The 60,948-nt window shown below is 35.0% G+C and overlaps 2 protein-coding genes across 2 annotated transcripts in view; one reads left to right on the top strand and one right to left on the bottom strand.

Moving 5' to 3' along the window:
• The first annotated feature begins 1,976 nt into the window (after positions 1-1,976).
• LOC136027072 (triokinase/FMN cyclase-like) lies at positions 1,977-47,957 on the top strand. Its single transcript, XM_065704008.1, has 10 exons — positions 1,977-2,214; positions 13,234-13,414; positions 19,058-19,242; positions 22,432-22,813; positions 27,167-27,408; positions 32,652-32,811; positions 34,530-34,628; positions 36,153-36,307; positions 39,213-39,352; positions 47,550-47,957. The coding sequence occupies exons 1-10, from the start codon at positions 2,098-2,100 to the stop codon at positions 47,863-47,865; spliced, it is 1,977 nt and encodes a 658-aa protein (XP_065560080.1). The 5' UTR covers positions 1,977-2,097; the 3' UTR covers positions 47,866-47,957.
• Positions 47,958-53,084: 5,127 nt separating this feature from the next.
• Positions 53,085-60,948, bottom strand: part of LOC136027071 (sepiapterin reductase-like) — a 12,136-nt gene continuing 4,272 nt past the window's right edge. Inside the window, exon 2 of the mRNA XM_065704007.1 lies at positions 53,085-54,304. Within this exon, the coding sequence (XP_065560079.1) occupies positions 53,180-53,977 (798 nt within the window). The 5' untranslated portion in view covers positions 53,978-54,304 and the 3' untranslated portion in view covers positions 53,085-53,179. The remainder of the gene's footprint in view (positions 54,305-60,948) is intronic.

The raw sequence follows: 60,948 nt of genomic DNA, 5'->3' as shown, positions 1-60,948 counted from the left end.
AAGAAGTTTGACTCTTTCTCACAACTCTACTATTTAAAATAATAAAAAACTTTAGCGTAAAGAACGGGGCGTTTTAGGATTGGACAACCCCTTTCATATACGGAATAATTTCTGTTCGTTTTAGGTTTTAATGTCGCTCCTTACTTTCAGTTAATAAAAAACTTATTTTATTTAATACAAATAATGAAGACAGACCAAACTGTTCCTGGAAATCGAGAGGGATTAGATATCAATTTCTACCTCCCTCCTCCCAAAAACTCATTCTATGTTTGTCTGAAGACCCAATGAGGTTGGGATATTTGGTCATTAGAATATGACCTTTCGGGCACCTGCCCCACTCCCGCGCAAAATGACCCACAGCCCTTCACTCATAATAGCTGATGCGCCCTCTTACATTAGTGTATATACTTTTATGACATATGAAGAAGCTTAGTTAAATTAAGCTTTAAAACAAATCTCAGAGACATTTTTCAGCAATAAGAAGGGAGGTATCACCCCGGTGCACCTTTATTCAGGGTTAGCCTAAATGAAGGAAGATAAGAGATTACTCTTCCCCTCCCCCATACTCCTTTCTATATTTGTATGAAGGGTCATGGAGAGTTAGACAATTTTGGGATTGGAATGTCCTCTTTTAGGCATCTGCCGCAGTCCGTCTACTTAATGACCCATCCCCTCACCTTCGTAATAGCTGATGCGCAATTTGCATCACTAGCCTACATAGTTTCATGAAAAATCAAGAGACTTCACTTAGTTAAATAAAGCATTAATATAAGCGTCCATATTCATCATTTATCTTGTATGGACTACCTGACTTTTAAGGAACGAGTATGCCACTGTGCGGCGTTACTTTTTCCACAATTGGCAAGTTCCATATGTAGCTTTTTTACACTTTTGAATGGATTGGTTATCTAAGAATTTCTAATTGATAGCAATTTGGTCCTCTTTGTGGTGAAATCGAAGTTTTCTGCCACAAAATGGCAGAAAACACTATTTTATCTTGGCACAATCTTTTTGGTCACTTATAAAAGGTACTAGAAATTTTATTTCCGTCCAAAAGAGCCCTCTTCCAACCATGTGAGACCATTAGCTCCAGAGCTGTTCTTAGGGGGGGGCAAATGTTCCAGGCAACCAAGGTTTCAGGGGTGCCACGGCTGGGTAATTGCCCACTTCGACTCAATTATTCACTCTGGTATGGTTTTTTTGCTTATATTTGAGTCGGGAGGGAGGGCACTGTAATTGTTTTGCCCCAGGCACTACCAATTGTAGGAACGGCTTTGATTGGTTCAATAGTATCACTCCTGGGAAAAGAAAAGCAAACAAATAAACACGCATCCGTGATCATTCTTATAACAAAAAATAAAAAATGCAAAATTCCCCGTTTTACTAAATAGAAGCTTCAGACATGTGCACTAGGACTCTGTGACCTACTGAATCTAATGGTGGGGTTTTGATTAAGATTGCTTGACATTTTCGGGGTATTTAATACATTTTTCGGAAACTAAGAAAATTTTATCAGGTTCGTAGATTTTAACGGGTAGCGTTAAACTTGATGAATTTTATATAGTTGGGATCAACATAAAAAGCCACTTCTTTTGATTTATCGATTCATGTAAATTTTTCTTTGTTTAGAGTCTTGCAAACTATTGGCCTGAGTTGCTCCTTACTTATGTTTGCTACCACGAACTGTTTGATGGCCTGTCAAACCTACTATAGCAGGTTCTATTCGTTCCAAGAAAAGTTTTAACAAAAAAAGAAGCAAGAAATAAACAAGAAAAGTTTGTCCATTCATGTTTGGTTAACTAAAGTTAACGTCATTCCTTAATAAAATATAGAAAGTGAAGTATTAATTAGAATGGAACTAACTTGATAGAACAGACCTCAAGCATTACCACGCAGATATAGTTGTCGGCTCCTTAAGCTAACGTAAGCAGTGACGTCATTACAGATTCCAGTCTAGATATTTAACCTGAGACTTTGGCATGTACATGTACAATAGAACAGTATTGAAAGCAAAACCGGCGGTACATTTTTCAAACATAATCCTTTTTTGGCAAATTATATTATAAGTCTGTTGCGGTTGATGTTTAAATTTAGAAGATGACACAATTAATTAACAACCCTAATTATGTTGTGGATGAATCATTAAATGGATTTGTGATGTCAAATCCTGGACTTCGCTTAGTTGAGCGTCAACGAATAGTATTACTGGAAACGGTGAGGAAATTTATTTTATTATTTCACATTGTGCATTTTAGAGGATGGGTAGGTCGAAACTCGGCTAGTCAAGCAGTGATATCCATTGGAGGGGTGAGCGTGCCCCCCTTGGTTATTCAAAATACATTTTATAGGGGCTTGTTTTCGTCAAAAGGGCCTTCACTGTATTTCATTGAAGAATTTTAAAAAACGACAAATTTGGGTAAATATATGACAGTTCATATTATTGACTTACTAATAAAGTGAACATACAACTCGATGCCTTTTTTATGCTCTATACGAATATAATAATCACTTCTATTGCAAATTCAAATTTAAGCACTTTTTGACCTAAACTAAACTTTTTATTATTAATTTTAGCACTCATAAAATGTAGTATTATTTCATCGAAAACGACCGAGAAAACAGCGCTGAGAAAATATAGTGTTATTTTGTCGAAACTCATACTTTAATTGGAAATTCGCCATTTTTAATAGCTCAAAAAGTGCTTAAATATGAATTTTGCAATAGAATCGATTATTTTATTCGTAAAGAGCATAAAAATGGACATCGATTGGTATGTTCATTTTATTACTAAGTCAATAATATGAACTATCATATATTTACCAAAATTTGTCCCCCCTTGTATATATTGAAAAATACATTTACCCCCCCCCCCCCCCCCAACCGCCCACCCTAAGTTTTCGTGAACTGATAGAACTGTAGACAGGAATAGGGAAAGTTGAGAAAATCTTGGGATTTTGGGAAACGTAAATACACCCAAACTAGCCCAATTTGGGTGGGGAGGGGAATGTTTGTCAAAGCTCCGAATTAAAGGAAGCTACGGAAAATATCATTGAAACGTTAGAGAATAAGAATTGGGCATTTATTGTGAAATGCCACAGTACCAGAGAATTTATCTGTTCGTTTTACGGACTAGAACAATATTTGAAAAGTGGTAATTTCGGTGAACATTTAGAAAATTTCTATCGACTGGACTTTCAGAGCTAGGTAACCCTTTAGAACAGTGGTTTGCAGCTGATTTTGGCCATGCCCCCCTCCCTTTAGGCAAGTCCAAAATCCTGAAGCCCCTTCATGTTATTTAAATGTTGGTTATTTAAGGTTTTACGTGTAAAAAGGCCGTAAACTTGCTATCTCTTAGCGGTTCATCTTCTAGGTAAATTTTACAAAAATGATAAATACTATCTGAGCATACCGCGTTTTATACAATGTACAACGCCTTTGCGATGCTATCTTTTATGCCCTTTAAACACATATGAATTTGACGTCATTCGTGTGGAATTTTTTTTTTCTAAACTAAGACTCTAAGGCCATGAATCCCATCGTGGGACATTGGTGGGGTATGGTAATATTTTGAGTGGTCAAGGGCAGGCAAAGAGCACCCTTTTTCTGACTTTACTTTAGACGTTTAGAGCCTTTGTAAAAAAAGGAAGATGTTTCATGTGAATCGTGAATGGCGTCACATTCAAATGCATTTAAAGAAAAGGGATACCAAAGAAAACAAAAACATGGCAGAGTTGCAATAACTTTATACATTAAAAAAAGGGGCGTGAGTGTAACTGAACCCATGTAATTGAGCTTCCGTGTAACTCAACCCCATTGAATTGAATCCTCGTGCAACCGAACCCCCGTTTAACTGAATCCTCGTGCAACTGAACCCTCGTTTAACTGAATACTTGTGCAACTGAACCACATTTAACTGAATCCATGTATATCTCAGCCCTATGTGACGGAAGCCTTGCGCAACTGACTCACGTTTAACTGGGCCCCGTGCAACTCAGCCCATGAGCAACTCAATCCAATTTAATTGAACCGTCTTTTGACTGAGTACAACTGAATTACATTTAACCAAAACCCTGTTAACTGGGCCCCTTTTTAAAGCAGCTCTCTTTTGACTTAACCCTTGTAACTCACCCATATTTGAACGTGATCCTTATTTTGCTGAACTCAACCCAAGGTTTAAAAATAATTTTGAACTAGCACTGATTAGAACCTCAAAATGTGCTTCTCGCTTCGTTCGGAGTTTCTAAGTTATATTACCCCTTTGGGGTAATTTCTAATAATCATTATGCCAGATTGGTATATTTGTTCACGTCACAATCAAACTGCTCCAACGTAATTGCATAAAAAAAGGTGTCTCGAGCGGGATTTGAAACCGTTGACAAATTACTTCAATAACAAGATAATAAGATATTTTAATCGGCTGGAAGTGGTAGTGCGCTTCTGTAACTCATGCGAGGGCCGGGACCAGTGGATGGTTTGAGGATGGGGTTACTCTGACATAATTGCCCATGTTGAATAGGCGTCCGCACTAAGTCTTGCGTCAACATCGTGAACCGAGCGGAAGCATGGATCACGAGGTTGCTTAAAGAGGTGTGTAACGGGCCAGAGGGGAAACCCAGCAGCCAGAAGCGCCCGCGTTAGACAGTAGTGGGACAGCGCCTGTGAGTGGGGGTTATGTTGGAGCCTATCCAACATAATCAGACCTGGTTCCATTTTGCATATTTTCGGCGAATTCATTTTTTAAGAAATCGATTAGGTTAAGACCGTGGAATTGTGACAATTCGTAATGCACTCTTAAAAGTGTAAAGGACCCCAAATACATTCTATTTACACCTGAAAAACGGTATTTTAAACTTTTTTTATATTTTAGAATTATATAGTTTTTCAGGCCAGTATTTTTGTCATTGTTATAACATTGAACTGTGATAGTAAATAAACAAATTAATTTATTAAATTTGACAAGCTTTTCATCAGTAAATTACATAACTTTAAAAAATCAGTCGATTCCCAAAAGAATTGAACCTTCAAAGAAAACCTACGCTTTTTTAACCCGCTTGGTTTTACATGTATTTAGCTTCTTTTTTTTACATCTATTTGCCTCTCACTCAATTCGGCTATCTGTCTTGGCTTTTTCTACAATTAGCCATGACTTGATGCCCAAAACTATTCTATTTTAATTCAATCAGCGGGCTTTGCTTTTGCGAATTTGTATTTAGCTTTGTTTTTGCGAAACTGTCACCCACATTTTTCTTTTTATATATGGCACTCTGGCACCCACATAAATACAAATGGACATCTTTGTCAGGTAATCTTAATGAAAACCCCGTCATTAGATTCAGAATGTCACAGAGTCCTATTGTAGAGGTTTAAAGCTATTGTAAAGTTGAACTGTGAAAATAAATAAACATATTAATTGATTAAATTTGACAAGCTTTTCCTCATCTAACTTTTAAAAAATCAGTCGATTCATAAAAGAATTAAACCTTCAAAGAAGACCTGTTTTTGAATCCATGCTTTTTAATATATATATATATATATATATATATATATATATATATATATATATATATATATATATATATATATATATATATATATATATATATATATATATATATATATATATATATATATATATATATATACATTTAATATATATATATATATACATATTAAATATATATTATTATATGTATATTATATTATATATATATATCTATATATATAAAAATAAGTTGTCTGTCTGTGGATGTGTGGATGGATGTGTCAGGTGACGTCACCTGAAAAAACTGGATCAGGTGACGTCAAAACTGAAAAAACTAAAAAAGGCAAAAACTACAAAAAAAACTAAAAACTAATAAAAAAAATAAAAAAGCTAAAAAACTAAAAAAACTAAAAAAAGGCAAAAACTACAAAAAAAACTAAAAACTAATAAAAAAGCTAAAAAACTAAAAAAACTAAAAAAGGCAAAAACTACAAAAAAAACTAAAAACTAATAAAAAAAAATAAAAAAGCTAAAAAACTAAAAAAACTAAAAAAACTAAAAAAAAGGTAAAAAACGAAAAAAACTAAAAACTAAAAAAAACTAAAAAAAAAGGGAAAAAACTGAAAAATAAGCTAAAATAAAGGTAAAAACCAATAAAAAACTAAAAAAAAACTGAAAAAACTAAAAAAAGGCAAAAACTACAAAAAAAAACTAAAAACTAATAAAAAAAGTAAAAAAGCTAAAAAACTAAAAAAACTAAAAAAACTAAAAAAAGGTAAAAAACTAAAAAAAATAAAAAATAAAAAAAACTAAAAAAAAGGAAAAAACTGAAAAATAAGCTAAAATAAAGGTAAAAACCAATAAAAAACTAAAAAGAAAAAAAGGAAAAAACTAAAAAAAATTTTCATCTAAAAAACTAAAAAAAACTAAAAAAGGTAAAAACTAAAAGAACTAAAAAAGAAAAAAATAAATGACGAAACTCAAAGAGAAAGCGACCAGGACAAAAGGAATGTTCGATTAGCAATCAACAAAGCACCGGGAAGCACCGGGACACAGGGAGTATGAATGACGACCAGGACATAAGTAAAAAAAAAAATTAACAAAACTAAAAAGAAGTTAAAAACTACAAAAAAACTAAAAAGAAAAAAAAACTAAAAACTAATAAAAAAACTAAAAAATCTAAAAATCTAAATAAACTAAAAAAGAAAAAAAAAGGAAAAAAATAAAGGAGAAAAACCAACGGGGACACCGGGGGAAACAGGGGGATATAAATGACGACCGGGACAAAAAAACTAAAAAGAAAAAAAAACTAAAAACTAATAAAAAAACTAAAAAATCTAAAAATCTAAATAAGCTAAAAAAGAAAAAAAAAGGAAAAAAATAAAGGAGAAAAACAAAACTAAAAAACGAATGTATATACAGACCGGGACACCGGGATACAAATGACGACCGGGACACAGGGAATATAAATGACGACCGGGACACAGGGACACAACTACAACGGGGACACCGGGGGAAACAGGGGGATGTAAATGACGACCGGGACACCGGGACAGGGAATGGTCGATTAGCAATCACCATCAACAAAGCTCAAGGGCAATCATTAGAATCATGAGGTATAGATCTGAATACAGATTGTTTTCCCATGGACCATTATATGTTGCATGTTCAAGAGTCGGTAAACCTGACAATCTATTTATATGCAAAGACAATGGGACAGCAAAGAATGTTGTATATTCGCAAGTTTTACGTAGTTAAAACCATATATATATATATATATATATATATATATATATATATATATATATATATATATATATATATATATATATCTATATTCACAGGTGGGACATAGGGACACAACTACAATGGCGCGTAACTATTATGGCGCGTAACGACTTACGCGCGCGGGGGGGCTTGGGGGGGCGCGAAGCGCCCCCGCCAACTAGGTGTTGGGGTGGCGCGAAGCGCCACCCCAACAGCTAGTATATATATATATATATATATATATATATATATATTATATTATAATTTATTATATTTTATATATTATTATTATATTATATATATATTATATATATTATATTAAGTATATATAATATATATATATTATATATATATATATATATATATATATATATATATATATATATATATATATATATATATATATATATATATATATATATATATATATATATATATATATATATACAACACGAACGAATCAGAATTTATTTTCATTCTCCTTGTTACCTTAAGCTTTGTTCTAAAAAGAGTCAAATTTCCTAACAGTAGCCGTTTCCTAATGGGAACAAAAATACCTCTGGATAGGCCTGGATCGAATAGGTGCGGGGCCCGATTGGATTTGTTTTTGCGGGACCCTATCTATATATCAAATATTAAAATAAGATTAAGTTCCCTATATATTTTACCGTATAATTATCTATTAATCAAGATCCCGGCAATGCTGTATCCATTTACTAGGTCATAATTTCCTTAAGGGGCGCCATTGACCAAGCAAACCCTACAGCGCGATTTGTAATCACGGCTCTATTTAGGGAAATTCGTGAAAAGTCCCTTTCGCAGACATTATGCCACGCCATGAAGTGGTAATACTACGAATTAAATGGATAAAAAATCCAAATATTTCTTTTCTCAAAAAATTAATTGTTTGTTTTTAACGTAATACTTTCCAGAACATTACCAACAATTTTCCTTTTCTCTTATTTGTTAATCCCAGTAGCCGCAAGAGGCACCCCATTTAGTTATTTTATTTTAGCATTACAACATAGGAAGTTTCCAAATTTCTCGTTATCTACAGTATTTTTTTTAATATGTGCCTGAGAAGTATCATTTTGACATATATAATATAAAATTCAAATCAAACAGTTCAAGAAGTTTGACTCTTTCTCACAACTCTACTATTTAAAATAATAAAAAACTTTAGCGTTAAGAACGGGGCGTTTTAGGATTGGACAACCCCTTTCATATAAGGAATAATTTCTGTTCGTTTTAGGTTTTAATGTCGCTCCTTACTTTCAGTTAATAAAAAACTTATTTTATTTAATACAAATAATAAAGTTATATTACCCCTTTGGGCAAGGTAAGCTAATTTGTACAATAGACGAAGAACCAGGAGAGCCACAATTGCAAATAATTTCTGTTACTGGCAGCCAATGAAAACACTTTTCTTACAGAATGTTGTTTTTGTGCATCTTTTTGTGCTGGGCAAAGTTAATGATTATTATTTTCAAGTAGGAATTTACTTAGTTTCCATTTAAATCACCTGATTTTGATTTCTGTCCCTGTAATTGGTAACATATTATGATAGTTTGTTTTTTAATTTGTAAATGGGGAGGAGGGAGGGCCCTTGAATTAGGGCCTCATCTCTAAAATTAGAAATAGCCTTTACTCTGGCTGGATAACTTTTAATAGGATATTGTCTCTATTCTAGAATACAAAAAAGTCAGAAATAATTTGAAGGAAAATTGAGAGGGAAAATTTCTGATGAAAAACAAATTCTAAGAGAATATTGTGACGGTATTGATTATTATACTTTTAAGCAGGCTTGAATAGTGAACCGATCGTCTTTTTATTTGAAAATTTGGGGGGAAGTATGCAATCCTACATAAAATCAGTCACCAGCTAATGCGCCCTTTTTGGGGTGGGGGAAATAGAATGCTAATTCCGAGAATCTCCGAAGGCTACGCATTTGAGTGCCCCTACGATGTTCCATTGACCGGCTAGTGCTGGGAAAAAACCGGTCCCGGTTTTGCTACTTTAGGCACTTCCATCTAAGCTAGGACGATGAAATTTGGCAGGCTTATCAGGGACCAGACCAGATTAAATCAGAAAGGTCGTTTTCCCGATTTGACTATCTGGGGGAGGGGAGTGGGGGCCGGTTAATTCGGAAAAAATAGAAAAAATGAAGTATTTGATCAGATACGGTTGATCAGATCTTAATGAAATTTGATGTTTAGAAGGATATCGTGTCTCAAAGCTGTTATTTTAAATTCTGACTGGATCTGGTGCCATTGGGGGGAGTTGGGAGGGGGAAACCTAGAATCTTGAAAAACACTTAGAGTGGAGGGATCGGGATGAAATTTGGTGGGCAAAATAAACAGAAGTCTTAGATACGTGATTGACATAATTGGAACGGATCCGCTCTATTGGGGGGGGGGGATTCTGAAAAATTAGAAAAAATGACGTAATTTTAACTTACGAAGGAGTGATCGGATCTTCATGAACTTCATATTTAGAAGGACCTCGTAACTCAAATCTCTCATTTTGAATTTCAACCGGATCCAGCGTCATTGGGGGGTGGTAGTTGGGAGAGGGTGGACCGAAAATCTTAGAAAATACTTAAAGTGGAGAGATCAGGATGAAACTGGATGGGAAGAATAGAAACTTGTCTAAGATACGTGACTGACATAACCGGACCGGATCTGCTCTCTTTGGTGGAGCTGGGGGGGGGGAATTGGAAAAAATTAGGTATTTGTAACTTACGAAAGGGTGACCAGATCTTAATGAAATTTGATATATAGAAGGATCTTGTGCTTTAAAGCTCTAATTTTAAATTTCGACCAGATCCTGTGACATTGGGGGGAATTGGAGGAGGAAACTGGAATTCTTGGAAAACGTGAAAATTGGGGTATTTTTATCTTACGAATAGTGATAGGATATTAATAAAACTTGATATATATAGAAGGATCTTAGGTCTCAGATGCTCCATTTTCGAGTCGAATTGGATCCGGGGACATAGAAGGTTGGAGGAGGGAAACAGAAATCTTGGAAAACGCTGAGAGTGGAGAGATCGGGATGAAATTTAATGGGAAGAATAAGCACAAGTTCTAGATACGTGATTGACATAATTGGAACGGATCCATTCTCTTTGGAGGAGCTGGGGGGGTGTTAATTTGGAAAAATTAGAAATATTGAGGTATTTTTAACTTCAGAACGGATGACCGGATCTTAATGATTTGATATATTTCCCAGATTCGACCGTCTGGGGGGCTAAAGGGAGAGGAAAAATTAGAAAAAATGAGGTATTTATAACTTACGAGTGGGTGATCGGATCTTAATGAATTCTGATATTTAGAAGGACATCGTGACTCAGAGCTCTTATTTTAAATCCTGACCAGCATTAAGTCTTTGATTTTCCTTTTAAATCAATCTATTGATTATTAGAATTTTGTTAGAGCTCATGCCATATGAGCTCTTGGCTCTTAGCTCTTCTTGCCTCGTCACAAGTGCCATATGAGCTCTTAGCTATTGTTTTAGGTTAGGTGTTTGATATAGTGCGTTCTGAGTGCCCTGCTTTCCATGAATCTATGTTGCAGTTTCCATAATTTTGAAACTAAAATATTATATATTTACATCATATTTTGCTATATTTCGTAGGGATTAACTTAACTTCACTTCTTAGGTGTGTTCGCTATAACACGTAAGTACTAAGGGGGAAATACTCCCAAAAGTTCAAGGAATCTTAATGAAAATTCCACAATCAGATTCAGGGTGTGACAGGACCCTACTGTTGAGGTAATAGGACAGGTTTGAAAATGAATTTTGAGAAGACTAAGTCTCTAAGGCTATGAATAAACCATGATGAAAAGGTGACGAAAAGATCGATCAAGTGGACAGCTTCACTTGCCTAGGTAGTATTATTAGTAAATACAAAGGGTGCAATGAATATTTCAGAAGTACAATAGCTATGGCCCGGTGTGTTTTTTCGCAGTTGGATAAGGTTCAAAGAATAAGAAGATAAGTCTGTGAACCAAGATTATAATATTGGAGCTACAGTGATGACAGTGGTCAAGTATGATTTTGAAGCATAGGCGCTCCGAAATACGGAGGAAGATTTCCTAGATGTTTTCCAGAAAAATTACCTAAAGACTGTCTTGGACACCCGAGTGACTTTCCGCATATCAACCTGTATGCTGTCCAAAAATATGGTTCAATTCCGCTTTCTAGGGCTCTAATGAGAGAAAGGTCGAGATGGCTAGGGCACGTTCTGCGGAAGAAGAATGAAAGATTGTCCTTTTGGGCCAACCGTCCATGGCTAAATGAAAAGCAGATCATCCTTGTTTGGGTGGGAGGATGTCGTAAGGAAAGATTAAAGGGAAATAGAAACTTCCTGGCAAGGCGTAAAGAGGGAGGCTTTGAATTGACGGGGATGGAGGAGGAGCGTGCGTTGCTGTTTTGGCTTCAGGTGGCTTGGTGCTGTGGTGAGTTGTTAGTAGTTAATAGTAGATGCAGAAGGTGATAAAAGCAGCCATCCATAGAGCTGAAACATGCCCTGAACAAATGAGCAGCTCTGTAAGCTGCAGCTGCTGCCTCATCAAGCCTTGGGTATCGACACTAAAATTAGACATTGCTGTACCAGGAAAAAGGGAAAAGGATTAATACCCTCATTGGCAAAAGGCATCTCTTCCAAGGAAAATTTTAAAGTTTTTCAACCTTGTATTTTTGAAATATAATTTTCTTTTATATACTGTTGTTTTTGGATTATTTAAATCATTTCCAATTAAAATATAGTTGAAGTTTGATCGAAAATAATTGTGACCGAATCGTAGTCATTTGACAAGGAAGTATGATGTGTACAGGTTTAAGATGTAAACTTACATTAAAAGAGGGAATATCCTAATGCTTAAGGTTTTGTTTCCTGTGAAAGTTTTGGTATGGTGATTCTCTAGTCAACTATGCAGACCAGGATTAAACAATAGTCTCACTAGGCCCGGGCCTATATGCACGTAATGCCAGGTGGCGCAATACACTGAGTTCTTAACACAAAAGGGACTGATGTGATTCATCGTCAAAGTGCCAGGTGCACTCTGCCGCTGCGCTACCTGTTTACAGAAAAATGATTTTAAGGCAACATAAGAATTCTGTTGGCACTTATAAACTATCAGATGTCTCTCAAGAATGACAGTTTAGAGTTTGCTATTCTCCCTTTCATTACTTTCGGCTCATCAGTTGCGTTCTGTTCAGTGCCTCTTCTATCCCCGAATTTTAGGATATTTCCCGAAAATCTCGCAGAAGGGAGCGGCAAAAAATGCTTGGGCTTAGAAGCATCAATGCTTTAAAGCTGACCCTGCTCCTAGGGCTCTAGTTTACCAACTAAAGGCGAAAATTTATTATCACTCCGTAGCTGACGTCCACTTCTATCCATGAACTAGATTATATTTTGAAATTTTGGGTGCAAAGTATAAAAAAAACGATGAAAATAGGTTGAGAAGGCTTGAAAAAAATACAGTAATCCTATAGTTTTGGTAAGTTTAGATCCTTTTTAAGGAAATAAATCTAAGTAATATCATAATACTGGCTCAGTAAATGGCTAGATGTGAGACTTGTTATTGCGATGATTTAAGTACTTTGTCGTTTTATTGCAAATCAGTAGAGGGTTTGTTGCAAAACCGCTTGTTTTAGAGGGAATATTACTTTCGAGCAGAATTACTGCAGATTTTTGCACATTGATGTTATTACCTTTTTAAAAAGAACCTTGCAAGATGAGGAACAAAAATGATGGGCGGTGGGGCAAGTTTAAAAAATTACTGATATAGAAACCATGGTAATTATTCACAAAAAAAACATGGAAATTTGAATGACCGAGCATTAAGGCGCTCATGCATGCCATCATAGGCCAGATCAGGCCTATAAAAATACGCTGAGGACCAAAACCATTAAAATACACATCGAACGTGGTCTGAGATAATAAATCAGAAGATTTTAAATAATGCTCTTATCCACAGGAGCAATTCCAGCGAGACAAAGTGGCAATTATTGTTGGCGGTGGTGCTGGTCATGAGCCATTTGGACCAGGTTTTGTTGGACGAGGAATGGCTGCTGCTTCTGTTCTTGGTGGGGTTTTCTCATCCCCACCAGCAGGACCGATCTTAGCCGCCATAAGAGCTGTTGGACGTGACAACCCAGGTAAGCCTTTTTAAAGATATACTATAAAAACATCGTAAAATGAAGAGCAGGTTTTCTTGCCAGTATTTGCAGCGCTACCAATGTAGATGAAACGACATTATTCTTGGCAAAATATTTTCTGGCGTGTACGACTGTCGAAATTATTCTCGCTACTGTTTTAAATGACCGTTTAAGGACTGTTTAGCCACAATGAAGACTAAATTGAAGCTGTATGACAGCTTTCACTGATATCGTCGAAGATGGGAATCGTCTTGGTCACAGATTGTCATTCCCATAACCAAATATAGATCCACTTGACCTGAAATACTTTGTCAACAAGCAGTAAGTGGGGGGTATTAAGAAGGCACTTATACTATGTCGTTTAGATCTTTTGAGGCAACTAAGAGGGTTTAGTGAAATTACTACTGGTAATTGATACCCATATAGCACAATTATGAAAAAAATTCAACCGGAGCTGTAAGAGGCTGTGCTCCTCTAGAAACAAAGCGAACAAGTACACTCGACCATAGGCCCACTTTAGGAAGCGTGCTGTAACAGAGTTTGCATCAGAGTCTATTGATTGACTTTATAATGTTTCCCATTTCGAATTTTCCTTTTCAAGATTTTTGATTTTGCCCGTATTATAATTTCAAATCATATTTCATAATTTGGGAATAGCGGACGGTTAAAATTCAATTTATGGATCTAATGAAAAAAAAATAACTTTTTTTCAGCTGCCTTGCTGAACGAAACAATATGTTATGATCAGATATGTATGCTGGAAATTTGAACGTTGTGACGGCGCGATCAAATCTACCAAAAAAAACCACCTGTATTAAAGGATTCCTCAATTGTGAAACCATGGTATTTTGAGCAGCCAGATCTCAAAATCCCTCCTCTCTAAGTTCCTGGTCGTGATCTTCGCACCGAGATACCTTATGATTGAGTTCTGCTAAAGGGTTTCTGGCTAGAAACCCTTATTCCCTTTATATACTGCTAAAATTTGACAATATAACTAACTACCAATAAAAAACGTCAGTATACTTTCAAAATATGATGTAAATATTGATATAGGGCAATTGAAATTATTCGACAGGTTATGAAGTTCACTGATCATATTCAGGATCCTGTCTGAAAAATTTGTCAACTCGTCTATGAGTTTGTACTCCAGCAATAGCAGAAAATAATTGTGTTGCATTGTTACACTTTTAAAAATGGAAATAAAAAGGACGTCTAGAAGGAAGTTTTCTGGAAATTAGTGGGTGTTGGTGAGAGCGTATGTTATTTTTTAGTCCAAAACTACATGGTCCGTTTAACATTTTCTTAACTATAGTGACATATAGCGATCGCAAATTCTGTTGGTCTGTCGGTCGGTCTGTCTGTCGGTCTGTCTATCTGTCTGTCCCGATTTTGCTAGTTTAGGCACTTCCAGATAAGCTAGGACGATGAAATTTGGCAGGCGTATCAGGGAACAGACCAAATTAAATTATAAATAGTCGTTTCCCCGATTGGACCATCTGGGGGGGGAGTAGGGAGACGGTTAATTCGGAAAAATTAGAAAAAATGAAGTATTTTAATATACGAACGGGTGATCAGATCTTAATGAAATTTAATGTTTAGATTGATATTGTGTCTCAGAGCTCTTATTTTAAATCCCAACCGGATCCGGTGATATTGGGGGAGTTGGGGGAGGGATCGGGATGAAACTTTGTGGGAAGAATAAACACAGGTCCCAGATACGTGATTGACATAACTGGAACGGATATGCTCTCTTTGGGCAAGTTGGGGGAGATTTAATTCTGAAAAATTGGAAAAAAATAAGGTATTTTTAGCTTACGAAGGAGTGATCGGTTCTTAAGGAAATTTCATATTTAAAAGGACCTCTTAACTCAGATCTCTTAATTTAAATCCCGACTGGATCCAATTTTATTGGGGGGAGCTGGGTGGGGGGGGTGGAAATCTTGGAAAACCCTTAAAGCGGAATGATCAGGATGAAACTTGGTGGGAAGAATAAGCAAATGTTGTAGATACGTGATTGACATAACCGGACTGGATCTGCTCTCTCTGGGGGAGTTAGGGGGGTCCAGTTCTTTGGTGAGTCTGGTGCTTTTGGACGTGCTAGGACGACGTCAATTGGTAGGCGTGTCAGGGACACGCCTACCTGCACAAATTAACTTGATGAGGTTGTTTTCCCTGATTCGACCATGTGAGGGGCTGAAGGGGGAGGAAAAATTAGAAAGAAATGAGGTATTTTTAACTTACAAGTGGGTGATTGGATCTTAATGAATTTTGATATCTAGAAGGACCTCGTGTCTCAGAGCTCTTATTTTAAATCCGGACTGGCATTAAGCCTCTGATTTTCCTTTTAAATCAATCCGTTGATTCTTATAATTTTGCTAGAGCTCGTGCCATATGAGCTCTTGGCTCTTCCGACCTCGTCAAAAGTGCCATATGAGCTCTTAGCTCTTGTTTTGACTAGAAACATTAAATTTGTTTTAACCCTATCAAGGCTGGTCTCAGGGATGTAGCCAATGGTGGGTCTTGGGCCCCTTCCCCTTCTTTGTACAAAAGGAGTAAAATATAAAACTGATGTATATAGGAAAGAAGAAGAAGATGGAAAGGAAAAGAAGAAAAGTCTTGTTACGCTTGCACAAGAGAAGTGGTATTAGGCAGGGATTCGGACTAGGTATTCCACTCCACCTCACCTGCTTGTGCCAGAACAAAAAACAAAAAAAACAAAACAACAAAAAAGAAGGAAAATCGTATATACGCCTGGACAAAGAACTTTTATTAGCAAAGAGAGTCGCCATGGGAATCCATACCTCCCCTTCCGGAACAAAGAGATTCCTAAAGTGGAAATAGAAGGAAAGGTAAAAAAAACAGCAGAAAAATCATAGATACACCTAGACAAGGAAGAGAAGTTAGGCAGAGACATAGCAAAATGAGAGTTTGCCTTTCTTTAGAAAGCGGTAGTAAAAACCGAAAGAAGAGAAAATGGAAGAAAGAAAGGAAAGAATTGTCAGAAGAAATAGAATAAACCGTATATGCACCTGAATAAAAAAGTATTGCTAGCTAAGGATGTGACAAGGGGGGGGGGGGGGTCCAAAACCCTCCAGGAGCAAAGGAAAACGTAATACTGAGGAAAAAAGAAAAGAGAAAAATCGTATATACATCAGACCAGTAAAATGAAATTAGGAGGGGATATGGCATGGTTGGTTTCAGTCCCACCTCCGTCAAAGACGATTGGATAAGAATAGAAAGAAGGAGAAAGAGGGAAACACATAAAGGTAAAACAAATCATAGACACACGGTGCATAAAGAAGATTTGGAAGGTATATAGCCAAGGGGGTCTGTACGCTCAATCTCGTCTTTATTCGAGAAGGGTCAAAAGAAGGAATAAGCAAAAAAGTGAGAAGTACAAGAATTGTAGATAGACTTACACAGAGAAGATATATTCGGTAAGGACTTAGCAAAGAGGGGAGAGGGTTCAGGATTGTCTTCAATTGAGACAGAAATAGAAGAAGTGGAAATAAAAGCCAAAAAGAAAGAAAGGAAATAAGGAAAAGAGAAGGTGGAAATTTATAGATATATCTTAACGAATAATGAGATTTGGTAATGAACAGTGGGACTAGGCCCTCCGGTACAATAACAGATGGACAAAAATAGAAGATGGAGGACATGATGGAAGACGGAGGAAAAAAAGATGGAAGAAAGAAAATCGTAAAGAAACGGAGAAAGTCTCGTGTGAAAAAGAAGTCCGAGCAGGTATTATCCAATTGCCAGGTCTAAATCAGCCAACTCAATAGAATTAACGCTAGTTATCACAACATTTGGATCTGATATTATACTTTCACAAAGTAGAGAACTACGGGTTTGTTCCCCTTTTTGGGCTCCTGGAAAAAACCTAAAATATATCATATTTTTGAAAATCATACAAGGGGGCTAGTGTCGTCTGCTTTGTGCACTAATGCTTCAGTATTTTCATAAAAGCATTTTGAAATACAAAAAGTATAGCCGGTTTGTAATTTTTTTTATTACTGTGGGCCAACGCCTCAGTAACCTTCACAAGGTTACTGAGGCCTCTGTATCCACTGTGGTCTAATCTAAGACACTGCAAGCTTTTAGTCAAAAATGAAAGAAAAGGTACATGTCATAACAAAGAAAAAGAAAGATTAAGATCTATACATATATTTCTATGGACAGACAATTGACTATGACGCATAAGAAAGACTATGCAAATTTAAAACGATGCAAGTGTTTTTATAGCATTTCAGCTATATTGAATAAAACACTCTGATCTCGAAAACAAATTAGAAAATTTCAGTTTCATATAGTTTTTTTTTGAATGGTTCAAAGGTTGAAAACCTTGAACTAGCCTAGCATTATTTAACTTTCTTTACTTACAGAAATGTAAATAACGAGAAAATAGAAAAATCATGAGATTTTTTAGTATAGAACAATAGAAAAGCTATGAAATTGTAAAGAAGGGTGGAAAACTTCATCTTTAAGACTCGTATTACAAAAGTTTGAATTTATATAGCAACTGTCTGAGCCTCACTAATGTACTCTTCTAAGTCGTGACCAATAAGGCAGAGTATACGAGAGTGCTCGACTATCACTGTCTTCGCTATATTCTGCACACTACTCCTTATGCCACGAGTTCAAACAGCAAAAGAAGGAGTTAAAAGGCACTAAGGCAAACGCACTAGTTGTTATAAAAAGGCGTTGGCTTAAGCTCCTCGGTACTACTTTGTGTTGTTTCCAAGGGACAATATGTTAATCTTGTGGTTAATCTTGCGATCGAACCTCTTCTCATTTTGCGTCACAGTTAGACATTATTAACGCTCTTTCAATGATGACGTGTGTCGCCTCATTATGGCATATTAATGCAGATCAAGAGCATCTAATTCTGGTCTTTGAAAATATACATCTCCGAAGAATTTTGAACATACACAGGACATGTCAAGTCTAAAAAAAAAGCTCCGAAAATCACCATCATGGCATTGTGGCATTGTATCAACGTCAAGGCATTGTCTTGCGAATGTAGGACCTAGAATCCCAAATCAACCTTGTAGTAGGAACCTAAAAATAGAGGAGAAAGGGTCTTCTCAGATCACCGTACGTGGCGCACACCAGTCAAATCTACGCCATCAACACGCTCCTGCAACCTGAGTGAGAGCATGTACTGGTCACAACGGGATACCGCAATGAATGGAGACTGCTTGTCGAAACCCTTGGTGCCTTTGGAGGCACAGAAGGGTCATGTTCCCTGATATTAATAGAGTCAGGACAAAGACTGGTGAACGATTACCGAAGAAGCTGCGGCTAATTGGTCAAACCAGTCGCCAGAAGAAATACAAAGGTCCTTTGCTGCCAAGTAAAGCAGTTCATAGCCTGGTTCCCACTGAAAATTAAAAAGAAGGAAGTAGTGTAAAAACCATTGTATGGAAATTGTGCCTTTTCTTGTGAAGGACACAAAGAAAAGTACTATTTTGGACACTGAAAAAATTCAGCATCACCTTTCTAAAAGCTCAAATCCCTCCTCAAGATATGACAGTGGATGTTACTCAGTTTTTATTAAAACAGACGCTTGAAAATCTTAAATTTTCTCTTTTTTTCAACTTCATAGTAATCTTCATTCTATTCTAATCTCTTTTTATTTAGCTGGAGTACTTCTACTTCCATTAAATTATACTGGAGACAGACTCCATTTTGGCTTAGCCAGTGAGAGAGCAAAGCTTGAGGGGTTCAAAGTCAAAATGGTCCCAGTTGGAGACGATTCTGCTGTTAAAACTAAAGATAGCGCTGCTGGTAGACGAGGACTGTCTGGTACACTTTTTGTCACAAAGGCAAGTAATTAAAGGAGTTTTTTTTTTATTCAAATCAATGTTTTGGTCCATATTTTTCTAAGCATCAAAGATTTTAGTGCATGCCCTGGTTTCAGAAACTGATGGTAGACTAAATAATTTAAAAAATAATAGGGTCGCAATTACCCTACTTTCAAAATAAAGAGTGGTTACGCTATGAAAAATTAAATTGAACATGGAAGGCTAAAATCTATGTTAGAAGAAAAAAATTATTCGACTTTGGTATTTTGATAGTGTTTCGATAGTGTTTAATCTTTTCTTTCTTGATGTGTTCAGTGATTAAATTGGACTTCAAAAATTTATCAATTATAAATAAAATAACCATACGAAAATGACAAATCAAATATAAGACTGGATACAGAATATGGAAAAAGAGATTTTCCGCATCAGGGTTCCTTTCTGGTTTTTTTTTCTATATATTGTTGGTTTCCTGTTCAACGACAAATGCTGAATATTAAATCTCATCGGTTTTCAGTATAATTGGTATTTTTCATCGTCGCCTGTATTGGGGCCAAAGTCTAAAGGGGCTTTTCGGAACTATTGCCTCCTGCTTTGCTTAAAAATAAGAAATACATTTTAAGCGCTACACCTTGAATTTTTATGTGAAATAATTGATATTTCCGGTTAAAAAATATGATTCTAAAATTTCTCCCCTTAAGTCTTTTCAACACCAAAAATCTTTATCCATTGAGTGACATTGGGGCTGTTCCCTAAAGCTGTTTTGTTGGATGTACCACGGATTGAAAGAATCAAAAACACTGGCAAAAAAATTTCGATTTAAATATCTCCAAAAAAGAAGGACATGGTTGATGGCCTTGTTTTTGTCCTTAGGTGATGTCTGCAGAATTGCGAGGTGCCCCTTTTTTGTATGTTTTTATGTGAGACCGAATATTTTTCATGAATTTACAGGTAATCAGCAATTTCAAATTGAAATTCCTCAAAATTTTTTGGCTGGAAACGTATTTTGGGTTTAGGAAGTTGGCGCATATTAATATTAAGATTAATACATAAAGAAGAACTACTTAGACAACTATTTATTTTCCTTCCTTATTGAAAATCCCTGAGGGTTCCGGCTATGCCATAAATGATAAACTTCTAACCACAAACTATACAAAGATTTGCTTTAAAAATCCACAGTTTAAAGAGTGACACTGGACTAGTACCAACAATAAGAAAAAGTTATTTCTTTGGATAAATCACAGTTATTGGACATTAAATCATATTGCTTAGTGCTGCGGTGAGTTGTTAGTAGTAGTAGTTGTAGTAGTAGTAGTAGTAGGATCATGTTGCGCAGCAAAAATTTCAAGTTTTTTTTTTTTTTTTTTTTTTTTTTTTTTTTTTTTTTTTTTTTTTTTTTTTTTTTTTTTTTTTTTTTTTTTTTTTTTTTTTTTTAACGTGCTACAAATTATATTCTTAGCTGATAGCCGGTGACCCTGAGATTTAAGTTTCATATTCAATAAGCTATTAAAGCAACGTGAAGCATAGAAAAAGCAAGTAATAGTATTAAAAAAATTATATTATTGCTGTTTAACACGAAGTACAGCATTGTAAAAAGTATAGCGTTATTGTGTATAGTGTTGTACAATAACGTACAGTGTTTATTTATGTTGAGGTTCCCAGGCAAGCTCAAATGAGTTTTACGAATTTAAGCCATTTTCTGGGTTTTTAATCCCTTTTGTAAAAAATTGGAAACTTCCTTGTTTCAATTACATTTTATGGTTTACTGTATATTTTCTAAATGTTGAATATTATGCAGTAGTATAGCATATTGAATCAAGACTTAAAAATACATTTCTGAACAGACAAGTTGTCTTTGAGTCTTATTTTTTCGGATTTGCGCTACTGTGAACGAGAATTAGTGTTTCATTTTGATAACCATAGTATTTTAGCGGTGGGTTATAATTTTTTTTTGGGGGGGGGTCAATCGGGCAAAAAAATAAAAGATGAATAATATTGAAGATATGAGATCATGATTGTTTATAGTTATAGTAAAAGCTTGGATAATCGGATTTTCCATTCACATAGGCCTATCGACCCTTATTAATCATACATGCTATTACTATATCTCAGTTTGACAGTATAACATTTAAGTTTCAAATTTCTAGTGTGTCTATCGTTTTTTTTTACTTTCTGGGTCGACTGTAATTTTAGTCATATCATAAACATCTAGGGCCACTAGATATCTACTCAGGGACACTGCTCTAGGGTTGGGAGGTATTTTGTGCCACGGAGGCATACTTATTAGACCCTTTGATGGTTCTAAGAAAAATGATTATCTCAAAGTTTGACCCAATATCATTGGAGTTACGAGAAGGTCTGGGTAGCAATAAATGGTACTTGAGGAAAGCCGATTGCCCTCAAGTCATTTATGGTTCGCAAAAAAAGGCAATGAAATTTCAATTTCCGCTCGAACGAGCACCTCCTAAGTTCTTACAACGCCACCTTTCATACGAAGTGGCCAGAGAGTGAAGTTTTCTGACCCTTTGTCGAGTCCTTTTTGAAGGGGGGGAGGCGGTTGACTGTTTTGAATTTATCATGAATAAAAAATTTTTACCCATGTCTGTTTCTTCTTCCCATCTCCCTCCGTAGGCTCCAAATTGTTTGATCCTTTTGACCTAGATATTGACCCCGTAAAGTTTTAAGCCGATCGTACGCCCAATGTCAAGTAAGCCCTCCTTTAGGTATTATAATTCTAATGCGTAAACAATGAGCAATTTATATGACTAACGGCCCTTGCCACAGGGATTGTGCTGGTCATGCCATCCCTGGAGGCAAATTACATGAATCCTGTCAACTATTTTGAATAGAATGGCTATCTCAGAATTTTATCGGATAAAAGAGGATAGAAGGGCGGGTTGGTTACCCTACAATCACTTTCAATTCTTAAAAAGGTCATTAGAACTTGTACTTCCCAAATCAATTAAATCCTCTCCCAAGTTTGTGCGACTCCCCTCCTTCCACACGAAGTGATTGGGGGAAAAACTAATTAGAGAAAACAATAAATACATCGAAGGTGTTTGGCTCTTTACTTAGGCAATTCGTCTTCTGGATAAATATCTTTTATGGATATTGCAATCGCGGTAGATAACAAAAGCCAATTTGAAAGAGTTGTAACTAAGGACGTTGCTCAAAATAGCTGAGGTGAGAGTTAATTATAAACAAATTTTACAGATTTGTGGGGCGTTAGCAGAGCAAGGATCTGAGCTCGGTAAAATTAAGTCCGAAGCGAAGCACATACAAGAGCACCTTGGAAGCGTCGGAATTAGTGTCCAAGGATGTACTTTACCAGGTCATTCCACTTCTCTATTCCATTTAAATCACGGCGAAGCTGAACTAGGCCTTGGAATTCACGGCGAAGCTGGTGTAAGAAAGGTGCAATTTAATAATGCAGAAGAAGCAGTGGGTCAGATGTTTAATATCTTAATGGATGCAGAGTCACCTACTCGATTACATCTAGATGGGGATAGTGATGTGGCTTTGATTGTTAATAATCTTGGTGGTACTTCTATAATGGAACAGAACGTCATGATTGGAGAAGCTATCAAACATCTAGGTAATTATTATAATAGGTCCTATAGTTATTTAAATTCCCAATGTGCTGTTTCCAACTATCTAAATGAGTAATTATTAGTTTCAGTTGTGGATATATTTCTACCATTGTATGTCTGTGCGCTGTGTGAATGTGTCTTGTGAATTGCCCACCATTTAATAATAGAAAAAAGGTTTTTGAAAGAAAATGGCTAGCTCCAAGCTTTATTCTTGTCCCAGATATAATTTAGGTTTTGAAGATATGGTACACATTTTAGCCGGGTGTCAGCAGCTTCTACTGTAAGAAATAATTTTTTGAGAGTGATACTCTTGATTCCTGCAGATCCTGCAGATGACAATCCTGCAATCCTGCAGATGACTTTCAAAAGGGGAATTATTCAGGTTTGTTAATATATCGATGAAGTGGCAAGGAAAGCAGACTAAATTTAGTTGCTTTTTTTTATGTGTGTGTGTGTTGGTGTTTTTTTGGGAGGGGTGGGATGGTTAATGTTGATTTTATTATTTTGCCATGCATGTCATAGATTACTATTCTAGATGGCTTTGTTTGGTCTATAGTAAAATTATTTATTTAGTTATTGGCTGTTTCTGGTGCCTTATTCTTTCTCTTTCTTCTTTTTTCTTTGTTTTTTTTTTACTTCTCTATTGTAGTCTCTCACTCTATGCATATTCTTCGTTTTCTTTTTTTTTTCTCTAATTTCAAACCTTTTTTTACGTTGATTGACTTCTTGTCTGCTCTACTAGACCAAAAAGTGCATTTATAGAGGTTCTAAGTTCTGATTGAATTCAAGGGACTCTGGTTAGCTTGCTTTTGAAGTACAGCATGTACAGCTGGGCTTGGTCTCCGGTCTTGGTACTCTGATGATTTTTTAGTATTAATAATAATAATAGCTTTTCGGCATTGATCATTTCAGTGGAGTCATCGGTCTTGGCAACTTATTAGTCCTTCAAATTTGTTTTTTATACAAAAAAGGAAAAAATGTAGAGACGAAAATATACAATAAAAAAATAAAAAAGAAAAGTAAAAAGGATTTTCAGCCGATAGAAAAGAAATAACGAAAAAATAAAGCCAATATTTTTATAAGGTCCTCCACCAAGCCATCCACAGCATTATAAAAAAAGGGAAGAAATAAAAAGTTAAATTTCTTGGCGGAGGTCCTTGCCGAAGTGTCTACTTTGTCTTTCTGTTGTTCCTTTTCTACTAGCTGAAAATTACCTTAGTTGCGGTTTCTAATTTATGATTAATTTTGTTTTTGTTCTTTTTTTTTCTTTTTTTATCACCGTCATGTATAGCCAGTGGGGTCTTAGTTTTTTAAGTTTTAATTTGTTTGGATTTTCAGAGCCCTTTCAAATGAGAGGTGCTGTTTTGTAAATAGTAAGGCAGGTTGTCTTCTCTTCTGTCCTTCCAAGGTCAGAAACAGTATTTAATCCGGATGCTCTCAGTGGAACTACCTTAGTAGGTGTTTTTCCGGATAATCTCAAGTGTGCTCGGATCATTTTTCTGTATAAAGGTGGACCGAGAAATGATCCAGCAAATTATCGACCAATTTCAGTTTTATCAGTATCTAGTAAAATCTTCGAAAAGGCTATGCTTTCTCGTCTCCTTACTTTACTAAAATCTAAAAAAAATCTTCATGATTTTTAATTTGGTTTCCGAATGAAGCACTCCGCTGAACATGCCTGTATGACCCTTTTGAATTTTATACATTCTGCATTAGATTCGGGATTAATTTTGGCTGCTATATTCCTGGATATTCGTAAGGCATTCGATTCCTTAACCCATAACATTCTTCTATCGAAGGTGTCTTATTTTGGTATTAGGGTAATGTATTTTCTTGGTTTCAGTCTTATTTGAATGATAGGTTAATCACTTTCCGTTCACCCTCAAGAGTGAATTTTGGCATGCCTCAGGGAACAGTTTTAGGGCCTGTGCTATTTTTGATTTATGTAAATGATCTTTTTTATGTAGTATAAAAGCAGAAACTTGTTAACTGCTATAGACTCTGTCATCCTAAGCCTTCCCTTGCCCATAGTGCCAACTATAGTTCACCATCTTCTGATCTACTTGTTTGTTTTGCTGATGACAGCACACTTGGCACTTCGGGAAATGGCGAGTCTGAGCTTCGATTAAAGTCGGAAAATTTGTTTGAGAGAGTAATTTTGTGGTTTGATGCTAATTATCTTACCCTAAATTATCTTATTACCTAATTTTATGATTGCACATGGTAAAGAATGTGATTAAAGGCTCTTTTCCTATTTCGAAAGTTTTAGTTTTCGAGGGTAATAGCTATGTCTGTGGAAAAAATGAAGATATTAGACCATTCTTGTTGATGAAAACTTGTCTTTCAAACGTCACATTGATTTGATGAAAATGAAGATGTGCAGGAGTCAGGCTATTTCAAGGAATCTTAAACATATTTTCCCTGGATCAATTTTGAAAATCCTTTTTCACTGTTTGATCCAATCTTACGTTTCTTACTGTCCAATAGTATGGATGTCAACCTTTCCTTCATTATTTCAACCGCTTTCTAATGTTTACAATAAAGCTAGAAACCTCATTGAGGAAACTAATTGTTCAAGAGTTATCCCATTACTTGATTTCGAGTCACTGTATATTCTTTCGTGTGCATGTTTTAATTAATCTTAGCTTCAGGGTGACCTCCCCCATCCCCTAAGTATTCCTCCATCTTTTGCCTCTGATCAGAATAATTATAATCTTCGCACAAGGAGTTATAAAACTCCTTGTGTAATGTCAGATTTTAATCCTTAATTGCGAGTCATACTGTATGGAATAAGTTGCCCTAATCTGCTCGAAGGTGTCACTCATTCGGTTTGTTCAAAAAAATGCTAAAAATTCTTGGGCTTCTAAGAAGTTATTTTATCTTTTTTTTTCATATATATATATATATATATATATATATACATATATATATACTCATTTGTCTTCCCCCTTCTTCACAGGGCACAGAACCTTTGGGGGGAATAGTAAAATGTAATATTGAATGTGTATTTCATGATGGATAAATCTTATCTTATCTTAATAGATAAAATGTAGATTTTGGATAGAATGGGGAGCTCTGGATTGAGATAGAAGAGGATGGAGGATGATCATGGATAGATGTGTTGTCCCCAGGCGAATTGATTCTCAGATGGTTTTTTTTTTAATAGTAATTGCAGTTCTTTGCAATAAGGGCTTTAAGAAAGTCGTCTATTTTGTCGTAATTTGCTATCTTGTCTCACTGTTTTCTATTTAGGAATAGTCAATCAACTATTGACGATTATTTGTTTACTTTTCTCTAATTTGTTTTTATCAAAGATTGCTATCTGTCGAATGTTGAAAGTTAGCCAAAATGGGCTGTAATGGAATAGCCTCCATGCAAATCCACAACTAGCCTTATCCAAGGGGAACAAAAAACACGTGTGCTTGACAAGAATAGAGACCCATGTTAATGTCAGTTTAGTCAATAGACTTACGTACAGGGCCAGACTAAAGGGCACTTGGAGTGATTGGACCCCATCGAGCCTTGCATTTGAAAAGGCCCCGTGTTACCATTAAAATGAACAAAAAAAGATTTTGAAATTTAAAGCAAATCTTTTTTAACAAAAGGGGATATATTATGAGTTATTCATAGTATATATTATGATATTCATAGTATATAAGCATATAGTGTGATATATACTTAATAATATAGAAAACTGATACCCGTAAAAGTTCATATCAAATTTATAAATTAGTCAGAATAGTCCTATATTAGAGAGATTTTGCACTAAGTACTTGAACTACTTTGCGTACGTACATTACTATGGATGCTGATTTTATTTAAATATTTAATATATAGAGAGAGCCACGTAAAAAAGGATTCAATCTGGTCCTGCTTACGTCGCTCCACTAGGGTGCTTTGTTTCAGCCAATATTTAGTTAAAGATGGCACCATTTTTGGCTCTCTGTCAATATTTAAGAATTGAAGAATAGTTACGGTGCTTTTGCTCTACCTTAAATGATGTTTTTTTCATTTTATTTTATTTTTTATTCGTAATGAATATACTTGAAAAGGAGTGAAGATCCAAGGGACTGTTCATAAAAACATCCTTTTAATATTAGTGTTGCTTTACTTATCGAGGACATCGAGAGAATCACTATTTATAAAAGCTCTGATGCACAAAAAAAAAAATTTAAGCATAAAACTGAGATCGGTGCAACCACCTCTTTTGATATTAAGTTGATTTTAAATTGGGGCTGACAAGCGCAAAGAGAAATAGTCATATACCATTAGATAATTCAATCTGTTTTGATTCGTATAGACATATTTCCAATTTGAAAGTTTGCCTCATTTTTTTATGATTACTTTTCATTTTTCAGAAGCCTTTGGTGTCAGAGTGCGTCGCTGCTATGCTGGTCATTTGATGACTTCTTTGAACATGGCTGGTATTCAGTTTTCAGTGTTAAAAATTCCTGGAGACAAACAATATTGGTTTGATTTATTGGACGAACCTACTAATGCCCAAGCATGGCCTAAATGTGTTTATACATCTTCTTCTTTTGAGAGGTTCACTCCAAGTTATATCAGTGATGAAGGTCTACGGTGGACGGCCCATTTTGAGGTAAGATTGTCACAAAAAAGGACGTCGTAAGGCATAAAATAAACACTAGACCTCCATAGGTCCAATAATTTGCCTAATGTTACCAATATAAAATATTTATTTTAAAATCAAATTATTACAAACCAAGATGAGACAAATTTATATTTTAGAGTAAAAAAACAACAAGAAACAGACCAATAATTCTAGATATAAGATAAAATATTTATTTTAAAATCAAATTATCATAAACCAAGATGAGACGAATTTATATTTTACAGTAAAAAAAAAAAATAAGAAACAGGCCAATAATTCTAGATATAAGATAAAATATATATTTTAAAATTAAATTATCACAAAACAAGTTTAGGCAAATTTGTATTTTGGAGTAATAAAAACCAAAAAAGAAACAGACTAATAACATCAAAATGTAGTGGTTTAAAAATAAAATTTAAATAAAACTGGCTAGTGAATGCTATAAACGGACAGAATGAATAATGGATTCATTGACTGTTGGGTAGCACCGTCATTTGAATGGTCAACAGAAACACCAAAGGAGAGGAAAGTAAGGGAACTAGTACAGGTAATAAAAAGAGGGGACCTATTGGGACGCTTTATCAATGTTTTAGTGATGTAGACAAAAGGTTTTTCATATATTTAAGGAATGCATTGAATAGGTGACAAGGTAGATGCGGGCTGAGAAACACATTAGGGCGGGCGGAAAATTTTGTATTTTCGGGAAACTTTTTTCAGTGCGGTGGTTTGGTATTACTTTTTTTGCAGTCGAGTGTTGCTAACCTAGTTTTTAACCTGGAACAAATCATTAGAATATAAACGCTGGAGCAACCCGCTTCCATATTTTGTATAGTATCTGCTATAGAAATGAAACATTTTAATCTAAAAACAAAATAACAAGAAACAGACCTTGATTTGGAAAATATTTCTATAACTGAAACCTGGTTGCAAAAGCAAACATTTCCACAGGTACTTGCTAAAGGACTGATCTTGTCTCTTTGATTAAATTCACAAGCGCCAGGAAAAAAAGCAAGATAAATTGGCCGGACAAGCAAAGACACATAAAATATCCATTATATGAGCTTAGACAATTTAGGCTAGAAGTATAATGATAATAATTTAGCTCGCTTATACTATGGCCTAGAATATATTCCAATATATTGTTAAAATTGTTAAATTTGAGATTTTTTTTTATAGACATTTATATATGCGAAAAATAGGGCCTTTGTCGCTGAGGTATGAAAAGTGCCTATGCCAAATGTCTATGCCAATCATGTTAAAAATTAAATAAAAAAAACAAGTTTTTTCAACTGAAAGTAAGGAGTGACATCAAAACTTAAAACGCACAGAAATTACTTCGTATATGAAAGAGGCTGCTTCCTCATCAACGCCCCGCTCTTTACGCTAAAGTTTGACCCTTTCTCTCAATTCTTCTTTCTAAAACAGTAAAAAACTTTAGCGTAAAGAGCGGGGCGTTGATGAGGAAGCAGCCTCTTTCATATACGAAGTAATTTCTGTGCGTTTTAAGTTTTGATGTCACTCCTTACTTTCAGTTGAAAAAACTTGTTTTTTTATTTAATTTCTGAACGTTTTTGAATCAATGCATGTTTTGATTTTGGCTCTCCGCAGAGGAATAATCAAAACGAAATTTGCATATTTTTTTTTTTGGCTCAATGGCTTTCTCATAATTTTGATCGAATGATTTTGAGAAAAAAAGAGCGGGGGACGAAGCCTAGTTGCCCCCCGATTTTTTGGTTAATTAAAAAGGCAACTAGAACTTTTAATTTTTTACGAATCTTTTTATTGGTAAAAGATTTACGTAACTTATAAATTAGCTTACGTAAAGAACTTTTGTATTCTCATGTTTTATTACATATATGAGGGGATTCGCCCCATCGTCAGTACCTCGCTCTTTACACTAAAGCTTAAATTGTATCCCAATTCATTAAGAATGACCCCCTGAATCACAAAAGCCGTAGAATAAGTAGTTGAAATTACCGAAAATACTTTAGCGTAAAGAGTGAGGTATTAGAAGGAGGCGAGCCCCTCATATGGGTAATAATTTCTGTTTGTTTTAAGTTTTATTGCTGTTCCTTACTTCCAGCTGAAAAAGCTTTTTCACTTTTATTTTTTAATTGTTTTTTTTTAAATAATGCTAGTAAATCCTGCTCTCCCTTCATGGAAATTTTCTTCTCCCATTACAAATTCTCGAAGGAAAGTTCCCCCAGCATATCCCCCTCTTCTCAACCCCTCCCCCAAACCAAAAAAATCCTCCTGAAAACGCCTGTATACTTCCCAATAACCATTACTATATGTAAGCACAGGTCAAAGTTTGTAACTTGTTGCCCCTCCCACGGGGACTGTGGGGGAGTAAGTCGTCCCCAAAGACATAGTTATAAGGTTTTTCGACTACGCTGAATAAAATGGCTATCTCAGAATTTTGATCCGTTGACTTTGGGAAAATAATTAGCATGGGAGGGGGCCTAGGTGCCCTCCAATTTTTTTGGTCACTTAAAAAGGGCACTAGAACTTTTCATTTCCGTTAGAATGAGCCCTCTTGCAACATTCTAGGACAACTGGGTCGATACGATCACCCCTGGGAAAAAAAAAAAAAAAAAAAAAAAAAAAAAACAAATAAACACGCATCCGTGATCTGCCTTCTGGCAAAAAATGCAAAATTCCACATTTTTGTAGATAGGAGCTCGAAACTGCTACAGTAGGGTTCTCTGATACGCTGAATCTGATGGTGTGATTTTCGTTAAGATTCTATGACTTTTAGGGGGCGTTTCCCCCTATTTTCTAAAATAACGCAAATTTTCTCAGGCTCGTAACTTTTGATGGGTAAGACTAAACTTGATGGAACTTATATATTTAAAACCAGCATTAAAATGCGATTCTTTTGATGTAGCTATTGGTATCAAAATTCCATTTTTTAGAGTTTTGGTTACTATTGAGCCGGGTCGCTCTTTACTACAGTTCGTTACCACGAACTGTTTGACAAGATCTGTCAAAATAAATAGTCGAGTTAATGGGTAAGTAGTTACGTGGACTTTCGCGCGACAACAAACCCTCATAGGTTTTCTACAGCGCGAAAGTGTTGTTTAAATTATATATATTATTTAATTTTTTATTAAATAAATATATATTTAATTCGCAAACTGTTTTCTAGCTGTCCTCCTTTTACATTGTCATCTACATTACTGGTCTTTTGCGATGAAGAGTTAGAAAAAGCAGTTAAACAATCAAAAACAATGAAGCATCAGAAACTTAGAGCGTGGTAGATGAGTTTTTAAAATGCTGTTATTACAAAGTTGAAAATGACGCTGGAGATTAGCTCCTGGTCCAAGCTGCTTTTCTAAATTTCTTTTCTGATACATGTTGTGCTACTTCGCAGACTGTTTTCTAGCTGTCCTCCTTTTACATTGTCATCTACATTATCTCAATCAAACATAATATGTCAATATTGATAAAATTATTTGATAAAATTATATTGATAAAATATTGATAAAATTATATAATTATATTGATAAAAATTATATGATGTTGGTTAAAAACAAAATAATTATGATGTAAAAAGAAGAAAGTCATTAACGTGCTTTGACATGCATGTTATTAACACGCTTTCTTTGTCATTAACATGTAAACAGGCCATCAATATGCTTTCCCCCTCCCCCAGAGCTGAATACGAATCAGAGTATTAAATAAGCATACATGTAATAAACCTCTGGTAGTACAGTGGATTGATGCTCTGTTTAACAAGGGGCCCGGGGTTTGATTTCCGCTGCCGTACGGTTGGGTGACAGGCTTGCTGCAAAGACCCAGCAACTGAAATCACTAACCTGTAAGTCGACACAAACCTGTTGACGCTATAATTCGTCTGTGGCTTTGGAGAATCTTTATCCTTTTATATTTTATGCACCTAATAACGTACTATTAAAAAATGACATTATTTTCAATAAAACATAGTCTACATCTGTATTTCTGAGTCCCAAGGTTGAGGGACCACGTGTCAAAGGTTGGGTAGTTCTGCCCCGCCACTCTGTTATGTTTTTTGTAAGATTTCCGAATATGCTTAAAGAGTTAAGTTTGTATAGCTTCCAGATCAGATTACGCTTCGTAAGAGATCCTGAGAATTTTGGTATTTTGGTAGCCATGGGCTTTTGAAAATGAGGTTTCGAGGTATTGGTATTAATAACAGACGAAAATATGGTATGTTACTGTCTGAATCTATTCTTTTCATTGCCTTAGGATTTCTAATATCACATTGGTGTAATATTAAATGAGTTGATGGCTTATTCTAATATATACAAGGATAACTGCAAAATTTTTTAGGGATGATATTCAGTGTTGAATTGACTATAGTTATTTCTACCCGACATGATATAAGTTTTTTAGTCCACTTAGGGTCTTTTTATTTCTGATTCTCTTGTAAAGAAGCTATATTTCTGATCTAAAATTTATGTAAGCTCCAAAATCTTGATTGTCGTTATAATTTTTATTATTAGTTTCCGTTGGAAAGAATGATTTATATATATATATATATATATATATATATATATATATATATATATATATATATATATATATATATATATATATATATATATATATATATATATATATATATATATATATATATATATATGACAGAAGATTCTTGGAATTAAAGCAAAACAAAAATGCGTATACTTATTGATGATAGGTCTATGTTGTTTTTCTTTTTATTTTCTACTCTTTTTTATTATTATGACTAGTTGTCGTACCAAAGAATTTTCACATAATATTCTAGCGTACTTAAAAAAACAGTAATTCGTTTAGTAGTATAATAATTAAAAAAGATTAAAATCAATATTATTTTAAAATAACTCACAAAAATTATAAATCGTTGAAGAGGACATCTCATCACGGAGAACCGTATTTAAAAAAAAAAGAATGGTAATAATATTTTTTTATTATTTCTGAAGATAAATAATTGCAATTATAGTTAATAAGTTAACATTCACACATGTATGGGCCAACACAACTAATGCTAAAAACTAAAGTATTGGTAAATATAAGTGAAGGGGCTATGGACGACGAAATAATAGACTTTTCGTCCAAAGTTTCTGGAAATCACTCTCACAAAAATTATAGTTATTATTTTTTTTATGGTCTATGTATTTTGCTAGCATAACGAACAGATATTGAAAGTATCTAAAATTTCGTTTATGACACGAATCCCGGACTGCTTCAACCTCTCCTTTCTTTTACAGGGAAAAGGCCTGCAGCTTAGTGAGAGGGGTCAGATCGCAGCCAGAGAGGGTCTGAGTGCTGCGCTTCTTGCTCTGCGTCATAACGAAGAGCTGCTCAACACACTTGACACTGGTGTTGGTGATGGTGACTGCGGAACTACGCTAGTCAACGCTGCAAATGGTATTTTTAGTGACTTTTTGGAAATCAAATGCTAATGCATCCTAAAAAGCATTGGGGTAAAAGTAAATTGAAAAATCGAAAAAAAGTAATGTAAATAGCAGTTATAAAACTAACAATTGTTTCCAAATGCCTGTTACTGCTTAAGAAAATAAAATAAAGGATAATCAGAAATAAGACTTAGCTAAAACTTGAATCTAGAGCATAAAATAAGTGAAATACTTTTAAAATCGGCAAAATCTGAACCTAGCCGATACCCAAATCTCGGTATCATCATGCAAACATGATTTCCCGGAAAATGATTTTTCTCCCATAATGCCGCATAAACTAACACTCTGGTGGATAAGTATAAATGTCACGAATGATTGTCCCTAAGCATCAAGTACATCAAATCATCCAAGTTATCCACCCCTCTATTAATTAGAACTACAACAAGTGTTTCGACTGTAGAAATCCTTGACCTCAAAAGTATAAAATAAATAAATACTTCTAAATCTCCAAAACATGAATCTATTCGATACCAAAATGTCCAGCTGCTTTGAAAACTAAATTGGCTTGTTAGATGTTTTTCAAAAATTGAAAAGTAGATAAGGCCCGTACCGAGAATTTGGAAAGGAGGGAGGAAGGGTTGACTAAGGAAAATGAAATATTGATAGGTCAAAAAATATTTATTTTTAAATACTTATCCACATTTTGCTGCCTGAAGGACTCATACTTAGACCCATTCTCCACTCTTTTTCTACTTACGCTTGTGTTAACACATTCATATGTTAAGCCAGACCTGGAAATGCTAAGAATTTAAAAATGGCAATAATGTGCTTTTTAATGAGAAAGGTCTTTCTAATATTTGATTATTTTCTAATTAATATATTGGCATCTTAATTAAAGAAAAAAGTTCAACGCAATAAGCCTACGCAAAAGTAATTCACGGCTCGATCAACTTTATTCCTTGAAATAGTAATTTGGCTAGTAAGTAAATTCCATATATTTATTCCATTTAAGAAAATGTAAGATGGACAGATAATATGCGTTGGATTTAGATTCTAAAATCACAAGCAAAACAAAATGAGAAGGCAAATAAAATTACTCACCAAATAGGAACTACTTATAACAACTTCCCTAACTCTTCTCCCATTCTTTCTTCCACCTTAATTAGCTTAAAAATTCCAACTTTCAAACTTTGTTAGTGATCTAATAATTTTGAAAATAGACCTTTTGAACGACGAATTGCCTTAAGAACAACCAAAAATTACATATCCCAGGATCAATCTGCTAAAAAAAAGAATTTTTGAATATATTCACCGAATTAAAAAAAGGCCAAAAAGAAAAATTTAAAAGAAAAAAAAACATATTTACTATGAATTAGGAAATGCAATCGATAATCCTTTCTTTTAAACTAGTTAGGAAATGCCTGCCACCATCAGCGTGGGTTGGCTCGAAAATTGATTATGGCCTTTTTCCTTTTTTTTTGCTCCACCTTTCAACTCCTACAATCTCTTCTCGAAATCTAAAAATATTCCAAACAAGATTTTTAAATAAAAAAAAAAAATTATAATATGATTTGTATTTCTTAGAATCCCAAACGCCTTCGGTAGAATATCCGTGCATCCTTTTTGTTTACTACCTGTTTGAGTGTTATATGTATTTGATGATAATCGAAACATATAAATCCTATTATAAAATACAGAAAGAAAGATTGAGCATATTGATTTTTGTTTTAGCTATTGAAGAGTTAATTGGAGAACTGAATTTTGAATATCCATACACGTTGCTTCTCCAGCTTGGTCATGCGGTAGAAAGTCGAGTTCCAGGAACCACTGGTAAACTATCTTTTTATCTTACTCGTTATAGCAATATTATTTTTTATAATAACGAATTGCAATTTTTTTTTGCAGTTTTTTCTAAAAATGAGCTAGAGTGGGAGAGGGGGAGTAGACGCATTGTTCACCACGCAGGCCCGATGACCTAGTGACATTATAGGCCTTCATATTCATTTGTCCTACGTTTGACTAGTATCTTCATTTAGTTTCTTCAACAGCAGATTTTCGTGTCAAATTCAGCAGTAAATTGAGGCTTTTTGCTTGCTTTAGAAAAAAAACTTTTGGTAGCCTATCAAAATCGTTTCATAGAAAAAGAGCTTTCCTTTTTGGAAAAAGTTATTACCACATAGTCAAGACATCCACGTCATTTTTTTTCTGTTTGTCGTCTTTTTTATAATTCGAAAGCTTTGGAATATTTCGACCGAATTTGCATGGCAAAGAAACAAAATCAGTAACGGATTTGCTGACGGCCTAGATAGAAATACAAACTCAATATGTTCATTTTTGTATGCTAAATTGCAAGCTTATCAAAACCTTGACGGACTAGCTATAGATAATGAGTTAATGTAGTGATTTGCACTGTACTCACTTTTCCTATTTGAGGACTTTGAGGGTCCAAAATAATCCTTCCTTTTTTTTTCTGACGTCAAAGAGTTTTTGGAAGTAAAACAAAATTTACATTTATCAAACTGAATTAGTTTCGATTGCCAAAATACCTTGCTTCTTGAAATTCATTGATTTGACAAAAAATCAAATTGACCAAATTGGCCTCCTGCCTTTTTTAGTTTAATTGGAACAGCATAAAGTGGACGGGGAGGGAGGAAGGTTCGCCTAACCCCCATTAAATATAATAAAGCAGTGAATTTTCAAAATCATAAAAGGATCTTCAGAAATCTAAGCTTTAGATGCCGTGTTAAACGTTCTAATCATCTAGGAAACAAAATCCTCAACAGATTGACAAATTTGCCTTTCTTTGGCTTCAAGTACGGACAAATTGTACGAGTAGATTTGAAAATCTAATAAATATCTAGAAATTATAATGTATATGTTCTAAGTTGTTCGAAATTCTGAAGTATTCTAAAGTATCGATTTTATTTTTTGCATTCGTCACATATAAGCAATGCTACGGCTGGTTGTTGTTTTGAGTAGATGTAAACATGTGTTGACATTAATTTTATGAACAAAAGAATTGTTAGCATTAAGTACAAATCATTTGATGCTAACACTATCGCAATGGTCCACAAGATGAAAACGTTTTTGTCAGTTGCTGTTTCATTATTTCTCATAATTTAACCCGTCAAATAAGCAAATAAACCAATTGATTATTACAACTCAGCCCGATTTAATGAAAATGGATACCCCAGTTTTTAATGGTAATTTATTTTTATGATTTTTTTTTCTTTCCAAATTTGAGGTAAATTGCAGACCATGTTCCTAATGGTGACGTTTTTTTTTTGCAAGTCTTAGATAGGTTGTATGCCATATTTTTTACGAAAGAGTTAATTTCTTATTTCTAAATTTCAGGTGGGTTGTATGCCATATTCTTTACTGCTGCCGCGGAATGGTTCGACACCTCTGAGACAGATGTTAATTGGGCTAAATGTTGGGCTCTCGCTTGGAAAGAAGGGATTAAAGAAATAATTGATTATGGCGGTGCTAAACCAGGAGATCGTACTATGGTATTCAGACAAAATCATATTCCCTTCCTTTTAAGACTAATTAGAATATTATATCTTTAGGTCTGTCCACGAAAATAATCTTTCTTTTGTATGACGTTAAAATAAGTTTGGTGTCGTATCTGTAAGATCTACTATTTAGGTGTAGATAATTCATATGAGTATAGGGGTATACATCATATATTTGGTCACAAAAACAAGAGGGTATAACTAACGTACGTTTTTTTCAAAAATTGCGTTATTATGCTTCCTATAGCTCTCTGAATTTTAATGCACTAGGTATATTTTAAGAGGTTTTTACTTAATAGCAGGCAGGGAGGAGCAGTCATGATTGAAACAAAAACAAAATAATTTTTCGAAATTCCAATAAATTTGTTTTCGAAAGAATATTTTACTATTAAAACTAATCTTGATAATAGTTCTATCCAGAACTAATGAACTAATCATTCCTGAATCAGCTGCAAATGGCAATTTTTTTCCAGTAGCCAGTTTTTATTAAAACGACTTTTTTAAATTTTGGATAACTGTGGTCATGATTAGGTCTTTACTATATTGCAGCTAGATTTACTATCTAGCTTTACTAGATTACCACCAAAACCATGAAACACAGTAAATGATGAATTAAGGGGAATGAGGCTTTCCTAAAATCAGTGGACGCTCACTGTAACAATGTTGAAGTTCTGTCATGGCCTGTAGTTAATTTTGCGCATTTAACTTTTAGTATCAACGAAAAAGATAATTGATGAAGATTAGCCGTCTATGCCTGGAAGCTTCATTTTTGGCATCAGGGGCAGATCTAGAGTAAATTATTGGGGGGAGGGGTTAATGTGACAAGGGCACCAATAAGTAAAATTTTGGGGGGAGAGGGGCAATGTGACAAGGGCGCCAATAATTGACCGAATTGACAAATTTATTAAAAAAGAGTTAAAAACAGGAAAAAACAAGGAATGAAGGTGCCTGAAAAATATTGGGAGGGCCCGGCGTCACCCCGCCCCCTGGATCGGCCAGTGTTAGGCATCTAATACTTTCTTGCTTCAGTCACAATCAAGTTTTTTTTTGTTTGTTTGTTTTGCACGGAGCTGATGCTCTCAGTTTCAAGTTTTTGGAATATTTTTCGACACCCAGCTTAGACCGGGTTAGTCAGACCAGGCTAGTGAGTTAAACCAAGATATATGCATTTATAGTTAGTAACCCCTTATCCAGTTTATGTTAAGCTTCAATTTAAGGAGGAGTTTGCTCTTAAAGCTCCGAGAATCCGTAAAACCTTACGACAGGAAGACCTTACCAAACAGATATATTCGATGCAGGTGATCTGTAGAACAGTTTTTACCACAACTGAGACCCGATACTACTGTTGTTTTTCACTTAAAAGTCTTTACCGAATTCTTCACTGTAAATGGTATTAGTTGTTCTGATTCTTATCAAGCTAGGTCTGAAGCGCTAAGGATTCCTCTCTTACCAGTTTCAAAAAAGGGAATAACACTATTTTGGCAACACCGCCTTACTGTTTTTAAACGTTCTCATTTTCGAATAGTACGTTTAAGGAGTAACTTGGTCTGATACTAACCAAAACTCTAAAAAACGGAATTTCGATAGCAATCGATACATCCAAAGAACTGGACTTTTATGCCGATTACAAATATATAAAATCGTTATGTTTAATATTACCTATCAAAAGCTACAAGCATGAGAATGTTTGCCCCATTTTCTAGAAATGGGGCAACTCCCCCAAAAAGGCTAGCGATATTAATGAGATGGTGAATCACCATCAGATTCACCATATCTGAGAACCCACAAAAGAGGTTTGCATTTATCATCCTGTGCCTAATTATAATTGTTTTTTATTTCTGTGTTTATCTGCTCTTGTGAATCTAAACTAAAGCTATAGGCCTTTGTCACTAGTTTTAGTTGTGTCTAATTATTATTTATTCTTTTTCAAATTTTTAGTTTTAAACATGTCTACCTTTATTTTATTTCTTTTCAAATTATTTGTGTTTCGTTTTACTCTTGTAATACAAAAATCTTATATTTTACAAGAAAACGGTTAGGAATCAGTTTTTTTATTTACTTTTATACATTCATTAATATAAACTGGTATAGAACGAAAGAAAAAACTAAACAAATAAAATCTTAAAAGGTTCCATAATTTTCCATAAAAATTCAAAAATATGCAACTGGCTCTTCGACATTAATAAATTTGAAACATTTTACCGAGCCATGGCGTTGCTTAACGCGTACGATTGATTATATTCAAAAATTACGATTATACTAGCAAAGCAAGTGGTAAGGTTTTGTTTTTGTTAAAGTAGGATGTACTGATTAAGAAAATTATATTTTCAGTCGAGAAGTACAGAAATTTACGGAAATTATGTTTCTGTCGTTTTCTTGAGGCTAATTTGTCGGAAATTACCCAAAACCTCGTTCATAGTGACTGGTACAATCTTTCAAGAATTTTCCAATGGCTGGTCATGCAATGGCTGGTCATGCAATGGCTAGGGTATCCAATCCCTCGAGGCTGTTTAATTTCTTTTTTTTATTTTTTTTATTTCAAGCCATGGTGGGTTTGCTGCTCCTTCCCTGATCCAAGATATTCTTTTTAAGATCTACTAATCATGTTCACGGATCCCCACTACCCTCTGTGAATGTCACAGTACCCCCACCCCAGATGAGTACTGGTTAGTGCTGAAAATTTCATTGTCAATCTAAAAATACCAAGACACATTTGCTGTCATATGTTTTGAGCTTGAGTGGCCGTAAATTCTATTTACATATTTCAATGCCTTCAGGTATAAATGTATTAAATCTATTTTTTGAATAATCCTACTTTTAATTACTAATTTATCAACTCTTCTATCTTTTTCAAATTTCACATTCCTTACTCTAAAAAAATAGTTTTTCTCCCGTTTAGCTTGATGCTTTATGTCCAGCATCGCACAGATTTTTGGAAGAAGGCTTTGACGGTAATACAAATCAAATTTTAGAGAGTTTGGGAAAAGCAATAGCTGCTGCTGAAGCAGGTGCCCAGGAAACAACGAATATGATTGCAAGGTAAAAACAGTTTCTTGCTTAATTCTTTCTTTTCACTTCAAGAATTATGATTTTTGCAACTTGGCCTGCCACAACTATCTTTCGCTCTGTATTGTTTAATTGTTTTCGTTTCCAAAATCAAGGATTTTCCACTCCTGAATGTTAGTGGTTAACGTCTTGTTTTTACTTTTTTAGCTGATGTAATGTTTGACCATCATTAAATGGTATTTAGTGTATGTATCAAGCACAGGAAAAAGCTTTTGGCTTTTTTTCAGATGGAACAAAGTTAAGAATGAACCCCAAAGAACCCGGCAGCAGAGTCACTCAAATATGATATCAAATCCCAGAGAAGCAACTTTTTAGGAGATAGGCATATTATATAATCTAGTCAAAAAATACAAATGGTTTACCATCTTGTACGCTATATGAAGATACAGTTTTTGTTAAAAATTACATTTTATTTCAATATGATCGTCTTTGCTTGCAAAAGGCACTAGATATAGAAATGCTCTTTCAAATTAGTCCTTAAATATCTGTCTATGATGTTTTAGGGCCCCAGTAGCAGCGACGAAAAAAAATTAATAATGAAATGCATAACTGCTTTCCATGCGAAAATGTAATTTTCCCTGTTCTCAAGATAGAGGTCTGTTATTCCTGCACATGGGGTTTTCGGCTACGGGTATTTCATATGGTGCATTTCATTTTTAATCTTACACCATTTTTTAGAGATTTCAGGCTGATTTTCGAAATTCCCATAAATTTGTTTTTGCAATGAACTTTTACCATTAAGATTAACCGAAATTATCGTAACCAACCCTCAATCAGCTTCAAATGGAGATTCTTCTCATCTGACAGTTATTTTTTGAAGCGTTTTTTTTTCGGCTGCTATGGGCTGAACATCGTTCTTAGCTAGCTTGCGGTGCATTCCGCAACCATGATACTGGTTCCAAGTTCCCTTATTCTTCACCAAGAGTAGAATTATATCAGTTGATGTGGTACTACATCTGTCGGAGCCGGATTTTTTTTTACATCCGCTGTCCCAACAAGTCATCATCCTGACTCTTCTTACTTTCTGTTCATTCGCATGTTTCAACTATCTCCTCTGTGATTTTCAATTTATAGGAACAATCATTTTCACACGCATGGGAAATGACACGGGTCAAGAAATCATGACTAATATGTTAGCATACCTGAATGTGCCTAAATTACAGATCTGATAAGCAGGAGTAATTATCCTCAGCTTCGATAAACGGCTTAGATAAGTTGCAGGACCGCGAAAACTCTGCAAGCATGGAAAGTTAGTGATGATAACTAACGTCATTCTTAATGGGTTATTTGGCATAGAGATGGAAAAAAGAACAGAGGCTAGATTCTGCAAAATTTAGACGTTAACCCTCAGTCGCGCAAAATTTTGACGTTAACCCTGAGTCGCGCAAAATTTTGAAAGCATTATTGTAATTTTAAGAGTGTAGCAAAATAACAGGAAAGCTGCTATACAAAAGCAGAGCAAGTATTAAACTTTTGAAATTATGTCCTTTATTTTTTTTGTGTCTTGGCTAGCGTTATTTAAGGTTTTTATTTGTTATTATATGCTGGCTTTATTTTTGTACCCAAACCGGGTTTAACGTAAAAATCTTGCCTAACGTGGTCAGTGTTGTCCTATCAAGGTACTCGCGCCATTTCAACTAGCGCTTGACTGCAAGCGAGTACGCAGGAATTTATACCGAGATGGACGCGGATGGAGAAAATTACTTGGGGTGGGGGGGGGGTTGCGAGACAAGCATAACTTTGAATTTTTTAAGGAAGGGGGCAAGAAACCAAGCCCAAAAGATTTCCAGCTCTCAAGTAGCCTATTTATTTTCAAAGCAGAAGCACTCTTGTCTAGTGATTCCATTAAAATTTTGCTCTTTTCTTATGGTCAATATTTCCAGATGTATGTCAAATGATAAACATTTGTACAGACACAATATTGAAATGGTTGCCAAAAGTTTGTTTATCGATGACCTTTCATCCGGAGGAAAATATCGTCACAAAATGATAAAAATGCGTTTGTTAACAAGCACAAAGCTCAAGCAAATCTCTAAAAATATGTAATACATTTTGTTACATGGAAAATATCAACAAAATATCTATTAAAAGTATAATAAGAAGTGATCAGTCACGAAGTCCTCCAGGTTCATGAACCTCTAGACAAGTGCACTCGAAAGGATGTGAGAGGGCAATTACTCCCTCCCATTTTCTGGGAAAGTGCATAATATGTATATGCATTACAATAATTTGTAATAACCTAAAAGAAAAATACAGCATATTTCCCAAAAAAAGCATTTTTTTTCTCTTTTTTTGTAATTTTAAGGTTAAAATGTCATCGCATGGAAATTTTTAGATCGCAAATCGTTTTAGAACTATCTAAAGGTTGTATTGTCTATTGATGTTCCAAGTTTACGGATATATTGGGAGAAGGGTCGAAGGATTTTCTGTGCAGGGGAAAAGGTGTTATAAGCCTCAAAAGATAATTATGCATGCCAAAGTCTTCAAACCTCAGTGAACTTTCAAATAAAATGGAGAAGTAGGGGAGAGGGGAATTTCTCCGTCGTCTCCTTTCATTCTGAGGAATTTTTTAGAACTAAATCTTTTAAGTGTAACAAAAAAAAAGACTATATTCATAACATGAATATGAATTTCATATGCATACTACAACAGAAGAGGGAGGGGCACTTTGTATAAAAAAGATTTTTTCGAAGAAATCTCCTTGAAAAGTGCGAAAATGATGAACCTAAAATTCTTTCATTGATGACGGAAGCATTGTTGCATAAATATATATATTTGAATATACAAAACGGTGGTTTATGGACGGGGGAGTGGTGACAGTATTTCTCACATTCAAGAGAGCCCTGGATCAAGTAGCTTATTGTAGCAAGCTGTAAATAAAGAGCGAACCTTTTCAATAGAAACACAAGTCAAAAAAAATGAAGGTTGATCACGATGTTTGTATTAAAAGCATCTGCTATTTATACTGATTCTATATATGCAAAATTAATTAATTTTAGATTTGCCCAATTTTAAAAGAGGCAATTAACGTATGAAGATTCTCAAGGTTTTACAAAAAGAGGCCAAACATTCTAATGAGGGAAAAAGCATTTTGGTCAATTGGTTCTTACAACTAGAACTATTTCCAATAATGCTTCTAACAAAAGAAAATCTTATCGGGAAGGGGATGAAAGCACTATGCTTGACTAAATCAAAAATTTCGGAAATCTATTGTGTTTGTGTCAAACGCATAGCCTGCATTTGAGAAAGTAAGGATTTGCGCCATAGGTTGGATAATACATGCCGAAAAATACACATTGTCAAAAGCTTAAAAACAAGTGAAGGCTCTCATTGTTATTTTAAACAGATTTTGGTAACGAACTAAAGAGTAACCGATAGTGTTAATAGTAGGTAAAGAGTAGGCACTAGTTGATAAAGGTTGCCCACTGTAACCGAAAGTCTAAAAATGGAAATTTTGACGACAATAAATATATCGAAAGAATTTGCTATTTACGTTTATTTAAGATATTCAAAATTTATTGAACTCAAAATTACAAATAAAAAGTTCCAAGCCTGAGAAAATGTGTGTGATTTTAGAAAAGGGGAAATCAACCCCCTAAAAAGGTGCAATCTTGATGTAAATCGCATTATCGTATTCAGCGTTTCTAAGAATCCCGCAGCAGAGAATTCAAGTTTCTATTAACAAAAACACAAATTTTACATTTTTTTCGAGCAATTTGGTAACGGATGCGTTTTTTTTTTCGAACGCAATTTAAAAAAAAATAAACAACTCTGTCCACTTTTTAAGAAAGTGCCGATTTCTGCCATTTTATGCCGTAAAACCGAAACTATGGCCCGACTAGGACCAACATGCTATCAAGCGACAATTCTGCGACAGTTAATAGGCTTAGAACGATCGAAAAGCTATCTAAATATCCTCCCAGTTTCAGAGGTCATACTGCCACATGGTGTCGCATTCGTCCCGAACAAATAAACAACACGTATTGAAAGAATGGTCATTATGTACAACTTACACGCGTTATTATTAACGTTATATAGTTCTGCATTATTGTGCACCAACTCTTGGGAAACTGGGGAGGTCAGTGGATCTTTGTAGGGGGAGGAGGGTTGCTTGAAGCATTAAACGGTGCATTTTTATGGGAAAATTTTTGAGCTTCTCACGAGAGACCCTTTTGGCCTATTTTTTTATTATTCTCATTGGTGCAATGACGCAGCGACTTTTTTCTGTAATAAATATCGCATCATTTGATTTCTCGTATCGCCTCATATGGTACAATATTTTTGGACCAAGCGTGTAATATAGATGCTAATTAAAGAATGGCGTCCCTCATATTGCAGAAATATTTTTTATTGGGATTATAAAAAATCACATTTACATGATGTCATTTGGCGGCCGAGGGAATTCCTAAGGATATGTATGGAGGATGCGGATAATTTTAGAGTGTTATATGATAGTTTACGTATATCTATTTATGTTGACTTATTTATTATTTTGCTTGGTGCAAAGACGCGACGACTTCTTTGAGATAAATATTATATCATATGCTTACCTGCACAGACTGTGAAGGGGGGGGGGGCGGTTAAAGCGACCCTTTTTTCTCAGTCCTTCAATATTAACGCTCTCACACAAGAGCAATGGGATAAAAAGTTTAACAATAAATTTTTAGGTGTTATTGATTTGGCTGGATGGTTCAAACATCTATTACCGGATTCGGAAAAACAAAATCCAAAAATATGTATACTATATGGAAAATATAAGAAATAAGAAGATCTCATACTTCAATGAGACCAAAGGTCCCCACCCTACGTTGTTACCAGACGCACAGTATCATAAGAATAAATCCCCATCTTTTGAAATTTCAAATCCCGACAGAAAAGTACACAAGGATTTTTTCGAGATGGCGAGAAAGGGGGGGGGGCGAAATAAAAAATACGCAAGAGAAAGGCACATGATTTGATGAGGTATACAAAATGATGAAAAAATTGTGAAAACCTAAAGCTCTTAGGATGGATGAAAAGCCAGTCTCTCGAATGGGCATTTGAATAAAACCATCAATCACACCTATTTGAAATAGGTAATATTTTGTTAGTAATCTTGCAAGCTTCATAAGTCAGATATTGTTGTTCTTCAGATGCCGTCCTAAGCTGACAAGGCTTATTTCAAGAGGTCAGAACTTTCGACGAGTGTATTAATAGTGATCTACTGTAAGCGATTAGAATATTCCTTATTTCGTAGTTGTCCATTTTGAATATAGGTGCGGCTTTTCAATAAAGGAAAATTTAATGAACACATAACAGTGAAAATGTAACGAAGCCCGTCAGCCGTACCCACTTCAGAGGGGTTTGCAAAACCACCCATGATTGGGACAAAAAATGCTTCAGTGCCTCCAATAAAATGAGTAAGATTATTTTTATATACTATAAGCCCAAATGAATATTATATGCCAAAATGATTCCGTGGGGTTCAACGTAACACCGCAGTTTTAGATTTTTTTTTTTCCTGTTTAAGTTTTTTCTTGTTTAAATCCTTGATCAGAGAGATGTGCCTGCAGAAAGCTTAAAAACCTAATTTTAACTCTTCTGGAATGGATTGAAAGTGTGAGAGGGGCTTCTTTGTTTGGACAATTCACAAGTGAGGTATGACTTTTACATTTAGAATTTGACCAACCAATATGGTTGGTCAAATTCTTAATATTTTGATGGTTGAATAAAAAGGTATATGACGATCAAACAGTTCGAGGTAACGAACTGTAGTAAGGAGCGACCCGGCTCAATAGTAACCAAAACTCTAAAAAATTGAATGTTGATATCAATAGCTACACCAAAAGAATCGCATTTTAATGCTGATTTTAAATATATAAGTTTCATCAAGTTTAGTCTTACCCATCAAAAGTTACGAGCCTGAGAAAATTTGCCTTATTTTAGAAAATAGGGGGACACATCTCCTAAAAGTCATATAATCTTAACGAAAATCACACCATCAGATTCAGCGTATCAGAGAACCCTACTGTAGAAGTTTCAAGCTCCTATCTACAAAAATGTGGAATTTTGTATTTTTTGCCAGAAGACAAATCACGGGTGCGTGTTTATTTATTTATTTTTTTTTATTTATTTTTTTTTTTTTTTTTCCCAGGGGTCATCGTATCGACAAAGTGGTCCTAGAATGTCGCAAGAGGGCTCATTTTAACAGAAATGAAATGTTCTAGTGCCCTTTTTAGAGTGACCAAAAAAACTGGAGGGCATCTAGGCCCCCTCCCACGCTCATTTTTCCCCAATGTCAACGGATCAAAATTTTGAGATAGCCATTTTGTTCAGCATAGTCGAAAACCAAAATAACTATGTATTTGGGGATGATTTACTCCCCCACAATCCCTGGGGGAGGGGCTGCAAGTTACAAACTTTGACCAGTGTTTACATATAGTAATGGTTATTGGGAAGTGTACAGACGTTTTCAGGGGTATTTTATTTTGTTTTGGGGGTGGGGCTGGGGGGAGGGGGCTATGTTGGAGGATCTTTCCTTGGAGGAATCTGTCATGGGGGAAGAAAAATTCAAGGAAAAAGGCGCATGATTTTCTAGCATTACTATAAGAAAACAATGAAAAATAAACATGAAAACGTTTTTTCAAATGAAAGGAAGGAGTAGCATTGAAACTTAAAACGAACAGAGATTATAACGCATATGAGGGGTTCTAAAAATACTTTAGCATAAAGAGCGAGGTATTTAGGAGGAGATAAATACCTCGCTCTTTATGCTAAAGTATTTTTGGTAATTTCAACTATTTATTCTACGGCCTTTCTGATTCAGGGGTCATTCTTAAAGAATTGGGACAAAACTTAAGATTTAGTGCAAAGAGCGAGGTAATAACGAGGAGACAAGCCCCCTTGTATACATAATAAAAATAAAAGTTTGTTACGTAAGTTGCTAATTTTTAAGTTACGTATAATTTTTACTAATAAAAACGTTCGTTAAAAATTAAAAGTTCTAGTTGCCTTTTTAAGCAACCGAAAAATTGGAGGGCAACTAGGCCTCCTTCTCCACCCCTTATTTCTCAAAATCGTCTGATCAAAACTAAGAGAAAGCCATTTAGCCAAAAAAAGAATTAATATACAAATTTCATTTTAATAATTTATGTGCGGAGAGCCAAAACCAAACATGCATTAATTCAAAAACGTTCAGAAATTAAATAAAAAAAACTAATTTTTTTAGCTGAAAGTAAGGAGCGACATTAAAACTTAAAACGAACAGAAATTACTCCGTATATAAAATGGTTTGTCCCCTCCGCAATCCCTCGCTCTTTACGCTAAAGTTTGATTCTTTGTCACAATTCTACTTTTTAAAACAATTAAAAACTTGACTCTTTGCCACAATTCTGCTTTTTAAAACAATTAAAAGCTTTAGCGTAAAGAGCGAGGGATTGCGGAGGGGACAAACCATTTTATATACGGAGTAATTTCTGTTCGTTTTAAGTTTTAATGTCGCTCCTTACTTTCAGCTAAAAAAATTAGTTTTTTTTATTTAATATAGGGATAAAACGGCATTTTGACCCAGATTTTCTTAAACAAAACTTTAGTAAGCATGAAGAACATCGACTTTTCGTAGATTCAAATAGCTATTACGCCTAGGCTAATCACCCTTCCTATTGTTTTCTCCGTCAGATTTAAAGCTTCTTTGTAATAGAAACTGATCCTTTATATTTGCAGATTCAGGTTAATAAAAACTTAATAAAAAATCAGTAAAAAAGTGCGCAAAAAAAACACCATCTTGCAATATTTAGTTTTTGAAAGAAACTACAGAAAATTGACGAAGCTATTGGGCTTTTAGGAGGACGTTATTAAAGTGACATGTTGAAAGAGACTCCATTCAAACGCGTAAAATTATCTTTTGCTTCCAAATCATTCCAATACACATAAAATAGTATATACATTAGCCTATACGAACGTGTTCTATGCCAATGAGCCACGAGCAACGTGACAGAAAACCTCCTACTAGGAATTTGCTAGGAATCTAAGAGTCGGATTTTACTAATAATTATCTTCCACTATATAGAGATATAAAACGTTTGGCGAGGTTTTAAGAAATACTTAGAACTCCGAACTTTAAAAAAATAATAGATTTAAATATGACTTAAACAAAGATTATTCAAAATTAATAATTTTTTTCCCCATAAAGGGCAGGAAGAGCTAGTTATGTGAGCCAAGAAGGCTATGCACAACCAGATGCTGGTGCTATTGCGGTATCTTTATGGTTACGTGCAATGTATGAAGCCATTCGTACCGTTCTTTGGGAGCATGAACCCGAGCCTGTTCCAGAACCTACGCAAGAGCCGGAACCTCTAGAGGAAAAACAAGAAACGGCTGAATCTGATACATCAAGCAGTTCAAGTTCAAGTAGCTCTAGCAGCTCTGAATCAGGTGATGACGGAGAAAAGATGGAGAAGAAAAAAAAGAAAAAGAAGAAGAAGAAGAAGCTTTTTGGGATCTTTTAACGCTAAGAATGTGTGCCTTGAAATAACAGTGAATGACATTTTTTTGTAGATTTATACATTTACAAGCTTTGAATTATAAGGCTTAACTATGATTTAATTACGCTCAAGCACTAGAGACTTTAAGTGTCGAATAAGACCAGAATTATCATAATCATATTTTGTCCATTAATTTGTGTTTTTTATAACTGAAGGTACCTCTAGATTGATACACCATGGATTTTTATTTCTACACAATTATGCATGGCAACTGTCCAGGCATAGTAAAACGTTCCATTGGACTGCTCGCTTCAGGTAGTTTTCTTTTGGTCTATCCAGTCTAAAGATTTTTGGAGACTATTTGAATTATGAGGCTCTATACAGGAAAGGTATCCTTGAATCCTGTATTTAGGAATCTAATTATAAATTACAACACTTTTACATTGCTTACATTTTTCTTATTTTTGGTGGGTATCCCAAGCTCAAGTTGGGCTTTCTATTTGCTAGACGGCTCTATACAAACAATCTGTCCATTCCATCAGGCATATCTATATATATAAAAATAAGTTGTCTGTCTGTCAGGTGACGTCATGTTTCTGTGTCGACTGACGTCATGAAGTTAGTTGTCGTCATTTTTGCTATGACGGTGACGTCATTAACGGTATTTAAGACATTTGTTCACGGAAAAATTTTTAATTGTAAAATGACTGAAGAACCTACAATGGCAACAGCCGAGGAAGCTGCTCAAAGAGTTTATGCCAAAAAACTTGCTGCTGATAGAGAAAGTAAGAAAAGAAAGCGTTCCGAGGAATCACAAGAACAGCAAGAAAACAGGCTTGCAGCTGATAGAGAAAGTAAGAAAAGAAAGCGTGCCGGGGAATCACAAGAACAGCAAGAAAACAGGCTTGCGGCTAAAGAACGCAAAACCGCGCAGTTAGATGAAAATCCACCTGGACAGCGAGAGTCAAAACATATCAAAACTGAAAATGATAGCGATGATGATTGGGTTTGGGATTTTGACTTGGATAAGGTCATCAATGCCTACCAGATTTAAGTTAAAAAAAAAACAAAGGTTCGTCGATATGTACTTCATAGTGACGCTGAAAAATAAAGAAGAAAAAGAAAACTGAAAAAAAGGTAAAAAACTAAAAAGAAAAAACACTCAAAGAGAAATTACAGACCGGGACACAAATGACGACCGAGACAGAGGGAATATAAGTGACGACCGGGAACCTCAAAGAGAAATTACAGACTGGGACACCCGGACACAAATCACGACCGGGACACAGGGAATATAAATGACGACCGGGACATAGGGACACAACTACAACGGGGACGCTGGGGGCACAGGCGGGATATATAAATGACGACCGGGACACAGGGATTGTTCGAATAGAAATTACAGACCGGGACACCGGTACACAAAAGACGACCGGGACACAGGGAATATAAATGACGACCGGGACACAGGGACACATCATTAGAATAATTAGGTATAGATCTGAATACGGATTGTTTTTCCCATGGACAATTATATGTTGCATGTTCAAGAGTCAGTAAACCTGACAATCTATTTATATGCACAGACAATGGGACAGCGAAGAATGTTGTATATTCGCATGTTTTACGTAGTTAAAAACATATATTTATATCTATCTCTATTCACAGGTGGGACACAGGGACACAACTACAATGGCGCGTAACGACTTACGCGCGCGGGGGGGCTTGGGGGGTGGGGGGGCGCGAAGCGCCCCACCAACTAGGTGTTGGGGTGGCGCGAAGCGCCACCCCAACAGCTAGTAAGCAATAAATACCTAACCAATTTGGAATGTACTCTACCATGACGAGACAATCCTAGCTAGAGAGTTGGAAGCAAGTTTAATGTGTTTGTATACATTATGAGATTCTACTGCAGACCCATTGAAGCTGTTGTATCATTGCTTCAGCGCAAGTAATGTAAACTTTGTGAGTAAGTAGTCAGCTTATCCTGAAAACTTGCAACATTTGACTTTGCTTATATAATAAATTTACATCTTTCGAGTAATTTTATTTAGTACTGCTTTTTTTCGCCATAAATTTTGTTACCATCGTACACCTCGAATCAATAAAAAAAATTCATAGCAGCCTTGAATTAATTCTTTTTCCCAATAAAATACATTCAGTGGGAATGTGCTATGTTCTGTTAACTTTAAAATTAGCCCTAATTAACGATGCTAGTTTTGGCCTGAAATTTAAGGCAGTATGAGCTGTAACAAGAACCAAAAACAAAATGTAATTTTCAAAAATTATCATGCTAATAAATTAGCTAAAGTAATTAACCAATTTCATCTGAGAGTACTTTAGTTTTCTGTTAATTTATTTTTAATGAATTTTCATCTGAGCAAGAATTCAATACAGAATCAGTGTGTTCTGTTTCATTTATTACTAAAATCACACCAAAATATGAGTAAAAAATGCCACCATACAAAGATAACACCAAGTGAAGCTTTCAAGCTATTTTCATAGAACTTAACTTACTCCTCTTTAATGAACGTAGTAAACAAATAAGAAAACCGTCTTTTGAAAATTTCTGTCAAATAGTTGAGTAGTGAAACTACACAATTCTTTCAAGACTAAAAAGATAATCTTAAAAACAACAGATCTTTAGTCAATGGGAAGAAAAGTAATGTCAGTAACATGAATATTTGCCTTTATTCAACAAGACGTCTTTAGCGTTGAAAAAGAAATAATCAAAAACCTAACATCTTGGAAAGAAAAGAAAAAAAAAATCTGAAATCAAAGAAGAGTCAAAAAAACGTATCGTTTTTTTTTTGCTCTTCTTTGATTTGAAAAAGAAAAACAATTACAAATTATCTAAAACTAGCTGTTGGGGTGGCGCTTCGCGCCCCCCGCGCGCGTAAGTCGTTACGCGCCATATTATGACGCGCCATTGTAGTTGTGTCCCTGTGTCCCACCTGTGAATAGAGATAGATATATATATATATATATATATATATATATATATATATATATATATATATATATATATATATATATATATATATATATATATATATATATATATATGTTTTTAACTACGTAAAACATGCGAATATACAACATTCTTCGCTGTCCCATTGTCTGTGCATATAAATAGATCGTCAGGTTTACTGACTCTTGAACATGCAACATATAATTGTCCATGGGAAAAACAATCCGTATTCAGATCTATGCCTCATTATTCTAATGATGTGTCCCTGTGTCCCGGTCGTCATTTATATTCCCTGTGTCCCGGTCGTCATTTGTGTCCCGGTGTCCCAGTTTGTAATTTCTCTTTGAGTGTACCGGTCGTCATTTATATTCCCTGTGTCCCGGTCGTCATTTGTGTCCCGGTCAGTAATTTCTGTTCGAACCATCCCTGTGTCCCGGTCGTCATTTATATATCCCGTCTGTGCCCCCGGCGTCCCCGTTGTAGTTGTGTCCCTGTGTCCCGGTCGTCATTTATATTCCCTGTGTCCCGGTCGTGATTTGTGTCCGGGTGTCCCAGTCTGTAATTACTCTTTGAGGTTCCTGGTCGTAATTTATATTCCCTGTGTCCCGGTATGTAATTTCATCAGTTGACAAACATGACGTCAGTCGACAAACAACTTCATGACGCATACAGCTCAATCCTTATAATGACGTGAGTCGACAAACATGACGTCAGTCGACACACAAACATGACGTCACTCGACACACACACACACACACAGACAACTTATTTTTATATATATAGATATAACAGTGTAAAAAGAAAATTAAAAAAAAAATAATATAATATATTACATTATATTGATTTGATTTGTTTTTAACTTTCTTTTTTTTATTTTCTTTTTACACTGTTATATTTTAGATAATTTGTAATTGCAATTTTTCTTCTTTTTCTTCCTTCTGGCCATGGATCCTTTGTTTTTAAGATTTTCTTAGCTTTGTCATATTAGACCAGTCCAACTTCAGATATTTTTGAATTCTTTCAAATGCAAAACAGTTCAAGAACATTCTTTTTGTTAGGAGTCTCCTTTTTTAAAAGCAGAAGAAAATCATGATAGATTGTAGGAGGTAGATGGGGAGTGGTGCTCACCGGATTTAGAAATAACTTTTGATACATATTGATTAGTTTTGATAAATATAGAGCATCATAACTGAGACGTATTAGCTCGAAATCTTCCGAATATCGAAAGTTTCCGAAAACACAGGTTAGGGACAGAACAAGAAAACAAACACAACAAATGTCTCTTATTATACTACCTAGTTTGAAGGACGTATGTGAGACAATATTTCCATTATCGTCTATTAGTGTTATCAGATAAGAAAAAGAAACAACAAATAGTTTTTAATTAGCTGATTTGTACCCCCCCCCCCTTATCTTTTCCCAGAAAATTAAACTATTGGTTTGTTCCTAGAAATAACACAATACCCAAAGTCTCTCCGCCTCCTAAAAGCTATTGGGACTGTACTTTGTCACAAGGTCTTCTCCTTCCTGACCTTCTCCCTCGTCAATTTGGTGACCTTTGAGGAAAATCGGCAAAAATTGACAAGGCGTTGCCCTGTTTCGTTGCTTTATGAAGAAATTTATTGTGTATTTTAGTCGCATAGGGTTCTTAGAGCTTAATGACTAACTATTTTTATTTCTTTGGTTTCTTTTATTCAGACAACTTATAACCCAGTTTTTGTTTGTCTCTTGGTGGTTTTATGGAGTAGTTTACTGCATATTTTAGCCGCAAAAACTCCTTAAAACCTAATGGATAACAATTTTATATGCGCTATTTTGTTCCTTTTTTTCTTATGACAAATAGATTTTCCCTCTCTCCCTTCCAAAATGGGCTGTTTGTAGTAGTCCTAATTTCTGAAAACATATTTAGCTATGGCAATTATGCAGCTGGAAAGACTTTTGGCTCAATTCCTGTTCAAAATTTCAATATCCCCCCCCCCAACATTTTATCTCTTATTGTCTTATTTTTTTCAATTTGGCTCCCCCTCCCACTCAAAATAGATTCCTTTGTAAGTATAAACTGATAACTTTTCTAAGACACAGATTGGTACCAAAGCAAGGGAGCAATAATATTTAAACAAATTGTTAAAGCATATTCGAATCGAAAGAGGTAATGTAAAACTGACAGAACCAATCAATCCAGGTTTAGAAGGCATATCACATTAAACTTTTGAATTAACACACTTGATTACCCCCCCCCCCAAGCAAAAGCTAAGGCTTAGATACTAATCCCTAAAGCGAAACTAATCAATTTTATTATCTTGCAACAACTGTATCAATCAGAACACAATTGAAATGTTGTATAAATATATGTACCTGCTAATCTATTTAAATATCATCAAAATAATCCACATGATCTCCAGAAGAATATTTCCTGTCGTCAAGTATTTTTACAAGCCTTTTTGCGGTTGTCTCAGGAGCAAGAATTGTACCGTTCTCTCTCATGGTCGTATTTGCATTCGCTAATGACTCATCCCAAGTATTCTCAACAATATTGGCCACCATATCGGTTTCTACTGGGCCTGGAGCATAGTTCAGCACATTTATATTTGGTTCCTCGAGAGCTAATACTTTGAAAAACATATCGCGAGAAGCTTTTCCTGAACAGTACATTGAAAATGATTTAAATGGTTGGACTCCACATAATGATGACACGTTTATTACTATTATATTATAACTGTCAAATTTGGAAAAAACTTTGAGGAATGCTGAATTTAATAAGATTACTGACAACAGATTCAGCTTGAAATATGCCTGGATTTCATCATTACTGTCCATCTCTGCTGCTCGTTTAGAAATATTCCCTATTGATCCAGCATTGTGAACAATGATAACTTGTTCAAATGAATCTTTTGTTTGATTTTCTGATGTTAGAATGTTATTTACAATTGCCTCAAAATTGAAGTCCTCAGGTTTGGACAAATCCAAAACCAGAGTGCTAACTGAAATATTGGCTATTTTCATCAGAGCCTGTTTGACCTCTTCTAAATCCTTGAAAGACCTAGCAATTAAGATAAAGAAAGATTCTGCAGCCACACTTTTAGCGAATTCCTGGGCTATAGCCCTACCAATCCCACGGCTAGCCCCTGTGATTAAAACACACGATTTCTTAACACTAAAATTCATTTCAAAGATTTTTTGTGTCTTCCCCAGGTTCAACTTTAGAATCTAAATCAAATTTAGAAAGGGACTCTGAGCTTCCACTTAATGATAATTCAAGCTGATCTGCTTTCACAAGCTGAACAAGCTCTCCAACTGTCAAGGCTTGTCTCTCTGGGTTTATATGCCTTATAATGTTGCTCAAATTAGATTCAATTGGTTCGTCTATTTCGCATACATATTCATCTCCGTTGGAATAGTTTATCAGAGCATCTATTTTGGCAACAGCAAGTGAATCAACAAGCTTCTTTGAGGATTTGGTCTTCTGATCTGTCAATTTCTTCAATTTAGATTCTGAAATGGTTACAAAAGTAGTTAGAGAAAGATAGCATCAGAGATAACTATATTTGAAATTATAGCTAGGATTACACACAATTCACAAAAAATATTATCGATTCTATGAACAAATATTGCTATTTCCTATTATAATGGGGGTAGTGCTGACAAACTTCTTGTGGTCAACTGAGAGTAATAGGTGAAAATGGGGACCTACTACTCCTAGTTTCAGTCACTGCCCAGTTTCTGACCATGAGACAGATTACTTTATGAAGTATAATACCAAGGTTGGCTGGACTGAAGCCAATAATGGCAGCCAAAACGATGGCTGGAGAGTCATCACCCCAGAACACATGAGGCATTGACCATGGTGCAAAAAGATATCCCTTGAGAAACAATCCGAGCTGGGAGAAAGCAGCCCTTCTTTTGAGGAACAAGTGTTGCCTGTCCACGCTAATCTGAACCTGGCGGGCAGGGTTCTAAGGACAAGGATAAATTGGTCAACACCCTCAAGCTACCAAAGAAGGTTTTTCTATAGAGAGAAAAAAGCGATAGACAAACCCTACCTCAAAGTACTACGCTCGAGGAAGCATTAATATCCCCGTGGTTATTGGTGTTTTTTTGTGCAGGGGGGGGGGAGGAATGGTCCAGGTCTCGACTCAGTTTTGTGAGTCTGCCCATAATAGTTATAATTGAAAATGTGCTATTAAGTTATAAAGTTATGGGAAATGTTATAGAAATGACACTTTGGAAGTGAAGGAAGACTTATTCAGTGAGCTTTCTAGCGCTACTAAGAGGCTAAAAAATAATAAGGCCCCAAGTGCTGAAAGTAGGGTAAATGAGCTTTTTATATATGCTGATAGAGAAGTTAAAGATAAATCACTGAAGATTATGGATATGATTTTTGAAAAAGGGGAAGCTCCTAGCAATTCTAGGAAAACTTTAATCAAACTCCTCAATAAGAAAAGTGAAAAGAGTGAGTGTAGTATTTAGAGAGGCATTAGCTAGCTTGGTATCTGTAGAAAGCAAATTACTTGTATAAAGATGCTTTTTAGAATCTGAGATGCTGGAGATAAAGTTTTAAGAGAAGAGCAGTCTGGTCTAAGAAAGGGGAGAGGACGCGTCGACCAAATTTTCGTTTTAAAAAGGCCCAAAACGGCCAATCATTTTGATCGAAAGCTTCTGACAATCGATTGATTCAACCATGACTGACTATCTAGGACCCTGTTTGACGCTTGAGTCAAGCGCTGAAGAATAAATTTCAACCACGGGTACAAGGCAATCTAGAAGAAAAAGAAGTCTGGAGCGTCAGCAGATGACATACCACAACCTTTCCTGCGGTACTACAATGATCTTGCATTCATCACGTATCAGATTGAAATTAATTTTTATTAAAAGATTGAAATTGGTGGAATTGCATTATTAGACTGCATTTCACCCACGGTAGCCACTTCACTACCCGACTCTGAATTGAAACTAAAAATCTGGCCGTGAGTTAAAAATAAACTTGAGATTAGCTTTGGTCAAGATTGAAGGGTTGACTGAAGGGTCGATTGAAGCACACGTCAATCGATTGATGGAAGCTTTTGAACAAAATGATTGACCGTCTCGGGTCTCCTTTAGATTGATGATTGAGAAGTGCCTGAATCATCAGGCCTCTTTAGTTCTTAGCTTTATGAGTAAGCATTTGATTCAGCCGACAAGAGCTTTAACAAAGATCTTATCCTAGTGTGGCATACTGGATAAATGCATAAAAGTGAAAAATGCTATATACAAGGATAACATTGCTGCGTTTAAGGCAGGATTGAGGTTTGCATCTAGTCCATGAGTAAATCAGGTTTGTGGTCTACCCCAATTATACGGGTCATTTGATGGACTTTGTCCTATGGAAAACAGCAAAGGCAACAGAAGAGCATGGAATCAAATGGGAAAATAAAACTCTCCTAGACTTATGCAGATGATCTGAGCATCCTTAACGAAAATTTTTGCAAAATGAATGATTTTTTAGATTTTTTGAAAGCTTATAATATTTGAAACTGTAATTACGAGATTGGTCAAGTATAGTTCTTAAACGCGGATGCTCCCAAAGATTTTTAGATGTTTTTCAAAGGAACTGTAATCGACAGGTTGTTTTGAGCAACCGTCTGACTGACCTTTCTTCAAACAGTAAGCTGTACACAAAACGCGGTTTTACCCTGCTTTCTAATGCTATACTCAGAGAAAGGTTGAGATGGCTAGGACACGTTCATTGGATGAAGGACATGTCACACTATACATGCCCCGTTACTGTGTGGGAGAATGTCGTAAGGAAGGATTTAAGGGTAACTTGAACTTCTTGGGAGGGTATAGAGGAAAGCTTTAAATAGATTATGATTGTGGAGTGTGCGTAGCTGTGTTGGCTTCAGACGGCTTGGTGCTACGGAGTTGTTAGTAGTATTAGCAGTAACCATTATTCAAATACAGAATGGGGTGATACATGTTTTAATGAGCATACTGAAAGTCGAACTAATTAACAGACTATTATAAGCTACTTTTCTGAATAGCTAATTTATGCTAAAATAAACATGACCATTTGTACTTTTAATGTGCCTGCATTTAATTTTTTAATTGCGCCTCGCAATATTGTTGGCTGATATGAGAACACAGGTTTTTGATGTATCCAGGACGCCAGCAAGGGCCAATTACACGCTTTTCATTCACCAGCTAGTGCAGCAGAACCTTAAACAAGAGGGAAACTTCAGAATAATCAATTTAGAATTAGTACTTTCAATACCAAATCTGACAAACTAGCCACAGAAACTTGAAAATTTAACCAAAAATTTGTCTGTACAATTACTAGATTGTAGCACAAACAACGCAAGAACTGGGACAGAAGGCGGTATAAAACTTTTTAGGGATCTAGAACGATACAAGCCCTTTGACCCGGAATAACTGTATTACAAATTTTATCTCCAAAAATTGACTTCCTATCTTTGAATAATTGATTTTGATTTCTTTCAAATAAACTTCCAAGGTTGGTTATATGTTTTAATGTCCAATAAAGCTTCAGGGGAAAAGTAAGGACCAAAAAAAGGATATCATATATGTGCACAAAAGGGTTTCTGAGAGGACAAATTCGCCTGTACAGCAAAAAAATCCAAAATCAATGAGAGCTATGGAAATGATCTTAACAATGGGTCTTGAGACCCAGCTCATACAATATGGTTGGTTCAAAAGTTTTAGGATCAATGAGAAAGCCCATTGCACAATACCTTCATCATACATGCTTTCCTTGAAAGTTCAAGAAACTTGATCTCATATTAAGCAAATGAATTTTAGTATTCGCACATTCCCATGGGGGGGAATGCCAGCCCATTTATAGCTGACTTGTTTTTAAGTCAACTAGAATATAAATATATGATGGATAAGAATAATCCAATTAATTTAAAACATGCTTTGTCAAATAATAAAAGATATTTAGATGATATTTTGGTCTTAAATTGTAAGGATTTCATTGATATTTCTAAAAATATATATCCATCAGAGCTTATTCTTGAGCCTAGTCATGGCGCTGGTCATGAAGATCATTTCTTAGATTTAAATATTAATATTTGTGATAATAATAAATTAAGTTTTAAAATGTATAATAAAACGGATGATTTTGATTTTGAAGTGATTAGTTTCCCATTCCCTGAAAGTAATATACACTCAAATATCACATATTCAGCGTTTTTCTCACAGTTACTTCGTTATGCAAGGATTTGTAGTAATTATATTGATTTTAAAAATAGATGTAAAATCTTAAGCCAAAAATTGATATCAAGAGATTTTTCTGCAAATAAATTAACTTGGCAATTTAAAAAATTTAGTTTTCATTATAACGAACTTTTAAATAAATATCAAAAGAATTATCTAGAAATACTTAAAGAAATTTTCAACTAATTTCGGAGGTTCGAGAAATGTTGTCGCAGCGCCATTTATTTTGAATTGTGTTTCTAATTGAGCGGATTTTTCTTAAAAATTAGCCACATGGTAAAGATGAATTCTATAATTGTTTAGTTCATTCAGGTTTTTTGCAATATGTTAATATTTGTGATTTGGTAAAATTTATAATATTTAGTTTACCTATTGTTGCTAAAGGGAGGGATATATTAACAGGATAAGCTTGTTTTGGTTTTACTTGGTTGTTTTACATTTGCCGTTTTTTTTTCTTTCATAGGCATGTATTTTGGGGTGATACCTGACGCGGGGATGCCATGGATATTCGGTGGTAGCCACAACACTGTGCTGGGTACAGAATTTAGAGTGGCGAAACCCTATATAGGCCAGTGTATTCTCCTGATGAGCCCTTATGTTGGGTGTTGCCTCTGAATTATTTGTCTATATTATTTTTTCTATTGTTTGGTAAATGAAGACTTATACTTATTGACGACATGACTGCCTGTCCATGGATTATTCTTTATGGTTGATTGTGTGTGGCTATGCTGTTTGACCTATGTGATTGTATGGATGAGTAGGGTTGAGGCCTCATTCAAGTGCTGGTCTATATTAATCACTAATTTAGGAAAACAGTCTTCCTTTTCTCCTTCTGTCTCTCTTTTTTTTTATGTGTTTGTGCTGTTGCATTGGTGATTTCTCTTTTCATGATATATATATATATATATATATATATATATATATATATATATATATATATATATATATATATATAACCTTCTAAGACAATAAAATAAACTAATAACTAAAAGTGGGTAAATACTGTAATTTTAAAAATCCTTCCCACTAAAGAAAAATCTTTTAAGATTGAGCAACAATTCAGTAGCAGAGGCTGTTACCCATGGTTTAGCCTCATCCGGAAAGACTTTGTAAAATAACAACATTAACACAATTTTGAACCTTTGCTAGTTGCAATTTCTCCTCTATACAAATTGATTTATTGTCAGTCTGATATATATGTGAAAACAAACAGAAATTATTCCGTATATGAAAGGGGCTGTCCCCTCCTCAACGCCACACTCTTTACGCTAAAGTTTTTATTGTTTTAAAAAGTAGAGTTGTGAGAAAGAGTCAAACAAACAAAAAAGATTTTTGGGCTAAGAAGATTGTATAGGCCTACACGACACATATATACGTATCTGAAATCTGATAGAATGTTATAAGCTAACTTAGTTTTGAGTTTTCAATATGTTTTTCATTGACTTCAATTTTGAAATGCAATTCCTGTTATTTTGATAGAATTTTAAGCCATATCACTGGGTTTCCCCCCCAATTTAAGAAATAGATTTATAGATCTTTAAAACATAGAAATTGGGTTTCAATGGAAGAAAGAGGTTTCACTTTTATAACATTCAGATTGTTGAAATGTCACCAAAGATCAGTGCCCTCTGGCAGGAGAAGGAGTAGAGGTAGGTGCTTAAAAATGTCTTCCCAGGAGATCATTAAGGCTAAGGATCAAGGGCGCACACAGAAAATTTTCCAGGGGGGGGGGGGAGACACTAAAATAGCAGTGGTGGTTGAGTGACAGGCAATATATTGCAGGATATCTTTTTTTGTAGGAACAAGTTTATTTTTAAATACTTTTAGGAAAAAACTCTCAAATAAAAATAGCAAATAAATTGCATGTAAAATGAAACAAAATACAGTAAACTTTAAACAAGAATTCCTGGCAAAAAGATCAATTTATTGAGACAATTATATATTTAATTATTATGCATTTAATCTTAAAAGAAAATGAAGCTCAAACCAAAATTACCAAAAGTCTTTATGCAATTTCCTATGCCTTAGAATAGTTTACAGAAAGAGTAGAGATAACCGAAAATTATCCTGCCTGCATAGATACCATGTTTCGATTTTATACCAGCCATGTAAAATGTACCTCTTTCACAACAGGACAATTCTCCCCCACAAACTTAAATCCTTATACATTCACATTAAAAAAAAATAGAATAGCAAAACAAAAACAAAATAAAACTTACTACCCAGCTTTCAAATTGACCCTCTTTCTTTTACTTGTCCTATTCAACTAAACAAAACTAGATCTATGTTGCATGGGCAACGTGAAATGTTGCAGCAACCTTTGTTCGGCTTCGCCGAGTAAAGTGTTGCGAGAGCAACACTTTGGTTTTATTTCCTTACTTCAATTAAATGCTGAAGTTGTTAATCTGTAAGGATCTTAAAATAAGTACTAGGTACACCAACTCGAAAAAGTTGCAAACCCCTCATCGCTGAAGATGATTGTAGCCTAACAGCTGATTATTACTTACAAGTCCCCTATATGTCTTACCACTGGAACCAACTTGGTCTTACCATCAAATACACCAGAAACAAATAAAAGGTACACCAACTAGCAAAACTTGCAAACCCCTCATTGCCGAAGATGACTATGAGCTAAGAGTCGACTGTTGCTTAAAACTCCTCTATATGTCTCACAATTGGCATTGGCCTATTTTTGGTTTCAGTGTGTACCTTACTACTGAAGTTGTCAACCCCTTTAAACTTTTAAACTGGTATATCTCATGAAGAAATTTTTCTACCAAAAAATGGATGACATGTACTTTGATCAGCTCATCAAGAGCTATCAACGGCCGTCGAAAAAAAAAATCTATCTGTCTTAGTTCAAAGTTGACTTTTTTGCCGTAGGCCAAGTTCCTAACATCATCACTTAGAAAGGAGAAAAGGATAAA

Source organism: Artemia franciscana, chromosome 5 (genome assembly GCF_032884065.1).
Source record: "Artemia franciscana chromosome 5, ASM3288406v1, whole genome shotgun sequence".
NCBI classification, from domain to species: domain Eukaryota; kingdom Metazoa; phylum Arthropoda; class Branchiopoda; order Anostraca; family Artemiidae; genus Artemia; species Artemia franciscana.
This window is presented reverse-complemented; position numbering and strand designations above follow the sequence as displayed.

Coding starts and splice junctions, on each gene's coding strand:
- LOC136027072 (XM_065704008.1), top strand. CDS start 2,098: ATGACACAATTAATTAACAACCCTAATTATGTTGTGGATGAATCATTA. Junction 32,812..34,529: donor GCTAGTCAACGCTGCAAATG/GTATTTTTAGTG, acceptor TTTTTGTTTTAG/CTATTGAAGAGTTAATTGGA. Junction 34,629..36,152: donor TCGAGTTCCAGGAACCACTG/GTAAACTATCTT, acceptor TCTAAATTTCAG/GTGGGTTGTATGCCATATTC.